Source organism: Nicotiana sylvestris, chromosome 9 (genome assembly GCF_000393655.2).
Source record: "Nicotiana sylvestris chromosome 9, ASM39365v2, whole genome shotgun sequence".
In the NCBI taxonomy this organism is placed as follows: Eukaryota; Viridiplantae; Streptophyta; class Magnoliopsida; order Solanales; family Solanaceae; genus Nicotiana; species Nicotiana sylvestris.
The window spans coordinates 169,712,238-169,784,326 of record NC_091065.1 but is presented as its reverse complement, the minus strand read 5'-3'; the positions used below and the strand labels follow the sequence as shown (position 1 = coordinate 169,784,326).

At 36.7% G+C, this 72,089-nt stretch overlaps 3 protein-coding genes across 3 annotated transcripts; 2 read left to right on the top strand and 1 right to left on the bottom strand.

Annotated features, from left to right (window-relative positions):
- Window positions 1–24,063: 24,063 nt before the first annotated feature.
- Window positions 24,064–24,836, top strand: LOC138878579 (uncharacterized). The gene is made up of 2 exons (XM_070158271.1): window positions 24,064–24,189; window positions 24,393–24,836. The coding sequence occupies exons 1-2, from the start codon at window positions 24,064–24,066 to the stop codon at window positions 24,834–24,836; spliced, it is 570 nt and encodes a 189-aa protein (XP_070014372.1).
- Window positions 24,837–33,759: 8,923 nt separating this feature from the next.
- On the top strand, window positions 33,760–35,951 carry LOC138878578 (uncharacterized). The gene is made up of 4 exons (XM_070158270.1): window positions 33,760–34,308; window positions 34,417–34,829; window positions 34,914–35,658; window positions 35,796–35,951. Exons 1-4 carry the CDS (start codon window positions 33,760–33,762, stop codon window positions 35,949–35,951), a joined length of 1,863 nt encoding a protein of 620 aa, XP_070014371.1.
- An 11,953-nt stretch (window positions 35,952–47,904) lies between these two features.
- LOC104244351 (proteasome subunit beta type-1-like) lies at window positions 47,905–53,781 on the bottom strand. The gene is made up of 7 exons (XM_009799766.2): window positions 53,616–53,781; window positions 53,389–53,496; window positions 49,991–50,072; window positions 49,110–49,239; window positions 48,870–49,012; window positions 48,648–48,734; window positions 47,905–48,182 (listed from the first exon to the last, which is right to left on the bottom strand). Exons 1-7 carry the CDS (start codon window positions 53,660–53,662, stop codon window positions 48,108–48,110), a joined length of 672 nt encoding a protein of 223 aa, XP_009798068.1. The 5' UTR covers window positions 53,663–53,781; the 3' UTR covers window positions 47,905–48,107.
- Between the last annotated feature and the right edge of the window lie 18,308 nt (window positions 53,782–72,089).

The following is a 72,089-nucleotide window of genomic DNA, read 5'->3' as shown; positions in this document are numbered from 1 at the left end:
GAAACTCTGTCGAGGATGCTTCTACCTCTCGATGATCCGCTGGGGATAACACTGCTAAGGATAACTCTGCTGAGTAAATATGTTATCTTACTCCTTCCAAAATTACTTCCTTTTGAGTAGGATGTTTCATTCCTCTAAAAACTACTTCCCCCTTTCTTTTTCTTTTCTTTTTTTCTCTTTTTTTCTTTTTTTTTTCTTTTTTTTTTAGCTTCTTCCTTCGAAGACTAACTCCCTTAAGACTCGTTTTGCCTTTCCCCGAAAGGAACCGCTGAGGATACCGATTTTCACCAAACTTGTGTTGGACTCCTCGAAACTGTTGGGGATAACACTGTTAGCGAATTATTTACTTACCTGTTGGGGGATAGAATGTTATCAGCAGGGGATAACGCTGTCGAGGATAACACTGCTGGGGAATTCTGATTCCTTTGGAACTAGGGCTTCACTCTTCAGAAGGCTGTTGGGAATGATGTTGGCCTCCTGCTTTTTCTGAGATCAAGTTTCATCCCTTTGCTGGGGAACAACTTCCTCCATTAAAACTTATTATGTTGGGGGCAACACTGGTTCTAAGACCACTTCCCTTGAGACTGGTGTTATCTTTATTCTTCCTCGAATGGGTACCTGACTTCCAGAAAATTTTCTAAATGAAAGGAAAATTTTCTGCCCCAGTTTGACAGTCTCCCTTATGGCATGCATTTCTGTCGTCAATGCTATTTCCTTTACCTGTTTCAAATCAAACAAAATTTGTTAGTTTAAAATGCGGTGATTGGTTGTGATACTCCTACTGGGATGGTTTTCCCTTTCTCCTTCCTTGCTCTGCGCTCCACAACTTGTTGGGGATGATATTATTTGCTGGGGATAATCCCTTTCTGCTGGGGATATCCCTCTTCCTTTGTGGCATAGCTCGGAAACTGGCATTTCCCTGACCTTTTAGTCTAGTATGAATTTCCCACACCATGTTCATTTCTCTCCTTGCTTTGTCGACGGGCCTCGGCCTTGAGGTTTATAACCTTTGATTTTGGCAAGGATATCCCTCTTGACACTCGTCAATCCTTTTGTCAATTCCTTTTGCTGGGGATATCTTTTTTGACACTGGCCTCGCGCTTGTTCCTTGCTGACTATACCACTTGGATGTACTAGTCAGATCTCGTCTTGCATAATTGGAAAGCTTATGGCATATTTTGAAGTCAATTCACACTTGTTCTGACCAAACAGACTCTATCGGGGAATTTTTCTATGAAAGGAAAAAGATAAAAGGGAACAGAATAAAAAGACAAAGGAAAAAGATGACTCTTTAGCAAAAGAAACTATAAATAAAAACCTATCAAACGCAGATACCGACTCTAATGGTCATGACATGCACATGTGGCCTATCCTCTACCGTCAATCATCTTTCAAGATCTTCATTTGGCGATTCCCCATCCGATTCTCAATCTTATTCGACTTGTAGTGCCCAAAGGGTTTTCACTATCAAGTCTCTCTGATTTTGGTTTTTCTCTCAGCTTTCATCGCTTTACGGTGTCCGTAAAGATTTTCACCGATAAGACTCTCTCATTTGTATCACTTTCCAGCTGGGGATTTGGAGTGTTGCCGGTACGACTCTTTCTATTGGGGATTAGAGTCCTTTTTGTTGTGGAACAGAGTGTTGTGTTCACCGGTAAGACTCACATTTGTCTGACTTGGTGTCTTTTGAAGACTGATCAGAAGGTCTTTCTTTGGACCGTAATGTGGTTTTTTTTGGATAGGCTAGAAAGAAACGGTATTAAAGGCTCAAAAACAAAATAAATTTGGGGTTTAAAATTACAACCTTCGGAACAAGCGCAACCCTTGCCCCAGTTTCTTGCTTGGGAATTTTTTTATTTTTGTTATACTATTATGCATACTATGCGCGTTATGCAACCTATGACCGAGTCGTGAAGCGCCTACATATCCTCTTTGAGGAATCAGGTCAAACGTAGTTCCCAATTCCTCTGTTTCCTTCTGACTTTCTTTTGTTTTCGTTATCATTTTCTTTTCTTTTTCATTTCTCCTTTCTTTTTGTCGTTTTTTTTTCTCTTTTCTTTCTCTTTTTTTTTGTTGTTTTTTTTTCTTTTATTCTTTTTTTTTCTTTTTTATCTTCCATGTTTTGTGTTTCTAACCTGTTGTTACCGATTCCGAATGAGGGGTATGAAAGAAAAATAAATAAGGCTCAAAAGGAGTAACGAAGGATAAAGTGTTTAGGTAGCAGAACAAAATGCTTTCATCATTCCAGTCTTCAAAACATGCCAAGTGCAAACAACACAATTAAACAAAGATTTGCAGTCTCTTCTGATGGTGCTGGACTTGACAATTATATTCACATTTGCTTTTTCATTTGTCATTTCTAAAGCACCATTGGGCGACACCCTCACTCTAGACCCTCATGTCAATTTGGCGAATCTTACTTTTAACGATTTTCTTTATGGTTTACTTGCCCCAGTTCCATATGACTCGAGCTCTGACTAATTTCAAACCGTCCTTATTTTCTTTAAATGTTCTGATCACCTCTCCAGGGTTTTATGATTAACTTTTAAGATTAGGCCCGAACTATGTGCGCATGTCATGTCACTAGAATCGGCATTGAACAAAAAATGATAAAAGGACTAAAAAAAATGACTGGAAATAGTAAAAGACTAGATTTTGCATTAGACTACCGGTGAAATGGTTTGAATAACAAAACAAAACAAAACAAACCAGAACAAAACCCAAAAAACAAATTGGGCAAAACTTAAACGAACCGCTATGACAAATGGAAAGATAAGAAGGTTTGACACAAGACAATATCCGGATGACAGCCTTAAGAATAATCCGGACAACAGAAATGACAACAAAATAAGCCACCAAAAGCTTCTCTCTTGCTAACCAAGGAACGGAGCGTCCTCCCATTTATCAAAAATGGCATCTCAGCCACTAAGCTTCGCATTAGTGTTGCCCAGACCATTGCCAACTTCAATATCATCAACCATAGTCAACAATTCCCCAATAGGATTCAAATGCTTCTGTCATCGGGTCCGATCCCCGCAAAGTGTGCTTTTGGATCTCGTATTTCCGGCTTACCACAAACCAACCACCTTATCTTTTTTTTTATGATTCAAAACAGAACAGGTTAGAATGGACTCAGTCGGTCCTCATTATTGACAACATCTCTTTTTTTTCCTCTTTTCTTTTCTTCTTTTTTCGATTTTTTTTTCATCAATTTTTTTTTTCATTTTTTTTTCATTATTTTTTGTTGTGGTCGAATCTTATGGAGATTGCCTACGTATCATGACCCCGCATGAATCAGACCTTGCGTAGTTCGGACAATAAAAGATAAACAATAATAAATATTTTTTCAATTTTCATATTAGAACAAACTGGATTTCAAAGGTTTGAAGATGACCTACAAACTCGAAAATCAAACAACCCACATATTCTAATCAAAAGATTTATAACCCCAAAACAAAAAGGCCAGCTTCCTTTCCCCTTTTGACAAATACAACAAAATGGCTATTTTTTTGCGAATGTGGCCCCTACATGAATCTTGAGGCCCGGGAGGATTATTTTATGACACTTTAAACTTGTCCGTTCTTTTACGAAAATAGCCTTTCGACAACTGAAAGATACTCTAAGGCTATTTCGGCAAGAACGGTTTAAGACGCGGCCGAAGCTGGCTCGGCTTATTTTTGACTAAAAATTTCAAACGGTATTCACCTGACCGCTGACTCTTTGTTTTTTTGTTTTTTTTTCAAATTACAATAAAACCTGGTGTTGCAAACACGGCCCTTCAGCGCCTCGAGGACGAAGATTTTTAAAGCTGTGTGGGTCAACTGGACCAAAATCTTAAAAAATGACCCAAAGGTGGCTGTTTATGCAAAGTCAGCCTTCCGACGTCCCTTTCGGGAACATTCGGCTATTTATGACAAAACAACATCACCTAACTTATTTATGACTCTTTTTATCATTTTTCAAATTAGAAAACTCAATATTGCAAACACGGCCTTTCAACGTCTCGGGGACGAAGATTTTTAAGGTTGTGGGGTCAACTGGACCAAATCTTAAACATGACCCAAAAGTGGCTGTTTATGCAAAGTCAGCCTTCCAGCGTCCCTTTCAGGAACATTCAGCTATGTCTTGATAAAACAGCGTCACCCGACTTCTTTATGACGGAATTAAAATTTTGACATGTTTTTTTTTATTTATTTATTTTTGGCTATTTTAGCAAAATGGGGGTTGGACCCGATGAGGGTTGCCTACGTATCTCACATCCGGTGAGAATCAAACCCGCGTAGTTCGGGCAAATAAACTATTTTTGAGAAGACCCTTTTCCATTTTCTATTTTTTCTTCCACAACAAACAAACAAACTATTATATTTTATTCATAACAAACAAACTAACTAACGTAAAACATAAAACATTCCTTCTTTTCTTTTCTTTTTTTTTTCAAAATTTTTGGCAGAATTTCGACACTACTCGGACAGTGATTTTTTTTTCCTTAACAATAAGTAGTTATATCTCTACACTGTTATTTTCTCCTCTTTTTCACGATTTTCTAATTTGTGGAAAATGATGACAACATACAAAATCTTTTTGAATTTTCAATGCTCCCTTTTTATTTATTATTATTTTTGTTATTATTTTCAAAAATGTGGCATGGGGGAACATAGGGAATTCCAAGACTTCTTGGATTCCACAAATGTTCCCCATGTGCTTTTTCCCAAAAATGAAGCGTGGGGGACATAGGGAATTCCAAGACTTCTTGGATTCCACAAATGGTCCCCATGTGCTTTTCCGAAAAATGAAGCATGGGGGACATAGGGGATTCCAAGACTTCTTGGATTCCACAAATGTTCTCCATGTGCTTTTCCCAAAAATGAAGTGTGGGGGACATATGGAATATCAAGGCTTCTTGAATTCCACAAATGTTCCACATGTGCTTAATTAACATAATATCATGCTTATCTAAAAAAAATCGTGCAACTTTCTTATTTAACGTGATCAGCATGATAAGGAGTGTCATTTGTCCTCAACTATCATTGGTCCGCCAAATGACCCTTTTACCCTTGAATAAATACAACATGTAGCACATAGGATGCCTTAAGATGGTCTATTATTTTCAGGTTGCTTGTCCTAGACGGACCCAACCCCTGTGTTGAGTCCCCTAAGTCAAATGCACATGATGCAAATAAATGTTCCTACTAGGGATTCGGCATGAAGCTGAGTTATTCTATGTTCAAAACCTGGGTATGTGTTCTAGACCTGGCTTACCCGAGCGGACAGCTCGAGCCGAGGAGGAGGCGGCAGTCCGGGAATACAGAAGCTTCACCGGCTTTGCGACTTATCCAAACCTCGTTCTAAATTGGGACTTGACACTATACAGAAAAGAAGTCGTACGAAGTACACCCTTCTTCATGATTCAGAAGACTCAGAGAGAAGATGGGTTTCGGCACAGTTTATATACAGTTCACAAAATATCAAAGCAGTAAAAGCAACTAGTTAGCACATTAAGCACAGATCATGTAACAAAATCAGATAAAGCTGAACATAACAATTTATTCTAAGCTCGATTTCTAACCCTGAACCAGTGGTTCTGGGTCATAGTCCCCAGCGGAGTCGCCAAAGCTGTCACACCTCCTTTTTTCGCCCCCGGGATGGGCGTAGGAGTTTTTCCAATTAAAGGACAATCGAAACGGGATTTATTTGTTTATTTCAGAGTCGCCACTTGGGAGATTTAGGGTGTCCCAAGTCACCAATTTTAATCCTGAATCGAGGAAAAGAATTACTCCATATTACAGTCTGCGTACCAGAAATCCGGATAAGGAATTCTGTTAACCCGGAAGAAGGTTTTAGGCATTCCCGAGTTCCGTGGTTCTATCACGGTCGCTCAATTGTCATATTCGGCTTATTTATCTGATTTTATACAATTATAAGCTCATGTGCAAGTTTTAACTCTTTACCGCTTTTATTATTATATTTCAAAAGAATGTGAACATCGTTTAAAAACATGTCTTTGGATTGCGTCACATGAAATGCACCCGCAATCCGGAACACATTTTTATTCAATGTTTTGGGATTTGGATTTGGGTCGCATGAAATGCACACCCGAGTTTAAGAAGGTAAGATTATTAAAATGCGCGCCTAAAGCAATTAGCGTATTTATTATTTTGGGTAAGGCTGTGGAGTTCGCTAAGCGGCCGATCCCGAATTCTAAGTAATTAACGCATGCATTTGTGAGGGCCCCGCAATCTATGTATTTTATTTGGCGAGGCTTGTCTCATTTTATTTGAAAGGATAAACCTATAGTGACTACATTTTTTCTATTAAGTTCGTCTCTAAAATAAAAGGAAAACCCTCAATTAATTACATGCTGAAAAATTCGTAACTTATTAGTTATTAGTTTACGGCTAATGCAAATGGAAAATTGCAATCGAGTTTGTACAAAGAGAGATTGCTTCCATTCTATATTCTATTATTTAATAACACTGGAACATGAGATTGACGCACAATAATATCAAAACAGATTAACTATTCTTCAATTAATTTAAATTAACATTATTAGATGAAGAAGTTATACATATGCAACCTCATTACTCATTAATCAATCAACTACATTTTTATACAAAGAAAGGAAAATTCTATTCAAACACAAATCTAAACAGGAGGAATTCAACATGAACAAAGCCTGATTAATATTTCATTTCGCTTCAAACCGAGAGTGTACAAATGTGTACCTAGAAATGGCAGTACAAGAAGAAAAGAAGTAGGAGTCAGCCACAGTAATAACGCAGCAACAGCAGGCTCAGCAACACCGCAAAACCAGTAACGACCAGTAGAATAACCCAGTAACGGATTGAAAAATCAGCAATACCAAAGTGAAATCGCAGTCAAAGTAGAAGAGAGACGGATACAAGATGCAGTAGTTTACTGATTTTGAATAACACTCGAGGAAAGGCAAACGGAAATTATTCAAGTGAAAGTTCAAACTGTCTTTCTCTTTTCAAAACTATACCACACTTCATCAGATTTTCAGAATGTATTACTCTAAAAAATATTCTCCCCAAAAATCTCTCTAGAAAATAATCCTCCTAATAATGATATCTCCCCCTTTTCCATGTTAAGAATGACTCTTATTTATAGCAAGACTCTTGTCTTGAACCACTAACCCCAAATATTCCCCCAATGGCATATTGTGTCCCTACTAATTAATGTTTTCTTTATTTTAAACATTTGTCCCCCATGCCTACATGCTTTGTCCCGCACTACATTAAATAAATATATCAACCCCAACCCATTACATTTTGTCCCCCATGCCTAACATAAACAATTACAATATTCCCCCCCCCCCACTACATTATTTCTTGTCCCTCATTAAATTAAACAATCATATCAAACACTAACCCATTACATTTTGTAGCTCATGCTTACATAAAGAATTATTCAAAATGTTCAATTACCAAACTACCCCTCTGACCTTATTGCAATTACCATTTTAACCCCTGAACGTACGGCAATTTACCAAACTACCCCCATCAGCTCTAAACAAACAATTAATCAAACTTAACCAAAATATAGCCAATATGACCAATTTCTCAACAACTTCAACAACAAATCATATGAACATAGATGAACAACAAATTCAAATTAATGGAAATAAATTAACCATATTGGGAACCAATCCTGGTTAACTTTGACCAAAAATGAATGAGCAAAGAGACAACAATACAAACAACAAAATACATGATTAAAACTAAATCACCAAATCAAAAACCAAAACATAAACTCACATTAAATCACTGAATTAAAAATGAACTTCAAACAAAGATGAACATGAATTAAATCTATTTTTAAACAACAAAACATGACGGATTCACATGATTAAAACAACGTTAACAATTTCTGAAAATACATGAAACACATGAAACAAATTGAAAAAGTAATTAAACTTCAATTTGATTTTAACAAACATTTAAACTAACAATTTCACATGAACAAACTGAAAAATTACGAAACAAAACAAACATTTGCCGATTTTAGATTTGAGAATATCAAAAACAAATTACGGACAAAAATGAAACTCCAAACCCATTAACCGGATCGAAACGAAATATGTATGGACTGTTTCGACAAACCTCGACCAAAGCTCGAACAAACGAGATGGTTGAGTCTCGTTTTGGGACTGAAGGCGACGAAGCAAAATGTGAAGCAGTAGCAGCTGGTCGTTTGGATGGAGATAAACGAAACAAAACCCCACGTCCATGGCTGGACCTCGGAGATGACAGAGGTGAGCGTAGGCAGCCATGGGAGCTCGAGTTTGAGCTCGACGACGAAGCAACAGGTGACTCGAGGCGGAAGGAACAACAGTTGACTCGAGGCAGTGGTCGTTTGGGTGGAGGTCAATGAAGCAGAAGGCAGAAGCAACTGGTCGATGCAGCAAGCAGAAGCAGAAACGTGAGTAGCAGCAAAGGTGAAGCCGCTATGGTCGTCGACTGTTGCTGCGTTCAGCAGCTATGGTCGTCGAGGAGGAAGACGGCGATGAAGGAGCTGGAAGGGGGCAGTCGTCGTTTGAAGCTAGAGCTTGAGGGGTCGTTCATGGCGAGGTGCTGCCTTCGACGAAGAAGAAGAAGAACGACGCAGCTCGAGGACGACGACGGAGATAAGGTGGTTGATGGAGGGTGCATGTGTCGAAGAAGACGAAGCTGCTGGAGCTTAGCCATGGCTGTGTGTGTTTTGGAGTTTGGAGAAGAAGAAGAAAAATGAGAGGGGGGGCGGATGAGTTTAGTGTTTTAGGGTTTGGTTTTTTTGTTTTTGGTTTGTAAAAATGAAAAATGAAAATGAAGAGGGGTTGGGTATTGGGTTTATGGATTGGGTCGACCCGGTTTGAAATGGACCGGGTCGTGGGGAAGGTTGGACAATTTTTTGGGCCTATGGCTTACAATTGAAGAAGTGGCCCGATCCGATTTTTCTTTGTATTTTTGCTCTCTTTTCTTCTTTTATTTTTCTAAAACTAAATTATAAAAATACTTAAATTATTATTAAGAACTAAATTAAGTTAATAAAAGCGCAAATTAACTCCCAATAACAATTAACGCACAATTAAGTAATAATTAAGCATAAAATTGTATATTTGGACATTAAATGCTAAAAATGCAAAAGATGCCTATTTTTTGTAATTTTCAATTTTTGTAAAACAAACTTAATTACTAACAATTGTAGAATTAAATCCTACATGCAAAATGCGACATATTTTTGTATTTTTATTAATTTAACAAATAAACATGCACAGACAAATACAAATAATTATCCAAAAATGTCACAAAAATTCTCAAAATTGCACACCAAGGAAAATCATTTTATTTTGGATTTTTAGGAGTAATTCTTTCATAGGGCAAAAATCACGTGCTTCAAGCACTATCTCCATTTTCATTTCTTTCATTGCATAAGGGTATTATTCTGCCTTTCGGGACTAAGCACTATCTCCATCTGCATTGCATAAGGCTACTATTCTGCCTTCCGAGACTAAGCTTTGTCTCCATCTACACTTGCATGGCTGAAATATCGCCACTTCATTTACACCTTGCATCTGCTGAAAGATCGCCATTTCATCTTGCATGGCTGAAATATCGCCACTTCATTTACACTTTGCATCGGCTGAAAGATCACCATTTCATTTACACCTTACATCGGCTGAAAGATCGCCATTTCATCTTGCATCGGCTGAAAGATCGCCACTCATTGTATTTCATTGGCTGAAAGATCGCCACTTATTGCATTTCATTAGCTGAAAGATCGCCACCCTACTGCATCTCATGGGTTGAAAGATCACCAAATTATCCGAGGGCATCATTGTTCAGAGGCACCATTTGCATAGCCCGAGAACACTATGCCATGGCCCGAGGATCCCTTTTAATCTTTTGCATATCATTATTCAAAGGCATCATCCTCATATCCCGAGAGCATCATTTCATGGCCCGCGAATCCTTTATTATACACTTCATGGCCCAGGACATCATGGTCCAAGGACGTCATCCTAACCGTCCAAAGACAACATTCATGGTCCAACGGGAACTTGCATCATGTTTAAATTTACGCACAATATACGCTTGTATTGCTTATTTGCAGGTAAACCGGCTAGCAACGGTCGTCTCAGCAGGAGCGATCCCGCTCCCATTCCCGCATCCTAGTAGACTTTGACCATCCGTCTCAACCTAAATATCTCGTACGTTTTTTTTTTTTTTGAAAAAATCTCCATCGGCATATTCCGCCGACGGATCCTGAACTATATATGGTCTGATTCATGTAAGACCAGGGATATGTAGGAAGCTCAGAAACTAGAGCATGGTCAGATTCTTCAAACCATTTCGTTCGGTCAAATTGGCTATCATATCTTTACCCGACAACTCTTTCATCCTTCCCGGGTAAAGAGGGGCAGCTGTTGATACCCAATTTTTTCCTGTATATTTTATATATGTAAAATACTTTCAAAATTTCCTATGTATGCATACATAGGTATATCCAAACGTTATAGTATTTTTTTCCTGATTTTAAAAGGTTTTTAAATCAATTTATTGCCCTATTTTAGTAGTACAAAAACTAATAATTATTTCCAAAATTATCATTTTGGTGAATAATTTATTTTATTCTAATATTTATACCAAAACATAGCTAAGGTAATTTTTACAAATTCATTTAGTATTTTTAAAGCTAAATTGCATATAATTGCAATTTTAACCTATCTTAAGATTTAATTACGTTTATAATTACAAAATTGATTCTAGTATTTTTAATTTAAAATTTATACATTATTAATTAATTTAGTACTTTCAATTTTTTTTAGAAATCATTTTACTATTTTTTATAAAATAAAAGGGAGAAAATGGCTATTTAAATACTAGCCCTATTTTATTTTAATTTTAGCCTAAAATAATCCCCAATTTCAAATTCAAACAGGCCAGCCCAATTCCTAAAATAACCCGCCCCTAACCCCCTTATCCAACCTACCCGGTTTTCCCTTTTGATCCAGGTCGTTGATCATTTTGATCAACGGCCAGAATTTCCCCTTTCCTTTTTTAATTCCCAAACACCCCCAACCTTATCCCATTTCTTACCAACCGTCGCATCTGAATCCTCTCATCTCTCAAACTCTCTCGAACCTTCCCCAAACCCTAGCATCCTCTCATCATCCTCACCTCAAAATCCACCGGAATCCATGGCTTCTCAGGCCATGGAAACCTTATACTCACCTCCCTTTGCTCTTATACACTTGGTCCTTGAAGATTCGAGGTCTGACCTCGAAGGTCTTCGTTCATATCTCCGTCGATTCAAGGTTCTACGGCCATCTCCGGCTTTGCTCCGACGTATCCTTGTCTTATGAGCCTGTTTCTGACTTCTCTGACTCAGATCGGAGACCTTTTCAAAGCCTTTCTCATTCTAGGGTTCTTCTGAAACCCTAGCCCTTCGAGGTTTTCTCTGATTTTTTCTTAGATCTATTCTATATATGTGCTCTGCTTGAGTTTTTAAACGTTTTCCCCAACTTTTCTTTCAAAAATTACTTCTTTCCGATTTAGGGTTTCTGAAAAAGCTTAAAATGTTTCTTCGGCTCTACTTTTCCTTTCTTTGTGTATATTTGTCACGCATGTGCTTCTACATCTTTCTTATGCTATACATGTTCTTCTGTGCTTTGTTTTTCTACTGTGTTTTGTACCATGCTCGCATGTTTATCTTGCTGTATTTTCCTATATGATCTTTTGCTATGCTTTTCCAGCATTTTTGTGTTCTTCTACTGTATGTATTTCCTACTGAGTTCTTAAGTTTTATTTGCCTTCTACTGAACTTTGTCTGAGTTCTTCTAAAAGACCTCCTTAAACATGTTTCTTCTACGATTTTCTTAAGTGTTATACCATCTCTTTTCTCTTCTGAACCTTGGCTAAGTTCCTTCTGAAATGTACTTTCTTCTGCTATATCTCCTATTGTGTTCCTAAGTGTTATTGCTTTTTCTTCTACTAAACCCTGTTTAAGTCCCTTCTAAAAGGTTTTCTTAAACACGTTTCTTTTACTGTCGTGACTATTCTCTCATTATGCTCCTACACTCTGTCTGCTTTGAATGTTATTTGTATTTGCTTGTCTTCTCATGAGATTCTGAAAAGAAATCTTTGAGCTTGTTGCCTCCTCATCTCTGTATTCGACTCGAGTCGGAAACCCTAGAATTTGGGGGTTTCCTCCGAGTTTGGTCATATGATCAAACTAGGGTTCTGTTTGAGGACCCTTGACTCTTTCAGACTTATTTATGGGTCTATGAACTAAGTGTGAACTTCTTTTGTTTGCACACAATTCTGATTCTCCCACACTAGACTTTTCTATTGAATAGCATGACAAATTTCTTCATGTTTAACGTGTCTGTGTGCTTTTATATATGAGGAATCTTTCTTCAAAATGGTTTTCCAACTTGTGATTGATTCAGAATTCCTTTTAATAAGTTTAATTGATTGGTACTGATTTTCCTTAAGTCGAAATTCTTCCCATCTTTCTGACCTGGTTCATTCATACGAAATCCTCAATTTCTGATTTACTAGTTGTTAACTGATTTCCTTTCCTTATTTGCACAAACCATGTACTATCAAGACTTTGTCCTTAAATAAACCTCTATGTATTTACCCCTCTTGTACTGCTCTGGAAAAGTTTTGATGGACCCCTTTCCTTAATTATTTTGCCCGTTTGAAATCAGAATCCCTCAATTAAAGGGAGACCTTGTGTTATTGATTTCCAAACTATTTTCTTACTTATTTCTACTTGCTTTCTGCACTATAAAAGGGCACGACCCTTCGGCACTTTGGGACACCTTCAATTCAATACTTTTACACTTCAGACTTCACAATTCTCTTCTAAACTCATAGCATTCTGATTGCTCGTTTACACTTTGGCTTTACAAGACTACTGTTTTCTCTTTGTTTGTTTTCTCTAAAACTGGTATGTCCTAATTTTAATTTCAGCATCCCCAATGTGTTTACTTAAAGTTTTTATATCTATGGTTACTTTACTGCTTATGTAGAGTTCAATATTTAACTTAACATGCCTATGTTCTACTGCCTGTTTCTACTGTGAATCTTTGCTCCCTATCCCATTACCCATATGTGTTTGTAAGTGGTGACTTAGGGCATGGCAACATGAGTTATTGCCCATGACCTAAGTTCTGAATCCGAGAGGTCCTAACCTCTAACAGGTTGGAGGGTATGCCAGCATATCCCATTGTTGAGTATGCCCATCAGTCTACTTTTCTTGTGTTCTTACAAATTCCCTACTCCCTTATACCCCTCTAGGCACTGATTTCAAGTTACCCCTCTTCCCTTCCCCTTTTTTCAGAATTTCACTCCTGCACTCGCACTCTTTCTTAGCTTCTAAGTCTGCCCCCCTCTTGTGAGCCTTGCCTTGGGACCTTGAGTTCCCTCTGAACTTGGACACTTGAGGGTTGGCCCTTCCACACTGCACTATATCCTAATCTGGTTACACATTTGGGTGTGAGCACTGCCCGGAGTCCCTATGAGGCTCTTAGGGAACTCTAACACATCCAAATAAGAGAAAGGCTTTGGTTCATGATCTCTTGAAGTTGGTTCATCTCATACTTCAGACATGGAGTCTGAACTAGGCTTCCATTGGTTGTACTTTAATTGCTAATGTAATTTTGCTTTTATTCATTCAGGGCTGTAATAACTTGTAATAAACGATTGGGGATGGCTAGTGAAAAGGGGAGGGAATAAATGTATGTAAAGGGTAGATAACTTGCCTATAGGTTTACTAATTTCTGCATTCACATAGATATCCTGCCTATAGGTTTATTAATTTCTGCATTTACATCCTGTCTACAGTTTACTTATGAATTTCTGCATATCATATAGACATTTTGCCTATAAGAGTTTCTTTCTGAATCTGTGCACTTACATATAGAAATTATGCTTATAGAATTCTTCATTCGCATATAGACACCGGGACTATAAGAACTTCTGCATTCTCATCTTTAGATAACATGTCTATAAGAATTTCTGCATAGATACCATGGCTATAGAATGCACATGCATGTAGATAATATGTCTATAGGACATTTCTAATTCTTGCATACTCCTCTCTCATTAGGCAAACATAATTATAGTCCTTAATAATCAGTGTAAGTAGATATCACATTCGTAATAAAATACAACTCCTAGACAACATGTTTCTGCACTTCTCTATACTAGTGTTTTAAGTTAATAAACACTTAGAAAGCATGCCTATAGGGGTTTAATCAAAATCGTAATCGCCTCGCTCGTTTTAAGTTTAATCTGTCAGTAGTAATGTGTTATTAATCGTAGAACTTGTTTTATTCTGTTAAAACTGGCGACCTTTCTATAATCAGTTTACCTCTTTGTTTTAAAACCAGTAGATATCATGCTTGTAGGTTTCGCCTAACACTTAGGCAAGCATTAGGGTAAAAGTTTTTAACTGTACCAGTCTTTATTAATTACAACTAGCAGGCAGGTCTAATTCAGACTTCTTATCTGAAAATATGTGATAAATCAGCCTGCTTTAACTTCTTAAGTTTAATCAGACCCTAATCAGTATGTGCAAGACATGCTAAACCATATGCTTTTCTTTGGTTTAAGGAGGTCTATTTGAGTCGTACCTGTTTGTGTGCTTTTCCAATGCTTGCTATATATATGTTTTAATTGTCGCCTTAGAATTTTGTCCTTTTAAAACCGTAAAAACCTCATACCCCTTACCTTTTAGGATTATTAGTCTCAAATACCTCCGGGACTAATGGGATTGGGGCGGGTAATAGCATGCAATAAGTAAATGAGACTATTCCGCGTTTAATACCTTAACGGGGTGGGAAAGGGTAGATATGGATATGATGACCACGCGATAATGTCACGTGTAGCCCCTCATCGAGGAATGATTACCGGAAATTGCGTGGGGTGATCCATATTATTTATAAACCTAGGACCCCATTTCCTTTGTTTTTTTTCGTTTCTTTGTTTCTTTGAAATTTCAAACTGTTTTTCTCAGCCTTCTTTTAATTCTTCCCAACTTTGTTTATTTGTAACAATTATGTGAAAACCCCCTCTTACTTGAAGTTTTATTTGCCTACGTGTTGTTTGCGCTTAAAGTCACAATAATTGTCTGGCCGGGAACCACACTAGTGGATCCTGGGGGGTGCCTAACACCTTCCCCTTGGGATAATTTCAAGCCCTTACTCAATCTCTGGTTACTCAAAACAAACCCTTTTTAGTGTTCTAATGCACTTTAATCATTAGGTGGAGACTCTCCAATTCAAACCCAATTCTCGAAGGGGAACGAGTTGTCCTCCCAAATGTCCCAAACCCGATTTCGCGAGAAAAAAGGGGCACGACAATAGATACTCATCACCATGCCTATACGTCGTACTCAACAAATAACATATAGCAAATAGGACACAACTCCTAATCCCTCAAGCTAAGGTTAGACCAAACACTTACCTCGATGCCACGAACATAATTCAACTCTCAACTATCGCTTTACCTCTTGATTACACCACTAATTCGCTCGTATCTAGCCACAAGTTACTTAACTATATCAATAAAAGCTAAATGAATCAATTCCAATGCATGAAAATAGATTTTCTAAAGTTTTTCCCAAAAAAGTAAAAAATCGCCCCCGGGCCCGCATGGTCAAAACCCGAGGTTCGAACCAAAACCCGATTACCCATTCCCCCATGAACCCAAATATATAATTTATTTTGAAATCCGACTTCAAATCGAGGTCCAAATCCCCAAAATTTGAAAACCTAGGTTCTACCCAAAACACCCAATTTCTCCCATGAAAGCATTTGATTTAGAGTTGAAATCATGAGAAAAGATATTAAAGATTAATAAAAATAAGTTAGAAATGACTTACAATCGATTTGGAAGAGTACTTGTCTTTAAAAAATCGCCCAAGAGCGTTTTGGTTTTGAAAGGGTTTGAAAAATGAAAGATTTTCGGCTAAGTTATGAATTTGCAGGTTGCAGGTGTCGCAATTGCGACCAGGGTTCACAATTGCGAACCCCTCATACTGCTAACCTCGTATTTGTGAACTCTGAGGAATCCGGTCCTCTTCGCATTTGCGATACTGCCTTTCGCATTTGCGATGTCGCATTTGCGACAAGTACTTCGCATTTGCAACCAAGGCAACCCAGGCCACTATTCGAATTTGCGACCCATTGCTCGCATTTGCGAGCTCGCGTTTGCGACCCATTGCGAAGCCTGGAGGCCTGCAACACACCAGAAATTCCAAAGTCCAAATTCCACTCCGTGGCCTATCCAAAACTCACCCGAGCCCTCGGGGATCCAAATCAAACATGCACACCAACCTAAAAACATCATACGGACTTGCTTGTGCAATAAAATCATGAAAATAACATGTAAAACCATGAACTAAACTTCAAAACTCATCATTTTTATCAAGAACACTTTAAAGTTCATAACTCTTCGACCGAAAGTCCAAATCACGTCAAATAAACTCTATTTTTCACCAAATTTCACAGTTATCACTTAAATACTTTAACAAGTTTGTACCGGGCTCCGAAGCCAAAATACGGGCCAGATACCAATGGTTTCAAACATTAATTCTTTTCTTTATTTCATGAATAACTCAGCAAAACAATTTCTTTCAAAAATTAATTTCTAAGGCTTGGGATCTCGGAATTCCTTTCCGGGCATATGCCCAAGTCCCATATTTTACTGCGGACCTCCCAGGATTGTCGGAACATAGATCCGGATCTGTTTGCTAAAAATATTGACCAAAGTCAACCAAAATCATATTTTTAACTCTAGAAATTTCTATTTCTCATATTTTCACATAAAAGGCTTTCCGGATATAGGTCCAGACCATGCATGCAAATCGAGGTGAGGTAAAAAGGAGATTTTAAGGCCTCGGAACACAAGATTTATTTCTAAAACAAGTGATGACCTTTCGGGTCATCACAGATGCCCTTGTTGTAGCAGATTCGCCACCTTTAATCTTAGAGTGTGGTAGTCATCAGTCTTATTTCCTCGGTCATGGTGGAATTCGTAGATGGCGTCCGAATGTTTTGTGTTCGGGATGGACCTCATATTTGATGGCCACTTCACCTTTGGTCCGAGCTTTTTGAGTGCATAAACTACATTTGTAGGTGACATGCAGAAGTTATGAGTAGACAGTGAAGGAACTATACCTCGATTGCTTGTGGGGATGTCTAATATTTGCCTAGGGTGGTCTTCTACCTAGTGGAAGTTGGGGACGGATGGCCTATTGTAAGGTTGATGCCGATCTCTGCATTATTTTAGCATTGGCAAGCCTCTCTTCGTACTATCCCTTCATTCCCTCTTGGGTTCGAATTGCATTGTGATGAGTCATCGGGTCAATCCATTGAGGCCTCATCGTCTGCTCGGGCCTCAGCACAAAAAGCATTATGGATCTCATCCCAAGTGGCCGGTGGATCAACAATCAGCTTAGAAACTTCCTAGTTGCCCTCGACCCTTCTTTATTCAACCCGTTCTGGAAGGCTTTTACAGACATTCCTTCAGAGACATTTGGTAAAGTCATCCTTACTCTGAACCGAGCTAAGAAGCCCCTTAGTCCTTCTCTTGGGGACTCCCTGATGGCAAAGATGTCGTTTACCCTGGTTTTGGCTTTCTTGGTCCCTGCATGTGCAGTTAAGAACTTGTTCGCCATTTCCTTGAATGTTTTTACGGAGTAGGTCAGTATCTGTGAGTATCACATCATTTTCCCTCTTGTGAGGGTTTCACCGAACCTTTTAACAAGATGGAGGACATCTAATCTTTGGTGAGGTCGTTGCCTTTCATTGTAGTGACATAATGGGTCACTCTCATAATAGATTTTGAGGTACAGTGTCATCTTGAAAGTTTTTTATATGGCATGAGGAGCGGCTTCCTCCCTGTATGGTTATCTACTCGCTCTTGATGCTTTTACATCTGTTCCTTGAGTACCTTATTCTCGTTCTCCATTTCTTTCATTCTTTTTAACACGGTGGCGAGGGCGTTGTCACCTGCTCTTTCAGCAATTGTGTAGATGTTACCTGAAGTCAGAGGCTTCACTTGGTCATCCCGCCTATTCTTATGCTAGGTTGTCGGGATACTTAGGGTTTCCACATTCGTATACGGGACCTGCTTTCTCATCACACCAACAAAAGTGTCAATTAGCCATGCCTCTAGGAATTTTTTTACAGCGAGTGGTGCTCCTTCATCTACGGATGTGGAAGCTTCTTTTCCATTGGGTTTGGTTGTGCTACTGAAGGGTATTGGTGACTTCCCTAATATGGGGAATGACGTGGAAGTTACGTCTTCATCTTGAGTTTCGTACCCTTCATCGATGGCACTTATTAGGTTTAGCGGGATGTTGTCCGCTACTTTTGCTCCTTTCCCCAGTTACCTGCCATGGAACTATTGTCTGTAAAGAAAGAGAAAGAACAGCTTTACCGTACATTAGGTTAACAAGTTACAAATATTATAGGTCTGAATGAAAAATAATAGTTTGACTAAGAAATCGCCGCAGACGACGCCAAACTGTAAGACCCAAAAACTAGATCTTGGTTTTATACAATTAGATTTGTTATAAAATAGGGTTAATCCAATCCAATATTAATATTCAATAATGGATCTAGCATTTTTAGGGTGAATAGTTAATGTGAAATATTAGATAAAACTATCATGGAGCAATGATGGAGCAATAAAGACCTTTAAATGTAAAAGGTAGCAATAAATAATAATAAATGGATTCTAAATAATAAATGATACAAAGATTACCCGACAAAGGTGAAATCTTCAGATATGCTTTCTGACGATGATGGATGATGATAAGCAATTGTATATTCCGATTCTTCATGGATTAGGAGAGATGGGTAATAGAAAGAATTGTAAAGTCAAGCTTTTTTTCTATTCAATAAAGTAAGAATCTTGCATAGAGAAAGTTGATGATGTTCTTTACAAAAAGTCCAACCCTCCCCCCCCCCCGGTCTACATCTCTTTCTATTTATAAAAACACATATGCTTTCAAACCCTAGATAGTACAATAGAAAAGAATATTCGTTGGAATATTCTATAGGGAATCTAAATAATAAAATTGGCCGTCACTTCGTACCGAAGGCGGATGCTCGTCCTCGTTCTCGTTCTCGTCTTCTGTTGAATCATTTCGACTTTCGGCAACGACCTATTCTCCGCATCTGACCCCAAATTTTTGGAGTTAGGTTGACACATCACAGTCTTTGGAGGCACTACTGTCATTGATCGGGTCAAACACATAAAATAAAGTTTTCGCCCATACAACCTCATCCCCTTCTTATATTTTACTCACTATGGTTTTACATCTATTAACCGCTACATCTCGATCGTCACAAGGGATAACCAAACTATGTCAAAAAATCTTCGTTTATTTTATTGAGGAAACTATACAGCCTGTCTATGAGGCACAAACTAATTATCCATCATTTTTGACCATTTAAAAATTATTTACAATTTTTACCCATTTAATCCAAATTCATTTCCTAACTACCCATTCCGTTTTCTCCCTTAAATTTGTTTTACCCAGCGTACCAAACAGTTCATTTCCCCTTTTAATTAAACCCTTTAGCTTTCTCTTTGTGAAAAATATGAAATCCATTCAATATTCAATAAGCTATCTTTGCTCATGTTGCGGTGAATATTTGCCTTCGCATTTGAAGTGCAGAAAGTTAAAATCTCTAGCTATATTTTTGCAAGCTTACTTAGTAGCTATTACAATCCGATAACTAAATAATTTTGTCTTTCTTTATTTTAAGTAACACATACGATTACTTAATATATTAAGATTTTCAGATCTAATTTTTGTGTGTTGAAAGACTCACAATTGTTGATCTTGAAGCTCCTAAATTTAAAATTTTATTTTAAAGATTTATTAATTGATTCTACTTGGGTGTTATAAAGTATTGGTTATAGTACCTTCGAGTAAGCTTCCCATATCTGAATTTTTATGTATATTTGAATATCCATCATTGTTGGGCTTGAAGCTCTTGAATTTAAAATTTCTATTGAAGATTTCTTGCTTGATTCAAAGTGGGTTTTATTAAATATTGCTTAGAGTACCTTCTAAAAATTTGTACTGAAATTTGATGGCATTTGAAGCTGATTTGAGGTAATTGAGATCGAATTTGTCTGCTGAAAATCGAAGAAGAACACAGTTACCCAACAGTATACCGCTGCAGTATATAATATACTGTAGGAGTATGTAGATATACTACAACAGTATACTATTATAGCAAACAATATACTGCAACAGTATACTATAATAATATGCGATATACTGTAATAGTATGTTGTAATAGTATACTTCGACTGCTATTTGTTGAATCATCTAAGTTTTATTGTGCAAAGCTAAAGACTTTGTATGAGTTCTTTTCTACAATTTTTTTAGAGTGGTTTCTGGCTAAATTTTTTCCTATTTTTTTTTATATTTTAAAGAACTCCTTTTCATAAAATTGGGTTTTAAAAATTACTTATTTTTTATATACTTATATACCATTTTGGTTTTATTTAATAGTGAGAGTTTTTTTTTTTGTTGCTGCATTTACAATTTAAATACATATATATAGTTGGGGGAACAAGTACAAACCATATATCTTGTTGGTATACTTATATATCTTTTAACTATATTTTAGACTAATAAAATATAAAAATAAATAATTAGACTACAACAAGAAGTAATTAAAAAAATACTAAAATCGCTAGCTTATTTATTAAAACATAAATTAAATATGCTTTTATAAAAAAAAATTCTTTTGTAAATAAAAATAAAATTTATATCTAAAATACGAATCTACTTTTTTGTTTTTTGTTTCACATGTAAATTTGTTGAAATGTTAAAAAATTAAAATATATTTAAGCTTAAACTTTATTATTATTTTTTGAAGAAATGAATCAATCCTTTATGATGCCCTAACAATATATGATATATACTATATGGGTATCATAGAGTACAACATGTATTTTTTAAGAATGAATCAGTCATCTATGATACCATTTTTGTGTGTGATATATTCCATATGAGTATCATAGAGGATTGAGAAGTATTTTTTTAAAGAATGAAACAGTTCTTTATGATACTCTGTCAGTGAGGATTGAGGAGTATTTTTTTTTTTTAGAAATTAATCTTCCCTCTATGATATCATATATATATATATATATATATATATATATATATATATATATATATATATATATATATATATATATAGAGAGAGAGAGAGAGAGAGTATCATAGAGGACTGAGTATACTCTTGGAAGAAATGAATAAGACCTCTATGATACCCTATCAGTATAAGATATATACTATCTAGGATCATAAAGGACTGAGTGTTCCTCGAAAAAAAATTTAGACCTTTATTATACTCTGTCAATATATGATATATATCATATGAGTATCATAGAGGACTTATGCGTGCTTTTTTTTTTTTTGTTAAAGAAATGAACTAGTCCTCTATGATACCCTAACAGTATATGATATATACCATGTGGTATCATACTATACTGCAATAGGATACTTAAACGGCTATTAATATATGGGATTTTTACCTATCTATACCATATATCAAACATTATTACCAAAAATGTTCATAATTTGTTATTTACCCATGTAGTCCACACTTTTACTACAAATTATATACCAATCCAAAAATAGGTAGATTTTGCCATTAAAAAAGCCCTAAAATGAAGGCACCAAATCTGATGTGATTCTGTCAAGGATTTTATTCCAATTTTGAAATGAAGGTGATTTTCATTCCTGATGAAGGCACCAGTTGCGTAATTCTCTCCTTCCTCAACAGAAAGAGATTTCACAAAAAACGCAATCAAATTGTACAATTACTGAAGAGAGACTATATCTGTTCTTCGTCTCAAATTGTACAAAATTGCTCTTCGTCGATATCAGTATTCAAATTGTAGAAACTATATCTCTTCTTCGTCTTTTTTCCTATCAACTACACGAAATCATGTCAAAAATCCCAATAATGCTGAAATCGAATGGTAATTGGGATAACTATGGCAGATTTAGAGATTTTGAAGTTGATGCCATTGTGGTAGATGATAATGCAAACTACGGAATTCTCAGTTCTACAATTGCAGAACAATTATCGATTGATACATCGGATAAAATTATAGAAATCAAATACATTGTGAACGAGAATTGTCCTCCAATGGAGATTAGGAATGATATGGGGGTTCGTGCTTACATGGAAACCAAAAAGGAGAATAAAAACTTAGGTTCGTATCCTTTATGTATAAGCGTAAGAGATTTCAATATGGAATTGGCAATCAACAATGAAAGCACCAGTGCAGGTATGTTTGATTCGACATTGCAGAGAGTTATGGTGTTACTATGTTATCTACAATATTACTACAATTACCTACAATTAAACTACAAAGCTCACATAGTACTGAAAAGGATAAAGCAATGTTGCTTTCAAAATTATCTACATAGAAACTACATTTATGAATTTATTGTTTGCAGGTTCGTCTGGATCCCTAAACTTACTTGAATTTCCATCCTCACCAGCTATAGAGGAATATCAAAGTGAAATAATAACTGAATCTACGCAAACATATATTGAAGAAGGACAAGTTTATCAGGACAAGCAAACAGTAGCTGCTGCAATGAAGAATTATTCAGTGATGCACAAGTTCCAGTTCAGAGTAAAAAGATCCAGTCATAGAAGGTATGTAGTTATTTGTGGATAATATATCAGCAAAATCAGTGTATGATTGAAGATAGGTGGGTTTTATAAATTGTAGTTAAATTGTAGTCAATTTGTAGTTAATTGTAGTTTTTTCATAAATTTGTGTAAATATTGTATTTCTTTTGTAGCTACTGGCTTATATGTGTTGCTGAAAGCTGTAAATGGCATTTCAAGGCAACGTCAATTAATGATTCGGCAATGTTCAAGATAAGAAGTTTCAGCCGTCAACACACATGCTGCCTAATGGACGAAACATTCATACAGCGCAAACGTACTGCAGCAGTACTTGGTAGCATGGTCGTTCCAAAGTATTGTGATCCTAAGACTGTTTACACACCAAAGGACATACAAACTGACATGTTATCCGAACATGGACTGAACCTAAGCTACATGCAAGCATGGAGAGCAAAGGAAAAAGCTTTACAGTTTTTGAGAGGGAATCCGTGTGACTCCTACAACAAATTACCCAAATATTTTTATATTCTTGAGAAGAATTATCCTGGTTCTGTTGTTAAATTGAAGAAGGCAGCAGATGATTGCTTCTTATACGCATTTGTTGCTCTTTGTACATCAATAAATGGTTGGCAACATTGTAGGCCGGTAGTAGTGGTTGATGGGACATTCTTAAAGTCAGCCTACAGGGGGATTATGCTGACAGCAAGCACCATGGATGCAGCAGGTAAATAATGGAATAATTTTGTACTTATTTTGTAGACAGTTAAATTGTAGTTATGTTGTAGTTATTTTGTAGTTATATAAAAGAATGTAGTTAGCATGTCTATATTTCTCAATATATATTGTAGTTGTTATTTAATCATATTTTATGTCTTAAAAATGTAGGTACTATTTTTCCCTTGGCATATGCTGTGGTTGATTCTGAAAACGACGCGTCTTGGAAGTGGTTCTTTGAGCAATTCAAGGAGGCATATGGTGAAAGACCTTCAATGTGTGTTGTTTCAGATAGGCATGAGAGTATACTGAAGGCAACATCAGTTGTCTATCCGGGATTGGCACACTACTCTTGCATGTGGCATATATGGACAAATATAAGGTCAAAATTCAAGAAGGGACATCTACAATTACATGAATTGTACTTTGCTACAGCACGGTCATACACTATGGATGAATTTAATGAAAGGATGTTGAAGATTGAAGAGGTAGACCTGCGTGTAAAGTCTTACCTATATGATATTGGCTATCATAGATGGTCAAGAGTACATGCAACGGTAAATAGAACTTTTACTATGACGTCAAACATTGCCGAGTCGTTGAATGCTGTAACAAAAGATGCAAGAGAGCTTCAAATATTTGATCTATTTGAGTATATGAGGACTCTTCTTGAACATTGGACAAAAGAAAAGTTATCGAAGGCAAAGGGTACTTTCACGTACCTTGGTCACAAATACAACAAAGAATTGGAAGACAACAGTACATTATCTCAGAAACTAAGGGTAAGATATTTTTTTTGGTGCAGTAGAATCAAAAAAGTACTAGCTGCAGTTTTTCCAGATTGTAGTTAAACTGTAGTCAAATTGTCGGTAATAATAGTTTGTAGATGAGATGTAATATATTTGTTGTTGATTTGTAGGTAAATTGTTGATAATCCATTTTAATGATTGATGTATTATTATTTATGTTTGGTCTTCAATTGTAGGTGAGGGCTTCAACAGATCATATACATACTGTGTTAGATGGTGTGAAGCGGTACATTGTGTGTCTAGAAAACAAGAAATGTAGCTGTGGACAATTCCAACTTGATGAACTTCCATGTGCGCATGCTTTGGCAGCATTAAGGCATAGGAATGAAACATACGAAAACTATTGCTCTCCGTATTACACAAGGAAGAGCCTTCTGCTTACCTATGAAATGCCAGTAAATCCTCTTCCTGATGAAGGCAAATGGGAAGTGCCACAACATATTTTGGATGAGGTAGTAAAGCCACCGGCGGGAGATAAAAGGCAGCCAGGGAGACCTCACAAGGAAAGATATAAAACATTTGATGAAATAAAGTCAAAGAAATACAAGGTGTCATGTGGTAATTGTGGAGGTGAAGGGCATAACAAAAGAACTTGCAAGAATGCGCCGAAAAAGAAATGAATATCATGTAGTTAGAATAGTTATTCAAAATAAATGTTAGTGAGCTCAAATTATCGGATTTTCTTGTCTAATTGTTTATGTTTTTGAAGATGAATAAGAAGTATAAACATCAATTTGTGTATCTGCACTATTTATATTTTTATGTATTCTGTCAAGCATCTAAAGTTGTCTTTTTTTTATAGAATAGTTAAACTTTAATATTTACTGTATACAAAAAAATTGATATTAATAAAGAATGCATTCAACGTAAATTGTATCCAGATTGTAGTGAATATGTAGTTTAACTGTGTTAGAACTGTAGTCCTGTTATTCATATGTAGAGGAGTTGTAGTTAAAATGTAGTTTGACGTAGTTTAAATGTAGATAAATTGAATTTTTTTGATAAACCTTGTTGTTAAAAAATGGCTAAATTATTTATATGATTCCTGTATTTATTTTATCTTTCTGTTGTGTAACAAATGACAGTTATATACAGATATTACTTGGCACTTGAAGGTATTTATAAAAATAACTTGAAGATTAAAGTCAAATTGTAAGACAAAGTTGTTGCTGTAAAAATGTAATCAGAGTACTAGAGTATAATGTAATCAACAAAAAGTGTTGTAGAAAACCAAAACGACATATTTCCTACATTGTTTTCCAATTCAACTACCAAATTTCACAGACCAAACTAGGAACACAATAGTCTATTTCTTCTTTCGTTGCACTCTAGTCCTCTCGTTTTTTGCCGGAGCACCCTTCCTCCTTGCTAGCCTGCCAGTAACCTCACTCTCACTGATTGACCCATCTTCTTGCTTCTTTGTTGCATAGTCCCACAGTAGAGCTCCATAGCGTCTACGGTGTTGGTCAATATCAGAAAGATCTTCCTTTGGGATTGCCAAATCTCCAAGGCTAACATACTCCGCAAATGCAGCCACAAATACACCACAATCGCTGCATAAGATGAGAATTTTTCATTATATAACAAATGATTAAAATAAAAAAATTAAACATATAGAAAGGGAGATTATTTTTTTACACTGAGCCTTCCTTTTGTTGTGGAATCTCAGCAACCATCCATTGTATGTCGAGAGGGTCCGTAACTGGTTTTTCGATGTATGCCTTTGTGCTCTTGAAGTTAATGTCTTTACGTTTACCATAGAAACCAGTGCATGACAAATACAGAGGGATAATGATTGAAAACTTGTCAACCAATGTCTCTACTGTTTTATGACGGTTTGCTCTCACCATGGAATCATAAACATAAAGTTGTCTGTCCTTTATGTCAAAAACTAGCAACAACCAATGGAAGTTCTCTACAAGGTTCACAGGCATGAGCACATAGTCAACAAGATCCCAGGCAACATTAGCAAGAATTCTGTACCCAAGAATATATTCTCCAACATCATCCTCGGGTTTAACAACCGAATACCTTTGTTCCGGTGGAGAACTTATGAACTTGTCATAGATTCTTTCAATCTTTGTCTTGAACAAGCAATCCGTGGTTGTGAACCTAGTATTATTGTTGGGGCCATATTTGCCTCTTTTTCGCAGATAATACATAATAACATCAATGTGCTGCCAAAATAGAATAAACATATACAATAAGGTACGGTGTAACCACACTTGTCTACAAGACAGCTACAGATTAACTACAATTTGAATTTATTAAAAACTCTAACAGATTGCTGCAAATTAGCTACACTATAACTACAGAAATATAACAGTTAGTCCAAGTTCCTCACAAAATGTAATTTAATTGTAGTTTGTATGAACCATAGTGAACAAGTACTATATGTACAATTGACCCATCAGACTACAAAACAACTACACATTAACTATATTTATGCACTGTCTACATTTATTCACTATACAGAGGAACAAATGAAACATACCACCTAACTTAAGCTCCCAAAAATCAGCAAGTTCAACCTACAGTTAATATTAATAGGCACAATCACAAGCTCTACAATATTACTACAAGGTAACTACAGTTGTGGTACACGGAGATTCCAAGTCAGTCAAAAGTACCAAAATTCCAGTTTGTACATACAATCATCATCACATATGATACATAAGGTCCATAAAAAGCAAAATTTCACAGCTGAGACATAAATATAGTAACATATATATGTTGTCTACAATATTACTACAATTACACATCATAGCTGAAAAATAAACTACAATTACACTACACAGCTGAAGACAAAACAGATATTGTGAATGATTATGTTCTTTATACTTACTGTGTTATTGATGACTTGTCCGGGGTGAGCAAGGTCATAAAACCAGTCCTTCTTATCAATCTTTTCACAACCAAAATCCAACCAAGGCTTGATTTGGTTATCCTTCTTGGAAAAGTAATATTTCCTCCTGTAATAACAAAAAAAAGATGATCAAATACAAAAAATTTACAAAATGAATTACAATTTTAAAGTATAAAAATGGTGAACAGACAGTGTAAAATGAAGCATTCATACCTCCTAGATACTTTATCACTACGAATGTATAACCAGTTGGTGAACTATTCTGTCAATTCAGGATCTACATTTTCACCTATGACACTTGTGAAGGGGTGCTTGAGGTAAAAAAATTTAGGTCCAACAGATGTGCTACCTCCAGAACTATACAAAGATGTGAAAGGTGATCGTGCATGTTTTCCCGGTTGCCTTGTTCTACCGGGATGAACAGGGGTTGATTCATCTCGTATGGGCTCGCCATACATGACCAACTGTGATAAGTTTTCTGGCAGCTCAAAGTCATCCAATGTCAAACCTTTGTTTTCAATGCCTTCAGGAACAACTTTTTTATCAATGCCTTCAGGAACAACTTCAGTCACAGTCACACCGTGAATTGGTGACTGTGGAACTTCACCTTCTGTAGATAAGTGTAGATCAAAGTAGATATGAACAGTATTATGGAGTTATAGAGAATATATTACCTGCTTGTTGTGGCTCAGCCACTTCATCAATTACTGGTTCTTCCTCAATATTTCCTTGTAGATGTTCTGGTGAAACATCAGCTTGAATGAATAATTGGGAATGAGAATTGTAGATATATGTAGGAATATGTAGTTAAGGTGTAAATTATTAAAATTTTGCATAAAAACCTTATTGTAATGAAGGAATGGTTCTGTACCTGCTTTATATGCCTCAGCTGCTTCTTGGAAGTCAGGATATAAGTCAACATGTGGTTGAAAATGTTCTGGAGAAATTGTAGCTGCAACACATAGTAAAAAAATGATTAGTATAATTTAATAATGCTGTCTTGAAATTTGTAGATATGTATGCAGGAATTTTGTAGATACCTGTATTGCTTGTGCTTCCATGCAGTTGATCACCAGCATTGAACTGGAATTGCTGGTTGTTATCTCCTTGATGTTGGTAATTATTTTTTGTTGAACTACTAGCAAACTACAATTTTGGGGAATATTTGAGACTACTTTATTCATATGTCTTAATTAGTCTTAGTACAAAATTATATGTAAATTCTTATCTTTGACTCATCCAAATCAAACCTTTTGTTTATCACATTCATAACACCCTTCAAAGATTGATCTATGAACTCTCGAAGGCTTGAGAGTTCCTCAAAAACATCCTTCCTATAGGAATCTAACTTTACATCAACCTAAAAATTAAATATATAATTAGTTGGTAATCTTATTCTAACTGCTACAGTTACACTACAATTCAACAAACTATAATTGTTATAGATTTATACCACAAATTAACTACAATGTATAACATACTATAATTGTTATGTAATGAAGTCAAAATGTAGCAAATTATGTCAATATATTGTAGTTATTCATAATACCTGCACAATCCCCTTTTCCAACTTCATGAGCTTGCTACTGACAGATTCAATGTCCTCTTGACAATCTGTATATTTGGGTTCAAATGATGGAGAAGCAGCAGTTGGAACATGTGATGGTTGAGCACCATGTTCATCTTCATATTGAATCTTGTCTGGCAGATTAAGCACTCCAAGCTCTTCTCCAGATTCAATCATGTTTGTGAACTGAATGATGAAAATAACAGTTAATTCAAGTGACAAAAAAAATGTAGATTCAATGTAGTTATTATGAATGTAATTGTAGCATCATACAAAAGTGGAAAAAAATACCTTGATCCACTCAGGCTTGATCATCTTCTCTTCAATTGCAGTTAACCAAATCTGCCCCTTTGTAGCTGACCATCTTAAAATGCGAGGTATAGATTCAGAACATCTCGTAGCAAGCTCGGTGCTGACGGACGAGCAACACTCATATAGCCACACTTGCAAGGCTAATGAGCATCCCCGTATCAGATAAGAATGTACATGGGGATTAAGACGATGTCGGACAGATTCAATAACCTGCTTGAAGGATTTGATACCCCATGGGTATGACTCAAAATTACCAGACTCTATTAGAAAGAACATAAACTTGTCTATGAAAGTCACATGGTCTTTATCAGAAGGACAAACAAAAAATTCCAACATATAAAGAATGCACAACTTCACCGCATCCACATCGTTTGCCCATGCTTTATTAGTCACTACTTTTTTCAAATGCCATTTCTCAACCCTTTCTTTGTTCGGAAAATATGTATTCATTAAAGGGCTAACATAGGTGGAAGTGTAACCATAGTCTGAAAACTTATTCACACAATTAAGACCAGTTATCAACCCAAATTCTCTCAAGGAAAAATTCAATTTTTCACCCTTAAATAGTACTGAAAAATATGAGTCAGTAGACTTTGTCAATTCATACTTCATCAGAAGATGAAGTGTTTGGTTTTGCATACAGATTTTGGGGAGACCTAATAAGTAACCAAAACAAGTTTTTCTGAAAACCCTTAAAGCATTCGGAGAGAGTAAAGCTTGTATCTGGCTAGGTATGCTAGGATCACACAAACTGTGGAATCTAAGCACACCATAATCAACATTTTGTTGTGCAAAGTAAGGTCCATTCTGTAGAAAATATAAAATTAATGAACATTAGTAGTTTGCATAAAAAGGAAACAGTAATCTACATATAACTACATGACAAATACAAAATATAACTAGAAGAAGAATAGCCTACCCACACCTATAACTACAAAACAATAACAGAAGAACAATGCACGTGTAAACATTATCTACAGAATGTAACAGTTACTTCAAGTATGTCACATAAATGTAGATTAACTGTAGTTAGAATAAAGTTAAATATATGAGCTATACAGGCTACAATAAAAAATAACATATCTACAATTTAACCATCTGACTACACATCAACGACAAACTAACTACATTTATACATTGTCTAAGAGTCACAGTTCCAATTAAACTACAAAATTGAAACAAAGAATCTACAGGATGTAACAGTTACTTCAAGTATGTCACATAAATGTAGATTAACTGTAGTTAGAATGAAGTTAAATATATGAGCTATACAGACTACAATAAAAAATAACATATCTACAATTTAACCATCAGACTACACATCAACTACAAACTAACTACATTTATACACTGTCTAAGAGTCACAGTTCCAATTAGACTACAAAATTGAGACAAAGAATCTACAAAATTAGGACAACACCACATTTTACCAAAATACACTTGAACAATCAAAGAAGAACAATGCACTTGTAAACATTATCTACAGAATGTAACAGTTACTTCAATTAACTCACAACATGTAGATAAATTGTATTTAGAATGAAGTTAAATGTAGCAGCAATACAGGTTGCAATGAAAAATAGCATCTCTACAATTTAACGGTCAGACTACAAATCAACTACAAACTAACTACAGTATACACTGTCTAATAATCACAGTTCCATTAAACCTACAAAATTGTGAAAAATAATCTACAAAATTAGGACAATACCACATTTAGCCAAAAAACACTTGAACACTAAATTAACACTTGAACAACAGATTTTTACAACCAAAATCAAACTACAAAACAGTGAGGAAACATAAATAGTGTTTACCTTTATTGAAATTTTTTCCTTAACCAATTTTGGTACTTTTTTTGAGGGTTTCTTCTTCTTTGGTTTTGATGAAGAAGGAGAGACCTTGTGTTTTTTCACAGATTGAACTTTGGGAGAATCATCTACAAAATCGTCATCTACACTCAACTCTTTCCCCTTGCGTTTCAGTTGATTGTCGACTAGTTTATCAACTCCACCAACATCAACATCGTGCAAATGCTTGCTTCTCATTTCCGCACGAATTTGTCTAGGAGATGAAATACCAGTAGTTTGTTCACTTGCATGCGTCGTTTGTGGGTTTTTTGGTGGTGATTTTGGTGTTAAAACACCCAAATCAAAGGTTGGAATATCAGCTAATATAGCTTTTGATGATTTTTTTGGGGAGTGTTGGTTTTTTTCATGATTTAGGAGTTGAAGACAAAGATGGAAGTGAATTCAAATCGTGGGGGATACTATCAACTGAAGGTAATTAAGTGGAGAAGAAAGTGATGGTAATTGTGGGTGAGAAGAGATTGTACGAGAATGGAGGAAAAACTGAAGGTAAATCGTGGGGGTGGGGAACTGAAGGTAAATCGTAGGGGGTGTGGGGGGTGGGAGGAGAGAGGGGCGGGTAAACCAAATAACGTGAAGATACAGTCCTATAATTATGCCTAATAAAAATGAACCCTTAATTATATCCCTAATTTGAATTATGGTATAGAAATGGTAATTTGTTATGCTTAAATGTAATAAACACAAACCTTAAACATTGAGGGTAATAAGTTTTGATATATGGTATAGATAGGTAAAAATCCCTTAATATATTATTGTTGGTGTACTATATGCTACAATAAGTTATTTTTTGATAATTAATATAGAAAAAACAAAAATAAAGAAATCAGTTATCTTTTTTATAGTAAACAAGAAAAGAGAAAAAATAAAAAAGAATAAAAATAAAGGAGCCAAAAAGATGTGTAGATTTAGATTATGAAAAAAAATGAAATAAAAAATTATTTGAAATAATAATACATGAAATTAGAAAAGAAAAGAAAAAAGAAAAAAAGCTGAAAGCAAAAAAAGAGAAGAGAAAACAATTATTACGTATAACTTGTTCTAATAACTAGAGAGAAAATGAGAAAAGAAAGACAAAAGTTATACTATAGTAGTTGTATTTTTTAAAAAAGGTGAACGAATGTTTACTATATAAGTTGTAACTTTTACTGTATAAAAAATAAGAATAATAAAAGAGAAAAAAATTAAATGTAATTAAATTATGGAGGAAAAAAGAAAATAAAGAAAAAAGAGTTAAATAAAATTAGAAAACAAACAAGAAATAAAGAAAATTAACAAAATGAAAGTAAAAGAAAAATAAAAACACGAAAAAGAAAGGAGCCAAAATTAAGTGTGGAATTAAATTATGGTAAAATAATAATAAAAATATAATATCATTTTGGTAAAAAAAAATGAACAGAAAAGGAGAAAAAGGAAAAATAAAGAGAAAAAGAAGAAAAAAAAGGAGAAAAGAAAAACAGAAGGAAAAAAGAAAAGACTCAGAGGCAATTACCCACAAAAGCTATAATGGGTAGAAATGTAATTAGCTTAATGGGTAAAAAAATGGATAAGCACATTTGCAGCCGTACCCTATTTTTATGTCACCATTTAACTTATACCCTATTTTTAAAAACTATTGATTTCGTAACCAACTAACAAAAAATTCGTAATAATATGACCATTATATCCCTCCCAAAACATATAAAAGTTGCATCAAACATACCCAAATTCAACTTCCAGATCTCCTCCGTATCTCCTTCATCAGTCCGTCTCTCCTGAGATCGCCTCTCGCAACCAGATTCAAATTCCAAATTCAAATTCAAATACATTGTAAGTATTCAAATTCGTCTCCAGAATTCAAAATAGTTTTTGAATTATATGTTTTCTGATTGATGATTGAAGTTGTTTGACGAGCTTCACTGATATGATGAATTTGCATTCTAAATCTGTTTGACGATGAATTCTAACATTCTAATCCGACAAATATGCTAAAAAATTATATTAAAATATTATATGAGTGTTTTAATATTTAAAACACGTATGCACAAAAAACTTCGGCATAGGTGCTGAAGTTTTTTTGTTATTATTTAAAAGCTGAAGTTTTCCTATTACACTGCGTAAAAAAAATAAAACATCAATTAAAATTTCATATTGCACAAAAAACTTTGGCACGGGTGCTGAAGTTTTTTAGTTAATCTGTAAAAACTTCGTCTAATGGAGCTGAAGTTTTTCTCCTGCACTATGTATTTTATTATCATTTTTGGAAAAGCTTCATACCAAAAGAATGAAACGTCAATTAAAATTTCATAATGCACAAAAAACTTCGGCATAAGTGCTGAAGTTTTTTAGTTAATATTTAAAAACTTCAACAAGAGGAGCTGAAGTTTTCCTCCTGCACTGTCTATTTTCCTTCTGCTGAAGCTATTTAGTATGTTTCTAAAATCTTCAGCACTTAAGAGCTGAAGTTGTTGTCCCTGCATTCATGAATCCCTGTCATCTAGCTTTTTCAAAAAAACTTCAGCTAATATGCTGAAGTTATTAAGCTTATTTCTAAAAACTTCTGCACTTAATAAGCTAAAGTTTTCTATGCAGCATTCATTAATTATGTCATACATCTTTTTCCAAAAAATTTCAGCAGAAGATACCTAAGTGATTTAGTTCATTTGTAAAAACTTCAGCACAAACAACCTAAAAGTTCTTCTGTTCATTTTCCTAATACTTTCCACTAAAAATGAATCTGCAGGATGGGTTCGATTTGCATTGTTATAACTTTCAATGGGAGTTGGACTCCTGATTTCAAATACTTGGATCATGATACAAAACTTGTTCTACTTAATAAGCACATATCATTCAATACTTTCCTGAAGAAAATTAGTGAAGTTGCAAATATTGATTCAACCAGATATGCACTAAAAGTATGGTTTGGTATCAAACTAAATACAAGCAAAGGAATGGTTGTAACTTCAGATGAAGAACTCAGTACATGTATACATTTGCTTACAACTGATTCACCCTACAAGAATTGTCATTTCATCATCGAAAAAATACAACCTTCAGAATCTGCAGCATTCAAACAATCCCTTGCATATGCGATAGATTCAGAACCTTTTGAACATGAAGTAGGACAGCTAATAATGGAAGTAGACAACGAGCTACGACCTTCTAACACTACAGCTGCTTCAGAATATATAATGCTACAACAATTACCCCCTCCTCCAATAAATTCAAACCAGTTTGTCGATGACCAAGAAGAAGAAGGACAGCTAATAATGCAAATTGACAACCAACACACAATCCAACAAACTTTTTTGTTACCTTCTGCAATGATAAGCAACAATGAAGATGAAGTAAACATGGAGAATATACCGATAACATCAGATAGAATTGAAGAAATTGCTGAAAGTTCTTGTGTTTCTCAAAAATCAAGAAAAAGGGTGAGGAAACAGCTGAAAGAATCTCCACCATGTAAAATACTTAGGCACGATGCGCTGCCTGAGAAAGTAAGAGTTGGATCAATTTTTGAGAACAAACAAAACATGACTAAATTTTTCTGCAGCTTGGAGATAAACTAGAAAGTTGAATTCACTGATGTTAGATCATGTTCAAAGAGATACGAGCTGAAATGCATCGTGGACAAATGTGGTTGGAATGTACGTGCTACCAGAATAAAAAATTCCACACTATTCAGGGTGATAAAATATTATAACATCTATGAATGCTCGGTTGATACAAGAAAATCAGATCAGAAGCATGCTACATCAAATTTTATAAGTGAACAAATTATAGAACATGTTCGAGACAAAAAGATAGAGGTTACACCATCCTTTGTAGAAAATGAAATGAAAAAGAAATTTGGAATTGACATTAGTTATCACAAGGCATGTCGTGCTATTCAAAAAGTTGTTGCTTGCATAAGTGGGTCACCTGAAGAGAACTACCAGATTCTTCCTTCATACCTACACATGATGGTGTGCAAAAACCCAGGAACGTACACAAGCATAAAAAGAGATGCGCAGAATAGGTAACCATCAGCCTAAAGTTTCAAATGTTCCTATTTGAAAAACTTCACACCTTATGATTTATTTTTTTGTGTTTCACTGTACAGATTTGCTTACATGTTCTTTGCTCCTGCGGCATCAGTAGCTGGTTGGTCCTACTGTGGACCCGTTATTGTTGTAGATGCAATGTTTTTAAAGTTCAAATATCGTGGTGTTCTATTTGTTGTTGTATCAAAGGATGCAAACAATCAAATCTTTCCTCTATATTTTGGTGTAGCAGAATCAGAAAACAATGAGGCATACATTTGGTTCTTCGAGGAAATGAGAAAAGCAATTCAAGTCCATCGTAAATTGGTTTTCTTGTCAGATAGAAACCAATCGATTGCAAATGGGATTAGAAAAGTTTTTCCTGAAGCTCACTATGGTATCTGCCTCTATCACTTTGAGAAAAATTTAAAGCAAAGACATGCAAAAGCCACGGTAATAAATCTTTTTCAAAGTGTTGCAAGGTCATACAAACGTGAAGATCTTAATCAGTTAATGTACCAACTCAAAAGTATTGACAAGAAAACATACAATTACATAATGGAAGAGCCTCCAGAGAGATGGGCTCGATCGTGGTTCCCACGGCGACGTTATGATATGCTAACAACAAACATGGTAGAATCAATGAATTTCGTTTTACTAAAAGGAAGAGAAATGCCTATTTTAAGAATGTTAGATTTCATACAAGAAAAGTTAGGAGAGTGGTTTTACGAACGGAGAAAAAAGGCAAATGAAACTTTTCATAGTGTATCAATATGGGAAGAAGAAGAGATGACTAAGAAGATGGACTTGGCTTGTAAAATGTTTGTGAGTATATTTATTAATTTCAGCTTTTTATATCTGTTGCAGTGATTTACTGCTTACATTTAAAAAAATTCATACTTTTTCTTTTTGAAGCAACAATACACTAATATAGTTTGTCTTAATTTTTTATTCCTTGTTAGGTGTTCAACCTTAATTCAATGTTGTTCAGAATAAATAGTGAAGGAATCGAATTCATTGTGGACTTAAAGAAGAGAACTTGTGACTGCCTGGAATTCCAACTTGATGAATTGCCCTGTCCACATGCAATTGCTGCTATTAATAAGAGATATCTGTAGAAATCTGATTACTGCTCAAATTGGTATTCACAGAAAATATGGTTGAAAACATATAAAGGACATGTGAATACCGTGGGAGATCCAAAATCATGGGATATACCACAAAATGTACAATCTGAGATCACAAAACCTCCCGATGTAGAGATTTTACAAGGAAGAAGACAAAAGAAGAGGCATATACCTGTGACTGAATCAGTACCATTCAAGTCTACCAAATGCAGTCGATGTAAACAAGTTGGGCATAACAGAACAACTTGCTTGTCTTCTTCAGCACCTCATCCATATTCAAAAAGACAAACACACACACACACATACACACACACACACACACACATACGCGTACAGCACACAAAAGAAAGGCATGTACAAACAAAATCTTCAGCATCTCTAAGCTGAAGTAAACAAAAAAGCACAGCATAAAAATATAAAAAAGAATTACAAAAACTAAACATAAAAACCAACTAAGAGGTATAAAGCAAATACCAACAAATAACAAGGATAATGCAATAGAAAGCTAAGAAGAAAGAGGATGAGAATTACATTGATACAAAAAGAGATGAGAACAGCATACAAAGTACAAACAAAAACATCAACTCTCAGGGTTGAAGTTATACAAAATGAACTTAAAAACTTCAGCTCTTTGGGCTAAAGTAAACAAAAAAATACAACATTAAAACATAAAAAGGGATTACAAACACTAACAATCATCACCACCACCACCATCATCATCACAGTACTCCTCAATTTCTCTAAATATCTCATCATCATCAGTATCGGAGATAACTATAGGGTAGTCGGGCAAAAGACCACTGAATCCAAGGAGATCAATCTTCAACTTGTCAAATTCATCACGCAGCTGACTTTGTTCGACGATTACTCTGTCCATAAGAGAAAGAAGAGTCTTCAGGTTGTTTTGCAGCTTGGAATAGTCGTTCCAGCTGGGAAACTGAAAACTATCAAACTGCTGCACAACCTTGTCGAACGAGGTTGAATAACCTCCACAACTACGTTCCAGGTTAAGCCTGTTCTGGAATGATTCATTGGCAAAGAACTGTGGCCTGATTCTCTCCCAATCAGCCTTTATTTGATCCCACAAAAGCATAAGATTAGCCATCGGTTTGTTATTGTACCACTCACACTTCAAAGTCTCCCACTTCTGCATGATTTCATCAAAATTAGGCTTCCTACTTCCGCTTCCACCAGACATTCTTTCTTTAACAAAAGCTAAAAGACTAAGGATGAATATAAATTTAAAGAAATATGATGGAAGTCTATGAATGACTATGAAATTTTCAAGTGAAGAGATTGTTAATATAGACAAAGAGCTCACCTAATCAATTTAATATCTATAAATGTAAAAGTAATTTTTCAGGTGTTTTTACTGTTTTACCTTCAGAGAAATTGAATGAAACAAGATAAGTAGGTGATAAAACAAGTATGTGGTAAATGCAAAAAGAAATGTAACTTCAGCCCTAATAAGCACACAGTTTTTCTATAGTAAAAAAATAACTTCAGCCTGAAAAATAACTTTTCGGATCATTTACTATATGGGTCAAACAAATTTAAATAAAAGATGAAGTAGGTGACAAAAGACAAAAAGCAGATAGTAAATGCAAAAAAGATAAGTATCAACTTAAAAAAATACCAAAACATGCTGAAGTTTTTGTCATAAGCTTTTTCAAAAACTTCAGCCCAATGTGCTGAAGTAATTTAGTTCATTTATAAAACTTCAGCACATAATAAGCTGAAGTTTTTCATCGTGTATTCAATAGCTTTGTTGTAAATGCTTTTTCAACAACTTCAGCTCAATGTGCTGAAGTTAGTTCATTTCTAACAACTTCAACACTTGATGAGCTAAAGTTTTTCTCATGGACTCGATAGTTTTTGTCGTAAAACTTTTTCAAATAACTTCAGCTTCATATGTTGAAGTTATTTAGTTCATTTCTAAAACCTTCAGCACTTGATAAGCTGAAGTTTTTATCCTGGACTCGATATTTTTTGTTGTAAAGCTTTTTCAAATAACTTACGCAGCCCAATGTGCTGAAGTTGTTTAGTGTATTTCTAAAAACTTTAGCGCTGGATAAAGCTGAAGTTTTTGTATTGGATTCAATAGTTTTTGTCGTACAGCTTTTTCAAAACACTTCAGCCCAATGTGTTGAAGTTGTTTAGTGTATTTCTAAAAACTTCAGCGCTGGATAAAGCTGAAGTTTTTGTATTGGATTCAATAGTTTTTGTCGTACAGCTTTTTTTAAAAACTTCAGCCCAATATGCTAAACTTATTTAGTGTATTTCTAATTCAACTCCCTTAAGCTGAAGTTTTTTTGTTGGATTCAATAGTTTTTTCGTACAGCTTTTTCAAAAAAACTTCAGCTCAACATGCTGAGGTTTTTTAGTGTATTTCTAAAAACATCAGCATTTGATAAGCGAAAATTTTTGTCCTTCAGTCGACACTTTTGTTATGACTTTTAACCAAAACTTCAGCTTAAAAAGCAGAAGTCATTTACTTCATGCTTAAGTTTTTTCAACAAAAATGTACTTGAAATTCATAATAAAAGACATAAACATATTTGTACGAACAAAAGTGAAATAAAAAAAATACTTAATGTATATTCACAAAATACAAATTACGTGCAACCAATCCTCTAATCAAAAAATTCATACACAGTCTCTTCAAAATCTCCATAATCATGTCCTTGTTGTTCTTCTGGAGTTTCATAGCCGCTATCTTTTTTCCACTTTCCATGAGCCCAAAGATTGGCAGTCAATTCTCTCCTGAAGGTCAATGACTGACTTTGATCAAAATTGAAGACATCTTCTTTATTCAACCGCATATCAATTAACTGAAGAGAAAATACACCACAATCAACACTACAAAAAGAACATGAAAAATAGTTAACACAAGGGCAAAAAATAATAAACATAAGATGCATGGTAAAACATATGCGAAACACGTACTTGTTATTCTGATGCGGTGAACTCATCCACTTAATTTGAAATTTTTCCACAGGATTATCCCCATAAAATTTATTGTGTGCCCTAAATTCCAAGCATTTGAGACAGCGTGGGATCAACCAGGCATAATTTCTGACATGTTCAACCGCACGCTCATATGTTACACTGCCCATGGAATCATACAGATATATAATTTATCTTTAAAGTCCAGAATTCTAAAAAAGTAGTACGTAGATCTCTGGCTCGTCATTGGCTTAAGTCGAAATGGAAAGAATACTTTTCTGGCAGATGCCCATGAGATACCACAGGAAAGGTCGAGGCCTTTTACGTAGTTGGCCACCTTTTCATTCGTTGATTCTTCCTCAAACCAACTAAAGTCCATAAGTGGCCGAATAACCGCTTCATCTTCTTCTTCTTCTTCTTGAGCCTGTTGTTTGGATATCTTCTTTCTCTTTGATTTGCTCTTTTTTTGATCCTCCGTTCTCTTTTGCTTCCTTTTTCTAATTGTATCAATCTGTTCTTCTGAAGGATGAATACCAGCCAAATTAGTCATATACTGATCAAAAATTAAAGCAGTTACTGCAAATCTTGATTTTGGATAAGCTTGAAGGTGATAGCAATATTTTTTGCGCAAGTAATATATGCCCACATCCATATGCTGCAAATGAACAACAACAAATGATAACATGTGAAAAAACTATAAACAGCATGACAAAAACGTAAACATATTTAGTTTGAAGTGTTAGAAAATAATCTAAAAAACTTCAGCATGTTTGATTTAAAAGTTTTGAAAAAAACTAGAGAATGCATGTCAAAAACTTCAGCACGGTTAGGCTGAAGTGTTAGCAGATAAGCTAAAAACTTCAGCATTTTAGTATGAATAAAGCTGAAGTTTTCCAAATTACAGTACAAAAACTTTACTATAAAAAATAAGCTAAAGTTTTGGGAAATACAGTTGAAAACCAATTCAAAAAACAAACTTAATAACTTACTTCATCCGCAAGATCAGAGTTAGGATCCATAAGCTAGGTAAAGAATGATTTTCGAATATCAATTCCAGCTAATCTGAATGGATTGGAATCATATTCACTGGCATCCATCTCTAACCACTCTGTAAATCTTTGCATCAATCCACTGTCTTGATTAACATAATGGAAGGGACACCTTCGTATATTCTTTCCTACTTTCCAATCTTGCCCCCTTTCCTTTCGTTTATGAACTGCGTAAGGAGATCTCAACCAAATACTCTCCATACAAATCCTTTTCCCTTTTTTCTGGTTTTCATTTTGCTTGCTCTTCCTGCTGTTCCATCACAACTAACTGCTGATGTTCACCAGTAGGGGGAGAAACCACAGCCATAGTGGTATATACTTGACCAACTCCCTGTTGTTCACGACGTTTTTGTCTCTCTTCACGAACAACAACAACAATAGCAGAATTACCTTCTGAATCAGTCCCTTGTGTACTACCAAGTGAAAATGAACATAAATTGAAGTTGGGGATATCACTGGTGTCACACATAGGAGAACTGGAAATCTTCGTTCTCTTAGGATTTGGAAGAAGTTGTGATGCATCAGATGATATCTGCAAAAGCAAGGAAAATATAAACATAAATAAAACTGATACAAAACACACATTAGGCAAAAAAAAAACAGCTTGTATTCGAATTGCAGAAAATAACTACCTGGTCTAAGTGTTGAGACACAGATGGTGTTTGTATCACAACAGATCCATTTCCTTTACCTTCAGATATGCTTGTATCTTCATGCTAAAAAAATAAAATAAATAATAAATAATACTGACTAAATTTTATAAAATAATACCAACACATTTCACACCTGTCTGTGAGCCAACAAGTGTGAATAAATGTATTCCTCCTTTTTGATATAGCTGCATAAGCTCACCAAATTCTTTTTGAGCTGCCTCGAGTCTTTTTGAAAAATCATTCAAAAACATAACAAAGAAAATAAAATATGTAAAGCTTCAAACTGTAAAAAATATACTTCGATCAAATGTAATAAATTCATTATCTATAGAATACCTTGATGTTTGTCTTCCGTTATGGTTTCCCCAGGCTGCATGCCTTTCTCGATATCAGCATTTCCAGCTTCATTCAATTGTGCACCAACGTCGAGTAGCATTGGAGTATTCTCTGGAAGGTTTTTCTCAACTCCACCTTCATTTAGTTCAGCATCATCAGAGACTTTTTGGGTTGTGTCAATTGAAGCACAACTAGTTTCAACTTCCACTGCATATTCATAAAGAGGGGAAATAGATCAACTAGTTTTTCTATATATATAACATAGTAAAAATTTATACCTGTAGCGAAAATTTCACTACAGGACATTATCAAAAAGATCAGTTAAAACTTCAATCTCTAAGAAGGCTGAAGTTCGACAGTTACAAAAATAAAAACTTCAGCTCTAGAGCTGAAGTTCGACAGTTACAAAACAAAAACTTCAGCTCTAGAGCTAAAGTTCGACAGGTACAAAACAAAATCTTCAGTTGAAGTTTTGTTTCATGTTTTGTGTTTTTTTGTTATATATTTTTATGAACTATTATAAACTTCACACTTTATACCTGTAGTAACAATTTCCTGCGTATCACCACCTAAAATTTCCTTGCAAATAGCTAGTGCTCCATCAAACAAATTGCCCTGTTCAATATCGTTTTCCAAAGAACAACTCGATGCATGTTTTTCATTACCAACAACTTGATCATCTGCACCTTGTTGTTGAACATGTTCATCGCATTCACCAGCCGCTTCCTTACGTGTAGCATTATCATCTGCGACTTTACGTGATGGATCATGAGCAGCATGTTCTTCAACTTGATTATCTGCACATTGCTTGCTTCCAACATTCTCAGTTGCTAACTGTTCTTCATCATTTCCATCTCTGCTCAATATATCAGCACTGGAACGTTCCTCTTCAACTTGTTTCTGAACATGTTGATCGCCTTCAAAAGCCGCTTCCTCACATGTAGCATTTACATCTGCAACTTTATCTGATGCATCATCAATAGCATTAATATCCGATGGAGGTTCATAACAGTCGATCACCCTATCATATTCTCGATGGTTACTCAAATCAAAATTGCTATCGTCCATTTCATTTGATTTGTTGACAATCTTAAACAACTGTTCAAACTTCTCATCGAAATATTCCTAGAAAAAAAATTACTACCAATGATTAATCTGAATAACATCAGCAGGAATAAAAAGTCTTATCTATAAATTAGCTTACCTTCACTTTTACAAAAATCGCATCAACAATAGCAGATCGTTCATCCTTTTTAAACTTATCGAAAACTTCGTTCACGATCGTGCTTCTTTCTTTTTCTGCATGCCTTTGAACCTCCATCGTTAACCTCTAGAATAGATACACAACAAAAATTCAGATATAGAAGAAAACTTCAGCTCAAAAACATGTTGTACATTTACAAAAACAAAACCAAAAAACTTCAGATCAAAACTTACAGAACATATTGTCTCAAGTAATTCATTGTCATCAAAGTCAGATGTAGAACGGATAGAACGACTCTGGGTACGAGATGATTCGCTAATAAAAGGAGTTCGAATTGGTTATTTTGATCAACTCCGACTACGTGGTGATTCACCAATGGCAGGAATTCTATTCGCTTCTTTTGATCGACTCAGAGTACGTGGTGATTCACTAGTTGAAGGAACTGCATTAACTACCTTTGAACGAATTAAAGGCATTGAATTCAATTCCTCTTCTGTAGGAATTATATCCAATACCCTAAAATCGCGATATCTCTGTTTAATACAAAAAAGTATATTATGAGGAGAAAAAACTAATACATCAACATATTAACACAAAGACAAAAAAAGTAACTTACTTCATGAGTACTGAACATATGATAAAGTTCAGGAAATTTAGGCTCTCTCGCACATACATAACGTAACATCCTGGGAACCTGAGGGGTATCAAGGTACTCATCCTCTCTTATATACCTCTCTCGAACATCTGGGAAGAGCTCATAGAACCAAGCACATAACGGATATGGAAATCCACCAAGTTTATACTCAGTTGTATGTAATTTGTTCTACTTGTCCAATGCATGTTTTAGTGAATAAATGAGCTTCTCATAAGCCACATTACCCCAAGAATATTCAGCACAAACCTTATCATCTTCAACAATAGATGCATACTCCTCCATCACACATGACTCGGTATTTTTTCCAAACAAAATAGACTCTACAACAAGAATTTCCATAAGCTTAACAACATTATCATCACTCTCGCATACGTGTACGTGATTCACAACATTCTTTAGAATTTCATTGCGAGTCATAAAACTTCGAATATCCTTCAAAGTCACACCCTTGGACTTACTAAAATACCGTTTCAGAATATTGCTCTCTCTATTAATTAGTTTCTCAACATTATGTGTTGTGATCCACAAACCACACATAATGTGAAAGTCTTCAAGGGTGAAGGAATCATGATCAAAAATCTTGAAACTAATGAAGTCTCGATCATTGGTGAATATTCAAGAAAGACACAGATAATGAACCAACTTCATGTTGCATTGGAAATTCTCCATAGCCACAATGTATCGAAATGTACCATTATTAAGCTTATCCCGTTGTGTAGGAGTCAAGAAAGTTGCAATTAATTTCTTCAAATCATGGTTCCCCTTCCAGTAACCATTACAGTTAAACCAATCTCCAAACTCAAAATATCTTTGCCCTAGTCTTGTAGGTGGAAGAGCAGGGACATAAGGACCTGGGGGTATTATAGGTTGTCTAGGTGCTTTAGGTGCTTTGCCTACATTAGCTGCATTAGGATCTTTAGGTGCTTTAGGAGCCATCTGATCAAAAAAGGTAAAGTTACAAAAAATAACATCAGGACATTATCAAAAAGATCAGTTAAAACTTCAATACCTAAGAAGGCTGAAGTTCGATAGTTACAAAGACAAAAACTTCAGCCCTAGAGCTGAAGTTCGACAGTTATAAAACAAAAAACTTCAGCTCTAGAGCTGAAGTTCACCAGTAACAAACACAAAAACTTCAGCTCCTTAAGCTGGACTTCACCAGTTACAAATACAAAAACTTCAGCTCCTAAAGCTGAACTTCACCAGTTACAAACACAAAAACTTCAGCTCCTAAAACTGAACTTCACCTGTTACAAACACAAAACATTTAGTAAAAAAACATGATGTAGTTTTGACAAAAAACAAAACACAAATTTTGTTTATCTAAGGTATCATTGAACTATTATAAAACAAGTAATACTACAGCTCCTAAATAGTATCATATATTTAACTCACAATTTTTAAATACTCGTTCAAAAAACCTAAATATAGAATTTTCATCAACAACATAAACACTCGTTCAAAAAACCTAAAAACACAATCGTAAAAGTAAAACTAATGCACTTATCAAACTAAACCCTAAGAAAATATTTTATCATAAATACATGACTATCAAAACCAAAACCAGAAATTAAATCGTAAAATAAAACCCAGAAAGTTATTGCAATGTACCTGTGATTAAATCATAATGTGGGAACAACGACGACTAGCAGTTGAAAAATCAAAACAACAACGAAAACCGTTTGATTTCAGAGAAGAACAAATCAACAAACGCGAATAACGGGAGTGAGAGACAGAGACAGTAGAGGACTAGCGTATACTTGGAGAGAAAGTAGTCTTTTAATAAAGAAGGGCAAAATAGTCTTTTCAAATGGCTTTTAACAAAAAAAACGGGTACGGGTGCAAACAGAAAGACAAAGCGGCTACAGGTTAAAAAGGGGCGTCCAAGTAGGGCGCCCCGTACAATTTTTATAGAGTAATTAGTTTAATTTTTGTGGGTAGTTGTATGAATTACCCTATTTTATTTCGGACGTGGTGCTAGTTGAACCTGTCTTCAATAGTTCGCAAATTTTGAATGACATATGCTCTCTAATAGCCTATTTGGCCAAGCTTTTTTTTTTCCGGCCAAAAGTACTTTTTTTTTTTGCTAAAAGCAATTTTGGCCAAAAATTGAGGTGTTTGACCAAGCTTTTGAAAGGAAAAAAAAGTGCTTTCGATTTGGTGCGGTTTTTCGGTTCGGTTTGAACACCCCTATTTTATGGTATCATAATCAAATCCATCTTTATTCTTGGTTTACTCAGTATTAAACTCACATATTATGATACTCACGCTTAAATAAACTTAACTAGTATCTGGACACGTGCTTTGCACGTGTGTCCTTTCAAGTGGTACTCAACTTTTGATGCCCAGAAAATTTGATGGATAGATGAAGAAGAAAGAGGCTAGGTGTATTATGACTCTTTTAGAAGAGGTGCTTCGGAACTCTGTTAAAATAGGCATATTACCAAGCAAAATTTTAACACACTACCGAAAGATGTATTGTATAGTTTAAACTTCACGAAAATTAATATTGATAATAAGATCAAGGAATACAATATACATCTCGATAATGTGTACGTCTGAGCTGGCATCTTCTTTGGGCTCTTGGCTTTAAAATTTTAACAGGGATTTCACTTTTAATTCCATTACTGGAATGCCCTAAAAAGTGAAGGACGCTTGGCTCTACTCTTTATTTAATGTATTGTAAAACACAAATTTAGTTGATTTTCTTGGGCTGAATTTTAAAAAAAAATCTTTATTTTCATATAAGGAAAGTTGAATTATAATATGGAAAGAAAGAAAAAGCTGGACAATTTTTGCTACATCAGCAGAAGTTGTAGTACCTTTTTAAAAAAAAATGTCGACAACTGTATTTAGATAATATTTTATTTTGTACACAGAACATGTGAACGACAGATGATAACATTTCGAATTAGCCATAAAACAAATTTATCAAAATTATTCTAAGTTAAAGAAGTATTTATAAGCTTATATCAGTTTTGAAGAAATTGAGGGAACATATTTAAACCCAGACACATAAAAGTTGGCATAATGTAAAAAAGCATGACCAAGTTGAGCTATTACAAAACAAAGTAATATCATGACACAATATTTTAGCAAAAAAATAGCAGTGGCCACAATTAAAGTCTAGGGGGCAAACCTAAGACAACATACCCTATGTATATTTGCATCACTTGATCGATGATACATGTGAAAGAAGATTGCAACTTTGGTTGCATCCAATTGTTTCAAAGGCCCAAGGTGTCAAACTATAAAATACCACTTTCACAACTAAGATGTTCTGTATCTATCTTTTTCTTTTTGGAGTATTATTTTTCGACTGGAGATGAATGAAGTTAAAAGGGACGAAATCTTGTAGTTGAGAAAGAAGCAAGCGTGAGAATAACCCCAAAAAAGCCCTGATCAGTTCTGAAACAAATCTACCAGCTTTGTTGCTATTAATCTTAGCATCATCGTCAAGAGACGACTCTCCCCTATGGTGTATTCTAGCCTAGCTTATTTTACTACTCGTTCTTCCTTTGCTTTTTCTTTTGCAGCTACAGGCATTTTTATTGTCCTCTCTTTTGCATATAGCGCTATTGTACAAATGATTTTCGGACATTGAATTGATTTTGAAAACAAAATTAATTAGTACTTGTCCTAATCTACGATCAATAACATACCAGAAGTAACACTTTAGAGCCATATAATATAAATTGATATTGAAATGGTCATTCCATGGATTGTTAATGAAACATGTGAAATCTAATATTCCTTTTGCTATATTTTATACAATCATACTTAAAACTTTTAAAAACTAAAGGCATCCAAGTGTAATTTTTTTTCTTTTTTCAATACAATATTTCAAAAAATTGTTAAACTAGAATAAATGGAATAAAGACTAATGATGACATTGTAGGAAATTGACCAAGTACCTTTTATCAACAATTAGGAGGACGGAGACCTCTACAACTTCACTGTTCTAGCCATGATTCGAACCTGTAGAGTTAAATTATTGAAGTGAATCCATGATTAAGTGGGAGGGCAACCAAAAAAATAATTAAAATGTAAAAGGATAAATCGAACATTCTCGTTTATTAACATATATCATTTCCACACACAAAAAAAAAACTGATAGAAGGCAATTGAATAATAAATTATGGATCTAGGAGAGATAATAACTTGCTTTCAAAATAAAGAGCAGAGCCCGGAACAAAGAAGGTGGAATTAACACAACTTTCTTCCATGTAAAATGGTGAAAAATAAGTTTAACAGGATCCACATACTTTGATATAAAAATAAAAAAATTATATAAGTATCATGAAATACATGAAGAAAAGTACCGTGTGTTTAACATTTTCAAACTTCCTCAAAGAGTATAGAGCATATCTACATACAAAGTAGCAGGTAAAAATGACTATCCATATACAAATCTAAATTGTGGCATCCTTGCTTGAAAAGAGGAACTTGACCGATTTCCATTGAATTATCAATATTATTATGTTCTTAAATAGTAGCAGTAGAAAGTGACTATTCAGTTACAAGTTTTGATTATGCATATGAATCTGGTCAATTATTGTAACTTCTCAAATTCTTCACGTATTGAGATTAATGGAGAGAAACTTAATTAAGGGTTTAATGATGATCCATAACACTAAATGGAAGGTAATTCTACCTTTGGATGAAGGGCAAATGGTTAATTAGTTTTTGATGGGTAGTTTAGTAATTCAAGTTTTGACATAGAACCTTCCCACTTTTAGTATAATATGATATGATTAGCCAAACACAAACTACTTCTCACCAAAAGCACTTTTTTTAAAAGTTCTTTTGAGAAAAACACGTCTCAAAATAAACTGATTTTAAAAGGTTGGCCAAACGCGCTATAAGTTTGCACCTATTGTCACAATTGTGGAAGCAAGAATAATCGGATAAAACATAATCACCATATGAGGATCGAGGCCGTGCCATAATCAAATTGTGCTTAAAGCCTTAAACGGAATAGAATTCAAAAGGAAAAGAGATGTATTGATTGCTAACATTTCTAACGTACAAGACGATGCAGATGGTGCGAAGTAAACAACATCCCTTTCTCTTGCAAACTAAAGATTAAGTTTTACCAAACTAAAGTTTCAACATTCAGTTCTTTTATAATTCAGCATAACATTTCCAGGTAATAGGAATTGCAGTTTACAGTAAATACACAGATGATCAACAATTAACAACTGCTGTGCATACAGCCATAGAAAGGGTTCATTGTCCATATGCATTCACTTGCGCCTTCCAAACTAATTCAAACATAAATCACAGGAATCCGAAAAAGAGAAATCAATCTCTCCTGAGATCCATTTCTTCCCTACAAACACCGTCAGCATTTAATATGACTATTTCCAGCTTGTCACCCTGCAATATGAAAAGCAAAATATTCAGGAAATAGGATGATAAAAGCTACATAACCTTCTCAAACAAAACTTCTCCGCACGGAGATTAATACAACTAAATCATCCATTGAGTACCGGATCGATAGGAAAATACCTTTGGCTCAAGAAAGAATAAGTATTAGTTAGATATCACTTCCGGGTCATGATTATTAATAAGCAACCTCCCTATTAGTGAAGCAAAGCCAACGGTGAACAAAAAGAAGAAAAGAGAAGAGAAGAGAAGACAAGAGCACCAGTAAAACACGGTCGCACATAATTAACCCAAATGTTCCTGAAGATCACAGCTCCTAAAACTTGGTGTCATTTTAATAGATACAGCATCATCAACAACAACAACAACATCAACCACCACCACCCAGTATGATCCTCTGGGGAAGGTAGCGTGTACGCAGACCTTAATAGATAGCACAACACCTAAATGACTTACAGTATATATATCCCTTTCTGTTGCTGAAGCAAAACATGTCTTCACCAAGTCAATGGCTTCCGCTTCAGAAAGTGGAGTTACGGCATCCTATGCAGGTCAACGGAACTTTGTTAGCAAGAAATCATGTTTTTCTTTTCTCACAATTCTTAGGTGAAGTTGACAAGACTAGAAACTTCCTCAATTTGAAAGAAAATTCCGTAAAATTAAAGTATCAAACCGAACCTTGGCAGGCAGCAAGAGAGGGCTAGGAGACTTTAATTGGTTGTCGAGGAAAGGCATGATCAAAGTTGAACCTGAACCTTGAGAACTATACCCAACCCTCTCATAGGATCCAACAGCATCATATGTAAAAACACAGCCCTTCCCTATGAGAATTTTAAGAATAAAATAAGCAGAAGCCTCTTTACAGGCATGCATACAAAAATAGAAACTTGACACAGCATTCCAGCCATAATCTATTACCTTCATTGTCAAGGCCACCTAGAACATTGAATGCATAGTAGGGAAAGAAACGTTTGTAGTATAGGGTGTTCGAAAGTAGCTGACCCATGGCTGGGCAGCTCATCTGCTTATTGTGCTGATGCTGATAGATCTATTTTCAAAGAATAAAAAGTAGAATATCACTTCCAATATCATATTAGGAGTTAAGTTCCAACGTCTAAACAGATAGAGAAAGCTAGAAAGCACATGATACTGCTTTACAAATTGAATGACCAGCATCTAATAGGCACAATCATAAAAAGAAGAGTCGAAAAATATTTATCATATAGAGTTGAGCTACTAAAATGAGAGGCAAAGATTACTATGATGGTTAAAAAGAAAGTCAGAGAACATCTTTATCAATAAGGACAATCAAGCAAGAGTTATCAGGATGAATGAAAGAAGGTGCATCATAGCTTTTTGTGTTATACAATATACCTTAGAGCTTCATGACAAAAAATTAAATACCGCAGAGTTTTCCTTTTTAGGAAAGTAGACTTCGATTAAAAACAACACAAAACAAAAGCTCAAATTCCAATCTTCTGTTTCGCACAACCAGGTTCCATTCACATTTCCATTGCTTAAGTTCATAGCTAATCCTAGTAACATGGGTAACTAATGCAAACTTCACACTATAGGTCAGAAACTAAAATCAACGACTTCAAATCTTATTAGACAAGTGTCTGCTGTTTCTGTGTTGGCAGAACATAAAGCAACATCGACAATCAAAAGAATAACTAAAGAGCATAATACAACACTTGGGGCTTTGGTTCTCCAATGGCTTAATACTCCACATTTGCATAAGAGCCAAGCAGATGGAAAATCAGTGAATATCAAAGTATCAACAGATTCGGGCATTTTACCAGATGCCTTGCTGCCAAAACCTTTTGCAAAGCTCTCACATCAGCTTGAAATCCTGAAGACGCCAGCACACACTTGTCCGCTCTGCATATTTAATAAAATCATTAATAGAAGAAGGATGCTTCGTTTAGGTTTGGTATGAGAGAAAATGACTTCATGGAAAATGTTTTTTGGATGGAAAACATTTTCTATCAAAAAGAGGAAAATGACTTTCCTCGCTTATGGGCAGAAGTCATTTTCCTTACGAGTTACGACTATCTTAACTTTTAATTTCATATTACTTGCTTCAACTACACTTAGACAATATTATTATTAATATTTAGTACTCAAAAGTCTCATCAAAACACTCTCCAATTTGATGATATTATCATCAAACTTTAATATACATTTATATATTTTCTGAAAAATACTTTTCATTCACCAACCACCAACCAAACAACAACAAGAAAATATTTTCCAAGAGAACACTTTCCGTGGAATGACGTTTGTCATACCAAACACACCATTAATATTTTCCAAAAGAAATTTTTTTGGCTTCAAACATGTGTGCTTATCCACTTTAACTATTCGAGTAAGTTTAAGCAATGAAATCCAATTGTTAATCCTATTTACTGCAACCAATTGATGATGATTCAACCTTCTGGTAGTGGATGCCTTGCCCTGCCTCTAGTAGTTCCTAGATTTTGAAAGACATATATGCTTTCTAAGTTCACACCTATTGTCAAAAATCATAATAGTGGGAGCACTGGTACTCGAACCCACTGGTTTAGAATCCTGGATGCCCTTTTTTGAGCATGGACACAAGAAATCAAGACTCTAACATGGACAAGGGCAAATATTTAGGAATGCACCCTATACAATAGCTAAATACTTTTACCAAGGACATGGACTCATAAAATCTTGGCACTCATTAAATAGAGTTACTTCCTTTGTCATGTACAAGGGCAATAGCTAGTTAAAAAATCAAGTTAGGGGATGAGAATCAGCTCTTTTAGGTAGAAACGTTTTGACTTCCTTTGTCATGTACAAGGGCAATAGCTAGTTAAAAAATCAAGTAAATCCCCCCCCCCCCGATCTTTAGCGCAGTAAAATTGTCAAGTTTGCATTCATGTTACTAAGTTAGTTAATAAATTTCCCATTTGATTCTTGTTCATTTGAGTTCATTACGAATAGTACCAGAGCATAATCATGGAACCTTTAGAAGTTGACAGTCATGGCTGAAGAAACCTAAGTTGCGCGGACTCTTCGATTTTGGTGCCGTCCCCGTTCGGATACGGGACGGATACGGATACGGGGACAGGATACATCCCGGATACGGTCAACTGACTTCGGACACTTTGACCGGAGTCCATCAACAAATTTGGGAGAAAAATTGAGATTTTGATTTCTTAAAATCAAAAATAAAACAGATTTAGAACAATAAAGGAATAATGTCCATCTTGGAGAATGAAAGATTGAATTGTACAATATTCATGCAAGTTTTTCACGGAATATCTCTCAAAATTTACAATATATTTATAGCTCTATTTTTATTAGCCGAATCCCCACACCCGTATCCATATCCGGATCCGCACCCCCGAATCTTAAAATTTAGATTTTGCCGAATCCGATACTCGGATCCGTCCCCGTATCGGACACCCGCACCCGAGTCCGAGCAACTTAGGAAGAAACTCCCATGAAAAACTTAGAATAAATCTTTACGGTGAAGTAAATTCCCTAGCAATTATACTTCACAGTGAATGCCCAGATCTTAGTGAAGAATCGACGTTACTCGAGACAGCAACAATAGATGGAGAGGAGCTTCAAAATCTCAATTAACCAAGATAAATGGGTCCAGAAACACTGGAGGAGACAGCAAAGGGATGGGTCAAGGTAAGAGATTGCAGCCAGATTTGGAAATCAATACAAGTAATATACATCATTAGGGTAACACCACCCCAAGAGATTGCAGCCAGATTTGGAAATCAAGACAAGGAATATATATCATTTGCGTAATCACTCCATTGTCTTATTCTTCAACCTTTTTCATTGCTCCAACAAAGAGTCTGAGTTTGATTTCAAAAAGAGGTTTGCCCGAGATACGTAGAACTGAAGAAATTTTAAGCAATGAAAGCAATAATAGGGCTCAACAGGTTGAAAATTTCAGTAGTGGGTATCATTCAAATATTCTTGAGAACGTGATTAGCATTAGTAATGAACTTTTTAAATTTGGGAGCAGGGAAGTGTAGGCTGAAATCTAATGCTAGGAGGACATGGGAAAAAAATTCTTTTCCGATACTTCTAGAGGTGCATATCATCATCCATTATCCTAATCAAGTTATTGCTCAGGTCGTGTTTGTGAGCCATGGATAGAGATTCCTTCTGATATTTGTCAATCAAGAAGCTCCTATGAAAGTCCTGTGATGTGATGGATTCTCTATTTGTGATTCATATTTCCTTTTATGTATGTTATCATACGCTACTTATAAAACAAGCACGTTGTTTTCCAATGAAAAAAAGGTCCGCCAAGTAAGAGCAGAAGGACCATTACTTACAAAAATAGGTTACTGGATAGTGGTTGTATCCTCTGTGACACACTAGTCTGTTTCCAGAATACCAATCAGCTTGAGCCTTCCAATTAGTGGTGTAACCTTTCTGAAGCATTTTAAGACTCCTAAAGTTTCTGAGAGCAAACTACCAAACTGCTGATTGCGAAAATGTGCGGAAGAAATCAAATACCTTTGTGATGTCTGAAGAGATATCTACTGTCAAGAGCACTGATCTCCACATGGCCCAATGAGCCCTACTTCTTCTTAGAACTAACATTAGCGACATCATTATGTTGGTTGTTTGTAGAACAGAACAGCTTGCGTTCAAGAATTTCAATGGCTGGAACATTTGGTTTGGTTCAGTGTCATTTCAGACAATTGTGGTAAATCTATATGCTTCACACAACCGTCTGAGCTGTGACATACTCACTCCGTTTCAAAAAGAATAAACCTATTACTATTTGAGGAGTCGAACAAAGTTTTCTTTGACCACATTTTTGCAAATAATTTTTAATTTATTTTGAACTGTTAAGTGTTAACTACTGTGACTTATGATATATTTTTTTATGTAGGTTCTAAATATGTAAATAAAATTTATTTTTAAAAAGTTAAAGAATCTAAGACCAAATTCACACGGAAAATTTGACCCTCATACTCCGAAAAGCTTCAAACAAATTGAAATAAAGGGAGTATATGAATTCTTCTGAGTTGGGGAGTCATTGTGGGAACTTTCATTTAATTCTAGTTCATTTCAGTTCATTACATCCTCATAAGTCTTTAAATAAAATTCTGCTTAAAATTTGTGTTAATAAGTATATGATTATCCTACTCCAGAACAATTACAAAGTAAATTAGAGGAAAAAGGAACATACAATTTAATGATTTTGGAGTAATCGCGAGTTAGGATGTTGTAGCCCGAGGACATCCTAGTGTCAGCAGCAATTACACAGTAATCTGCACCTGCAACCGCAACACACGTTCTGCAACAGTGTATGGATCAGATATATTAGCATCGAGATCAACATCGACATAATAAGCAAAAGGACGCAAAAAAAAAAATTAATAATAATAACAATAGTAATAATATATAATGAAGTACCCTCCATTGTTGTCATAAGGAGACCAGTTAGCTTGCTGCTTCGTCATAGCGAGAGAGAGAGAGTAAAACACTAGGGTTGCAGAAGATTGAAATTAAAATTGAAGAAAGAGGAGAAAATTGATGAGGATGCCTCCTTCAACAAGACAACTCAATAACTGTAGTTAATGGGCTGATTTCCAGTAGTCCCTAGGCCTAATGCGCTCTTGGTTGAGGCCCAATTTTTTCCTGTCCTCGGTGTTATCACCTTTCGCATACGTTAGAATCTATTTATATTTGATAATCGAAAAATATATAAAATTTATATAATTTTTATATATAAAATACAATATATATATATATATATAAATAATTTTGGCTGTTATTTTGAAAACGGCTATTCAATGTTATTTTCCCGTCTAAAAAGGCCTGCACAATGTGGACTCTACTCGGGTGTTTGCACAAATGGCCTTTTTAGTCCATTATTAGAATTATGTCCTTAGCTCAATGGGTTACATTTATCTGCAAAAAGAACGAAAAAGTCATCTAACTATCCACCATATTGAGCTAAATTCCACATTTTCGATTAGATATTTTAACTATAATAAGAGAGGAGAGAAATTAGATCGATTAATTCTTCGCTTTATTCTTGCTAGGCTGAAGGTAATCCATTCTTATAACAAGCTTTTAATAGTTTCGTTATGATATGTTATTAAGTGTGACTATTTACAATAGAAATAAAAAAGGGAAAAATCTTTTAGAAGTAAAATTTATAGCCTGTTTAGCCAAACTGCAAAAATCACCTTATTTTAAGAAGTATTTTTTTTTCAAAAGTACTTTTGATGAGAAGCAATTTGTGTTTGGCTAATTTATGTAAAAAGCACTTCTGAGCAGCAATTAGTGTTTGACCAAGCTTTTAAAAACTACTTCTAAGTGTATTTTTCTCAAAAATACTTTTCAATAAAGTGATTTAGAGAGAAACTACTTCTACTTCTCTAAAACTGCTTCTGTTTCTACTCAAAAGTACTTTTTTTCCTCTAAAAGCTTGATCAAATACTTTAACTTTGAAAAATATATACTTTTTTTGAAAAAAAAAATTGATTTTGGTTTGGAGAAGCTTGGCCGAGCTATCGAGGACTAAATTAAAGAGCGGGCATAAGAAAAGGTCATATTGTGCAAATAATCCACTTTATTCGTACTACTACGAAATATCTAGAAAAACACATGTAGACAAAATTTTAAAAAAAATTCAAAAAACTAGCGGCAACAGTTATTTTACTAACATGGCAGCTAAATGAATACATATATTATCAGACAGTTATAAACACGGATCAATAATCACGTTTAAGACATAAAATATCCAAAGAATTTCGTTCTTAAAAAGCGCCCAAAGTGATTCAGTTTTCTAATAATGAGCAATAGTCCTAAAAATAAGCAAATATGACAGGAAACGTAGTGGGAGGATAATTTTCTATCCAAAAATAACTCCTTCCTCCCTGTAGGCATAGTATACCCTTTTTTCGAGCGAAAATCTTGTCACAAAAAGAATTTAATTCAATAAAAAAAGGTTATTTAATATTATTTATAGTATATTATATTTTAAAATTTATTTACCTTATATTTATACATAAGGAATAACAATGGTAGACATAAGCATATAAATATTAAATTTGTTACTATTTATACGATTAATGTATATTGAATAATAAATAACATATACCTCATATATACAAATATATATTTTATATGTCAAATATACATAAATATATTCAGATTTTATTAAATATACGTAAATTAATTTGAAAAAAAAAAGTGTTTTTGGTGAGAAATAGTTTGTGTTTGGTTAATTAATTTGAAAAGTTCTTTTGATCAGTAATTAGTGTTTGGCCACGCTTTTGAAAACTGCTTCTAAGTGTATTTTTCTCAAAAGTGCTTCTCAGAAAAGTACTTTTGCAGAGAAGCTTCTCCTCACAAGCACTTTTTATCCTTCCAAAAGCTTGGTCAAACACCTCAATTTTTGGCTAAAAGTGCTTTTGGCCAAAAAAAATATTTTTGGCCCAAAAAAGGCTTGGCCAAATAGGCTATAATAAGGAAAGGAATCTTTAAAAATGCTATAATCGTAAATTGAATGTGCTTTTTTTGGAATAAAGCAAAAGTATTATTATGTGCATTGTAACGACCCGATTGGTCGTTTTACTTTTTAGAACCCTGATCCCCTAAATAAAACTTCCTGCACTTGCTTTAACTAATTTACGACCTGCGGGGATGGTTGGTTCGGGATTTGGAAAAATTTGGGTTGAAATATGCTCATTTGATTCCTTAAGATTTTCTTAAAAGGCTAAGTTTGACTTTGGTCAACTTTTTTAGCAAACGGATTCGGATTCGTCTTTCGATGGTCCCGAAAGGTCCGTAGGAAAATATGGGATCTGGGCGTATGCCCGGAATCGAATTCCGAGGTCCCTAGCCCGAGTAATGAATTTTTATTAGAAATTGTTAAACTGATTTTCTAAGGATTTAAAAAAATTAAATAATAATTGATCATGTTGGTATCGGGCTCGTTTGTTGGTTCCGGAGCCCAGTGCAGGTCCAATATAACATTTAAGACTTGCCCGCAGAAGTTGATATCAATCCGAGTTGTATAAGTACGTTTCGGTACGTTAGAAGTGAATTTAAGAACTTGAAGTTCATAAGTTTAATTCAATTGGTTTTAGAGAGTGATTCTTAGATTTAGAGTTGTTTCGAGGGTTCCAAAGGTTTGAGCGGGTCCGTTTCATGATTTTAGACTTGTCGGTATGTTTGGGTGGGGCCCGGGAGCCCCGAGCGTCAATCGGACGAGGCTCGAGTGAAGTTGAAAATTTTGAGAAAGAGCCGAAGCTCTAGTTATCTGTCATAACCGCACCAGCGGTTGGTCAGCCGCAGGTGCGAGACCGCAGAAGCGGTCGTCCTCTCGCAGATGCGACCAAGGCAGGCCAAGCCCAAAACCGCAGAAGCGGTTGCGCATAAGCGGCTTTAAGACCGCAGAAGCGGTCCCAGCCCGCTTGGCCAATTTCACAGATACGGCCACTTCCTCACAGAAGCGGGACCGCAGATGTGGTCCCCTGACCGCAGATGCGGAAATCACTGAAGCAGTGAGCTTAATTTATTTCGGGCTTTAAGTCATTTTGGCCATTTTTCACTCACCCATTGGGCGATTTTGGAGCTCTTGAGAGGGGACATTCACCTAGCATCTTGAGGTAAGTTTATCCTACATATTTCTAGTTTAATACTTGAGTCTTGGGTAGATTAACACACAAAGATTAAGGAAAAATCATGTGGCTAGAGCAAAACCTAGGGTTTCGACAAAAGTTAGATTTGACCACGAAATTTGTTATGAAATGAATTAGAAATCATATATTATTGATCCTTGGGTTATAAAGAACAACTTTCTTCGAAAAATTTCGGAATCCGGGCACGTGGGCTCGGGGTCGGATTTTAGGAAACTTGTGTTTAAGGTTGGGGAATTGCTTAAATAGTTTGAATGCGATCTTGTGAGCTTGTATTGACTAGTTCCTGCCTCCTTTATCTAGTTTTGGATCGTTCGGCTCTAAATTGAGAGTTTGAGCTAGTTCTTGGTATTGGAAGTATTCTTCGGAGCGAGGTGAGTCTCCTATCTAACTTTGTAAGAGAGAATTGTCCCCATAGGTGATATAATCAAGTAATTTGCCAGTAAATGCGGGAGCTACGTACACACTAGGTGACGAGAGTCCGTGCGTAGCTACTATTATGCTAAGTCTGGGTAGTCTAGGACCCAAAAGCATGCTTTATGTGCTATTCTTGCAACCTTATGTTTAATTTGGACTGTTTAAATCATGGTGATTATGGTAAATAAAACTAGTAAAGGAACACTATTTTTCTTGGCCTTTTTAAAGAGAAGTTGATATTTCTGTGAGTAATTGCTCCCCAATTATATATTCATGTCTGCTTGTTGTTGTGTTTAATTACATTTGACCGCGTCGCATGTTTGATTCGCGAGCGGGGTAATAGATGCATCTATGGTTTGCATCGGTTGACCCCCGGTAGTGCATAATTTACTTTTATGTTGGATCGGGTCGTACGACCTCGGCACTACTTGCGCCTGTTCTACTCAGTGCTTTTCTATGAATTGATCTCTATTATTTGTCATGGAATGAAGGTTGCCAACTGTAATATTATCTAGGAGAGGACCTATTATTTCTTATTATAAACTGCTAATTAATTATTATATCCATGCTCAGTATAATTCATTTCTCATATTATTTGACCCTAGTAAGTGTCAAGTCGACTTCTCGTCTCTACTTCTTCGAGATTAGACGGGATACTTACTGGGTACATATTGTTTATGTACTCATACTATACTTCTGTACTTAATTGTACAGTATCTGAGGTAGGTACACCTGGCTATCAGTCTGGTGCGCATCCCTGAGCATATTTCGAGACTTCCACGGTGAGTTGCTCCCTTCATGAGCAGTTTAACAGCTTGATGGAGTCTCTCTATATTTATTTTTGTTGTCTATTCTATTCCGGGCAGTATGATAAGTTTATTCTTTTGTATATTCTACTAGTTGCCCACAACTTGTGACACCAGGTTTTGGCACACACTGTATTAGACTATTCTTTTGGGAATTGTATAATTATTTTTGGTACCTTACTGGTTATCACTTATTTTAACTTTAACTTAAGGAATTACTGCAATTATATTGGTAAAAGTAAAATGAGAACTTATTTATATTTCCGTGTTGGCTTGCCCGGCAATGGTGTTGGGCGCCATCATGTCTTATAATGGAAATGGGTTGTGACAATATGGTATCGGAGCACTAGGTTCACGTAGGTCTCACAAGTCATGGGCAAACCTAATAAAGTCTTGCGAATCGCTATGGAGACGTCTGTATTTATCTTCGAGAGGCTATAGGGTGTTAGGAAAATTACTCTTTATTCATTTCCTATCGTGCGATGGTTGGTATACTAAATTTCCCTCTTCTATTCTCTCACAGATGGTGAGGACACGCACGACTAATGTTCCAGACCCCGGAGGAGTTGATCCCCCTGTTGCTAGAGGCCGAGGCGGAGGCCGGGGGAGGGCACCGGCCCGAGGTAGGGGACGAGGGCATCCCAGAGCTATCCCAGTAGCACCACCAGTAGATCCTGCGAGAGATCCTATCGTTGAGGAGCAGGGTGAGGTGCCCGCAGTCGAGCCTACCCTAGCGGACTATATGACAGCACCGGGTTTTCAGGAGATCATGGGTCGTATGCTACTGTTCATGGACACTGATCGAGGCTAACCATGCACTACTATTGAGTAGCGAGAGAGGTCGAAGCAGATTTTAACCGATGAGGTCGGGATCGATTTCCACAGGGAGCTAGATATTGGAGTTGAGTGTCTATCTAAAGTGGAGTTGCATATTTGCCCTTAGTTGCACTTCTACACATTTTTTGGTTTTGATTATGATTCTAATTTTATTAAACTACAATGCTCAATTAAACTAAAATAAGCTAAGATTAAACTATTGCGAGTTGTTCAAATGATTAAAAGGCATCAGGGTAGCGACTTTCGCCTAGGTGGTCAATTGACGGATTCTTGAGTCTAAAGCTAGAGTGCCACATTTGGGGAGTATGATATAACCATTACACGATTCTACTCACTCTATACCTCTCGGTAGTTCAAGTGATTTTTCTCAAATTGACTTTCTCAAGACCAATTGGGTATGCAAATTTGCACAAGCAATCAAGGTTCAAGTCGGGTATTACTATCTCTAGGTTTAACCCTTTAATTAGAGCTATCAATCTCTTGAGTACGCCCCAATTCCTTGTTGGACTAATTTCATGGACTTAAGCTCTCTTTCTCAAGAAGAGCCAAAGTCTACTATGCATAAACTAATGTTTGCAACCACCAATTCACAATTACAACCCTAAATTATCCCAAATATCAAACACCCATAGACAATCAAACATCAAAACAAAAGACCCATCAATTACCCACACTAGGGTTGAGCCACAACCCTAGCTTATGGGTCTAGCTACTCATAATTAGAGAAGAAAACAAGAAAATAGATGAAGAGAAACTCAAAATAATTAATTGCTAAATTAAACTTGAAGATTTAATGTTGAAATCACGCTAAAATTACTCGAAATAGCTAAAAGAACGAAGTCACGAGCGCAACTCTTGATAAAAAACTATCTGAAGACCTACAAAAGGGAAAAGAATCTATTTATACTAGGCTAAAAAATCTGGACAAAAATATCCCTGCGGGGCTAGTGCGGACCGCACAAAAATGAGTGCGGCCGCACTAAGCCTCTGAATTTGAATAATCAGCTCTCTGAACTTGGACAATGCAGACCGCACGAAATCGAGTGCAGCCGCGGTGGCTTTCATTGCGGTTCACACAAAAAGGACCGTGGACCGCATTGAGCTTCAACCTCCAGAACACCACCTCTCCAAACCTTGGCTCCGCGGACCGCACTAAATCGAGTGCGGCCGCAATGAACCCAATGCGGACCGCACAAAAACCCCTTACGGGCGCATTGCCTGTTGGCCTGAAAAGCACCCTCTCTGAACTTCACTTGTGTGGACCGCACAGAATGGTGTGCGGACACACTAGCCTTATTTGACTGAGCTTTGTCTTGTCTTGGTACTTGTGTAAGTTTCACTCCTTTTTGAGTTGGTTCGTGACATCTTGTCACCTTGTTAGTCAAACCTGCAATCAAGCATAACTTATGAGCTTTTGGGACTATTTTGTACACATTTCTAATCAAAACTTGAGCATGAAGGAGTGTAAAATGCATCATATTCCCTTGTTATCAACTCCCCCAAACTTAAGCTTTTGCTTGTTCTCAAGCAAATAAAATAAGACCCACCCCTTAAAAGAAAATCCAATAAAATTCAGCTGTCCTAAAGTGACCTCATCTAGCATCAATTGAGACTAACAATTGCCCTTAATACAAATGAATCATTAACAACATTTACTCTTTTAAACACCATGGATTAAGTGCGACACAAAAGCATCAAGGGTTGACTCAACACATCAAAGAACTTTTTCTATTACTTTGGTCATTGTGGAACCCAAACTCACACATCCTCAACTCTCCCTAAGCAAACCTCACCTTTGGGATAGTGGCACTCAGAACGAGGTTAATGGAAACTCACTCATCTCTCTCAAGGAAAAGTCACAAGTCCGTTTCTAAGTACCATATGCTTGCCCCTTATGTGAGTCACCACTAATGTAAGCTTCATTCAACTCAAGATCATATAGAGCGTTTGTGGAGACATAGTGAAGGTTTTTGGTTCAGGGTAGGAAATGTTTGATCTAAGTAGGTTCCATCTTCCCTTAAGCATTTCTTTTGTTTCATAGCACACATTCACTTGACTTTTTAAGTCATTTCACTTCTTTCTAAGGGGTTAGAGAGACACACTGTCACTCTTTCTTGTTCATTTCAAATCTTTTTCCTTTCTTAACTTTCCACACCTTTCATTCTTTGCTTTTCTTGAATCCCTTTATTCATATCTATATTGAACATTCTTTTTTTTTTGTCTTTTTACTTTTCTTTCTTTTTCATTTCCTTTCCTTTTCTTCATTTTGTGCCTTTTTACCACTTTGTTGCAATCCTCGTCTCTCCCCCCAAACTTATACTTTTTCCATGTGCTAAGGAAAGATCGGGTGCCAAGAGAGGATATCTTTTAGAACGGGTAAAGGCTTATATTATGGTTCTTGAAGGAAAAAGGTCTAAGGCTCAAAAGGGTTAACTAGGAATTTTATCATAGTTAAGCTATGGAAGTGTTCAAGCTATCATTTGGATCAAGGAGAGCCTATAATCATGTCTCAAGTCAAAATTCACTTAGGATTTCGCCTCAACAAACATTCAGGGCAAGTTCTAGACCAATGGCTTGGGACTTGGACTTGCAATGCAAATTTCTTACCACACAAGCTATGGAGTCGCTAAAGACACAGAGTCGGGAGCCCACAACAACCTTAGATAGGATTTGAGCACACAATGGTTCCGAAAAATCACTTGATGATTATTGGCCAACACAAGAGTCTCAAGGTCACACTTTCACCATCCTATACACAACGATTTGTTTTTGACCATAAGATTAAAGGCAAATGTGGTAGGCCCAAGTGAAGCATTGCTTGAGGCACTCTTAACCACTAACTACTAAAAAAGCAAAAAGAAAGGAAAAACAGACTCAAACCCTTAAGAAGGTAGTCATGCCATCCATCATCGAGAAGAGCCACTCGGTTCACACAAATTCCACCTTTGGAAAGAACCGTGACATTAAGAAAACCAAAGTCTTATTTCAAAAATCCAAAACAAGATGCTACGAAAACAAATAAGAAGCTAAGAAAGAAAAATTGCAGAAAGTAAAATGAATATATACAAGAGGGGTTTGATCGAATATACAATAAGGGGGATGAATATATACAATGTAATGTAACTTTTATATACAGACCCAAGATAAAAAGTAAGAAAAATGTAATGAAGTGCTGAAATTATATACATACCAAAGATGAAAAATAACGAAAGAAATAAAATCTGTCATATATGTACAGTCATCCAATCAAATCAAAGTAGGGCCTACCCCCTCAAATGAAAGCTGACATTGTCCCCAATGTCAACTAAGCAAAATAAACACCAAAAATAAAGGGAAGAAGATACAGAAACTCCCTATGGCCCGTCTGCCTGCATGGGATCCTGAGTAGTCCCTGGGTCCTCTATAAGCTTGGGAACCTGAGACTAGCTCCCTATGACCTGTGGCTCTGCTGGGACCTATGCCTGGACCTGGACCGAGGCCTGGGCTAACTCCTGGGGCTGGCAGGAGGAATCTCTCTGCTGGTCCTCCAACTGTATGACTGCATCATCTGCACGGGGAATCACCCTAGTCATCTTGGGAGGCCTCTCCGACTACACTGGCTGGGGATGGGCTGATGGCACTGGGTCATTTAGCAATAAATCCAAAGGCAGGTGATCTGCCTTCAACCTGCAACCCGCAACTCCTTCATAGACTCCTTGGAAGCCCGCATCTTTCTCATCTTCTTGGCCTCCCTAGCAAGCTCCTTGAGAGCTTTCCCATGAGAATCCACAGCCTCTGTAAGTACTTTTTGAGTGTCAAGGATTTTCTTCTGGTTGTCCAGAATATCCTTGAGGGCGTCCTCAATAGCCTATGGGACCTATGAAGGCGGAGGTGCCGACTGAGCTGCCATGGTAAAAGTAAGGACAGACAACTTAGAGGAAGTTGTCTGCATCCAGTTGTTGATGCTAAGAAGGGCCTGGCTTAGACGGTGGGCAGTCACTGGGTGGGCCGAGGTGGAGGGTATGTCTGGAACTGCCGAAGTGGATGGGACAGGGGGCATGTCCGCTGAGGTGGAAGAAGGCTGAGTAGGAGCCACTACCACTTCTGGCTCTTCAGATTGGCCAGTTGAAGCAGTGGCTATTCTTTTGTAGCTCTTGCCTTTAGGGTTGTCATCACCCTGCATGCTGTACCATGAAAACGGTGCCTTTGCTTTCACTTTGACATCAAATTCCCGCTTTTCTACCTCTAGGTCCCTGAAGTACATTATTAAGAAGCTGGGGAAAGGGTAGTTTCTATCACCTTTACTCACTACCTGCGTAATAACCCGAGACATCACATTCCTAACGTTAATCGGGTACCCCGCCATAGTTGATGCTACCAGTACCACCCGGTGAAGAGGGAGTGAGTTGTTGTGGGTAGTGGGATCCAGTCTGCTGCACACGAATGTCTCCCACCCCTTAGCCTCGAAATTCAAACTTCTCCTTAAGATCTTCACTCCCGCATTAAACCAATCGGGGGTGGTACCTGGGATTGCCGAGTATTGTGCCAACCAAGGACGGGTCGCCTCACCTAATGCCATTTTCTCCAGATACAGTGATTCATCCTCCTCATTGAAGCCCAAGCAGTCATTTATTGATTTCCCATCAAATAGCACTTTCAAATTCCACAATTTGGTCACTTTGGTGCCCTTCTTGATGTGGGCAGCATTGGTGTAGAATTCCTTGACCAGGGGCTCGTTTGCATCTACACAGTTGCTTAAGAAGTACTTGATCCTATGCCCATTCACTTGACCTTATTCCCATTCACTCTAGCCATCGATTTTTCTCAAGTAGTGCTTGAACCTATGCCCATTCACTTTGAAAACTTCCCCATTATTGTTCTTCAAATCAAGTGCACCAAACGGGGTCACAAATACCACTTCAAAAGGTCCACTCCATTTTGACTTAAGCTTTCCCGGAAACAGACGTAACCGAAAGTTGAACAAGAGAACAAAATCACCCACTTTGAACTCCTTGCTACGGGCATATTTATCATGAAGGTACTTCATCTTGTCCTTGTACAAGGACGAACTGGAGTAGGCATGGAATCTGAATTCATCAAGTTCATTAAGCTGCTCCACACGAAGATTGGCTGCAACATCCCATTCATGAGTTAGCTTCCTCAAAGCCCACATGGCCTTGTGCTCTAACTCAACTGGTAGATGGCAAGCTTTCCCAAACACCAACCGATATGGATACATACCAATCAGAGTCTTGTAAGCAGTCCTATAAGCCCATAAAGCATCATCCAACTTCTTTAACCAATCGGTCCTATTAGAATTGACCCTCTTTGGCAATATGCTCTTGATTTCCCTATTGGAGACTTCAACTTGACCACTTGCTTGAGGATGATAGGGAGTAGAAACCTTGTGCACCATACTTTGCAAGCAAAGTGTCAAAAGCTATATTGCAAAAATGAGACCCCCCCATCACTTATGATTGCACGCGGAGTACCAAATCTTGTAAAAATGCTTTTCTTGAGAAATGCAACAACACTCCGGGCTTTATTGTTGGGCAAAGCCACAGCTTTAACCCACTTTGAAACATAGTATACTGCCACAAGAATGTATGTGTTCCCACACAAGCTAACAAACGGGCCCATATAATCAATTCCCCATACATCAAAAATATCAACCTCAAGAATGGTATTGAGAGGCATCTCATCTTTATTCGAAATTCCACCTGCTCTTTTACATTCATCACACTTCTTCACTAGTTCACTTGCATCTTTGTTCAAAGTTGGCCAATAAAACCCACAACTAAGAACTTTGGAAGACGTCCTTGCCCTGCCATGATGACCACTATAGGGGGAGGAATGACAAGCCTCCAAGATACTCAATTGCTCTTCCTTCGGGACACACCTCTGGATCACACCATCCGTGCAAATCTTGAACAAGTACGGCTCATCCCAATAGAAATCCAAACTATCCCATTTGAGCTTCTTCATTTGGTTAGAAGAGAGCTCACACGGGATTATACAAGTCACAAGGAAATTAGCAACATCCGCAAACCATGGCATATCATTCACCGACATCGAAATGAGTTGTTCATCGGGAAATAAATCACTGATCTCTAGGACATCACGAGGCCTTCCCTCCTCCTCCAAGTGGGACAAGTGGTCTGCCACTTGGTTTTCACTACCTTTTTGGTCCACAATCCCCAAATCAAACTCTTGAAATAACAAGACCTATCGTATTAGTCGAGCTTTGGAATCTTTCTTCGTCATCAAGTACCGGAGTGCAGCATGGTCGGTATGGATTATGACCTTGGCACCCATGAGATATACCCGAAATTTCTCCATTGCGAACACAATAGCTAAAAGTTCTTTCTCGGTCACCGTATAGTTCACTTGAGCATCATTCATTATCTTGCTCGAATAGTACACCAGATGAAATATTTTGTTCACTCTTTGACCCAAAACTGCCCCAACCGCAACATCGTTTGCATCACACATGAGCTCAAAGGGCAAGCTCCAATTAGGTGCGGTAATGATAGGAGTGGTGGTAAACTTGTGCTTGAGAAGTTCAAAGGCTTGCATACATTTTTCATCAAACACGAACTTGGCATCTTTTTCCAATAGCTTGCATAAAGGATTCACTACCTTCAAAAAGTCTTTGATAAATCTCCGGTAGAACCCTGCATGCCCAAGAAAACTTCTAACTCCCTTGATAGAGGTAGGGGGAGGGAGCCTTGAAATCACATCAATTTTTGTTTTGTCTACCTCAATACCATGCTTTGAAATTTTATGCCCAAGAACTATGCCCTCTTCCACCATAATGTGGCATTTCTCCCAATTGGGAACAAGATTGGTTTCTTCACAATAGGAAAACTCTATCAAGATTCTTCAAGCACTCATCAAATGAATCATCAACAACACTAAAGTCGTCCATGAACACCTCCAAAATGTCTTCCATCATATCAGTGAAAATGGCCATCATACACTGCTGGAATGTAGCTGGTGCATTACACAATCCAAAAGGCATCCTAGAAAAGGCAAAAGTGCCATATGGACAAGTGAATATGGTCTTTTCCTGATCTTCCGGAGCAATCAAGATTTGGTTGTACCCAAAATACCCATCCAAGAAATAGTAGAAGGCACGCCCAGCTAGTCGGTCTAACATCTGATCAAGAAAAGGCAAAGGAAAGTGATCCTTGTGGGTCACTTTATTCAACTTGCGGTAATCCATGCATACCCTCCAACCGGTGACAGTTCTGGTAGGAATCAACCCATTTTGCGAATTTGCAACCACGGTCATGCCACCCTTCTTCGGTACACATTGCACCGGTGAAGTCCAAGAGCTATCAAAGATGGGGTACACAACCCCGGCATCCAACCACTTGATCACCTCCTTTTTTACAACTTCTTGCATTACCTTGTTCAACCTCATTTGATGCTCTAAGGAGGGCTTTGCATCATCTTCTAGAATAATCTTGTGCAAATAGAATGCGAGGCTTATCCCCCGAATATCAGCTAAAGTCCATCCAATTGCATTTTTCTGCGTTTGTAGCACCGCCAATATGGCATCAACCTGCATGTTAGTAAGACAAGAGGATAGAATAACTGGTAAATTAGAAATTGGGCCTAAGAACTCACACCTGAGGTATGGAGGTAACAACTTCAACTCCAACACCGGAGGTTCCTCAATTGAAGACTTTGTTGGTGGAGTCTTCCTATTCTCGAGATCCAAAGAAAGTTTTCTAGGCTCATAAGAGTACGAGCCTATTCCATGTAACGCATTCACACACTCTACCCGGCTTGCATCCTCATTGACATCAAGATTCAATAAAACAGCCTCAAGAGGGTCCTCCACACTGATCATTGCACTGGTATCATCAACTATCACTGCCGTGATAAGGTCCACAAAAAGAGCACATCTCGGAGTTGTTGGGCTGCTTCATTGACTTGCACATATGAAAGACCACTTTTTCATCACCCACCCAGAAGGTGAGTTCCCCTGCTTCCACATCAACTAACGCCTTCCCAGTAGCAAGGAAAGGTCTCCCCAAAATGATAGGAACTTCATAATCCACCTCACAATCCAAGATCACAAAGTCAACTGGCAAGATAAATTTGTCCACCTGGACAAGCACATCATCAATAATACCCAATGGTCTCTTCATAGTTCTATCTGCCATTTGTAATCTCATGGAAGTCGGCCTAGGTTGCCCAATACCCAAAGTTTTGAAAACTGAGTGGGGCATCAAATTGATACTAGCTCCCAAATCATATAAAGCCTTAGCAAAGTCTGCACTCCCAATAGTGCAAGGAATGATGAAAGCACCGGGATCTTCAAGCTTCGGGGCCATTAAATACACTATTGCACTAACTTGGTGAGTCATCTTTATAGTTTCACAATCCATGGACCATTTATTTGTCACCAAGTCCTTCATGAATTTAGCATAGCCCGACATTTGTTCAAGAGCCTCCACCAAAGGCACATTAATGGATAAGCTTTTCATCATGTCAATGAACTTTTTAAACTGATTTACATTTTTCTGCTTCGCGAGCCTTTGAGGATAAGGCAGAGGTGGCCTTGGCAAAGGTACCTTAGCTTTAGGCACCACCAGCTCCAATATGTCTATTACATGTTCCCTAGACGGGTTTACGTCATTTTGAGTTTCCACCTCGGTATCTTGAATATCAATCCTCACTTCTTCGTTCACATTGTCATTAATCACATTTTCAACCACCAAAGGAACTTCATCTTCTTGCAACTCAACTTCATCACTCAAAATTTGCTTTTGTTTGGAGGCATTCGCATCACCGCCTCTCCCATTTCTTGTAGTTACTGCCATAATATGATTGTTCCCACCCTTCGGGTTAACTACCGTATCACTAGATAGAGCCCCCTTAGGACGAGTATTCAAAGACTGAGATTTGACCTAACTGCACCTCCAAGTTTCTGATTGAGATATTGTGGGAAGCCAACTGCGCACCAGAATCTGCATTCTTTTTCATCATTTGTTCGAACATCATTTCAATTCTACCCATATCATTGCTAGAAGAACCAGGACATTGGGATGGAAATGGGGGTGGATTGTTCGGTTGTTGGTACATTGGGGGCCTTTGAAAGCCTTGCCTCCGATTTCCTTGGTTTCCATTATTCCATCCACCTTGATTGTTGTTACCACCCCAATTGTTATTGTTACCATTCCAATTTCCTTGATTGTTTTGATTGTTGTTCTGATTACCCCAGTTGTTGTTTTGGTTGTTGTTCCCCCAATTACCATTGCCTTGTTGTTGTTGATTGCCCCAATTTCCTTGGGGTTTCCATTGTTGTTTGTTGGAAGAATTGCCCCTTTGGCCTTGATAATTGTTCATGTATTGCACCTCTTCACTCTGTCCATCATAACTATCATCTTGAAATCCACCACAATCATTGTCAAATTGTTCCAAATTTCCTTGGTTTTGTATACCTCTTTGTCTTCTTTTGTTGACAAGCATGTTGACACCCTCCATGGCATTCACTTGGTGAGGATTTTGAACTTGTTGCAACTATGCCTTTGCTAGTTGGTTCATAGTAGTTTTCAACTCAGCTATAGCCTGCCCATGATCATGTAACTCTTTGTGCAAATGAGTGACCGTGGGGGTCACCCTGGAGCACATTGACTCTACTTTGCCAAGCAGAAGAAGTGTCAGCCATCTCGTCAAGAATGTCACAAGCCTCATTATAAGAAAGCTTCATAAAGTTTCCCCCAACAAGTTGGTTCACTATGCACTGATTTATTGTGTTAATGCCCCGGTAGAAAATCTGTTGGAACAATGCCTCAGTCATATCATTGTTGGGGCATTCCTTCACCATTGTTCTATAACGCTCCCAAATCTCATACAAAGGTTCGGTGGACTCCTACTTGAAAACCAAGATCTCAACTCTCAATGCTACTATTCGCCCTGGTGAGAAAATTTTTGCAATGAACTTATCCGCCAACTCATCCGAAGTAGTGATGGAATGGTTAGGAAGTCGCTCGAGCCAATCCAATGTCTCCCTCTAAGTGAGAATGGGAAGAGTCTCAATCGAAGTGCATTTTCGGACACATTAGTTTGCTTGCTCCCCCAACAGGTATCCACGAACCCCTTGAGATGTTTGTAAGCATTTTGATTGGCAGCACCCGTGAAATACCCACGCTGCTCCAGCAATGTCAGCATCACATTGGTAATTTGAAAATTGCCCGCCCGAATCCCGGGCGGGACAATTGCACTTGCATAGCCTTGGTTTAGAAGCACTCGAGGAGCCACTCTTGGAGGTGGCTGGGAAGGGTCTGGAATATTATCATTGGCCTGACGGCCTCTCCTTTGTCCTTGAGGCACAATAGGGACCTCATCTTCAACATTGTCATCTACTTCCTCCCCCAGCGGAAGATCTCCAAGAGGTGCATTGTTTATGTTAGCTGCCATTTTGTACCTGAAGGTGTGATACAAACAAATTAGTAACAAAGAAGGAAAGAAGAACAATACATAAAACTTTTTAGATAGATAGCCAAAATCGTTAGCTCCCTGGCAACGGCGCCAAAAAGTGATCGAGCCAACCCTGCACTACTATTGAGTAGCGAGAGAGGTCGAAGCAGCTTTTACCCGATGAGGTCGGGATCGATTTCCACAGGGAGCTAGATATTGGAGTTGAGTGTCTATCTAAAGTGGAGTTGCATATTTGCCCTTAGTTGCACTTCTACACATTTTTTGGTTTTGATTATGATTCTAATTTTATAAAACTACAATGCTCAATTAAACTAAAATAAGCTAAGGTTAAACTATTGCGAGTTGTTCAAATGATTAAAAGTCATCAGGGTAGTAACTTTCGCCTATGTGGTCAATTGACGGATTCTTGAGTCTAAAGATAGATTGCCACATTTGGGGAGTATGATATAACCATTGCACAATTCTACTCACACTATACCTCTCGATAGTTCGAGTGATTTTGTCCAAATTGACTTTCTCAAGACCAATTGGGTATGCAAATTTGCACAAGCAATCAAGGTTCAAGTCGGGTATTATTATCTCTAGGTTTAACCCTTTAATTGGAGCTATCAATCTCTTGAGTACACCCCAATTCCTTATTGGACTAATTTCATGGACTTAGGCTCTCTTTCTCAAGAAGAGCCAAAGTCTACTAAGCATAAACTAGTGCAACCACCAATTCACAATTAAAACCCTAAATTAGCACAAATATCAAATACCCATAGACAATCAAGAATTAAAACAAAAGACCCATCAATTACCCACACTAAAGTTGAGCCACAACCCTAGCTTATGGGTCTAGCTACTCATACTTATAGAAGAAAATAAGGAAATAGATGAAGAGAAACTCATAATAATTAATTGCTAAATTAAACTTGAAGATTCAATGTTGAACTCATGCTAAAAATTACTCGAAATAGCTAAAAAACGAAGTCACGAGTGCAACTCTTGATAAAAAAACTATCTGATGACCTAAAAATGGGAAAAAAGCTATTTATACTAGGCTGAAAAATCTGGATAAAAATACCCCTGCGGGGATTGTGCGGACCGCACAAAAATGAGTGCGGCCACACTAAGGATTTGAATTTGAATAATCAACTCTCTGAACTTGGGCAATGCGGACCACACGAAATCGAATGAAGCCGCGGTGGCATCCATTGCGGTCTGCACAAAAAGGACCGCGGACCGCATTGAGCTTCAACCTCCAGAACACCCCCTCTTTGAACCTTGGCTCCGCGGACCGCACTAAATCGAGTGCGGCCGCAATGAACCCAACACGGAACGCATAAAAACCCCTTGTGGCCACATTGCCTGTTGGCCTGAAAATCACCCTCTCTGAACTTCACTTGTGCGGACCGCACAGAATGGTGTGTGGCCGCACTAGCCTTGTTTGACTGAGCTTTGTCTTGTCTTGGTACTTGTGAAAGTTTCACTCCTTTTTTAGCTGGTTCTTGACATCTTGTCACCTTGTTGGTCAAACCTGCAATCAAGCACAACTTGTGAGAGTTTGGGACTATTTTATACACATTTCTAATCAAAACTTGAGCATAAAGGATTGTAAAATGTATCATATTCCCTAGTTATCAGGCACCATGACTCAGGCTAGTTTATTTCCAGCAGATCCAGCTACATCACATGCAGGAGGGGGAGCACAGACCCCTACTGCTCAGGCTCTTGGTCATGCAACGGCAGTGTATCAGACTCCGGGTGCCCTACCAGCGGATGGGGCTCAGCCAGTTGCTATAGTAGTGCCTGGGCCCAGACCAGTTGCAGATGGTAACCCGCATAAGTTATTGGATAGATGGACTAGACTTCACCCTCTCGTCTTCGGGGGTGAGCATCATGAGGATGCCCAGGATTTCATTGATAGGTGCAGGGAAAGACTACATAACATGAGTATATTGGAGTCGCATGGGGTTGACTTCACTAACTTTTCAGCAGGAGGGCAGGACCTGTAGATGGTGGCAGTCCTATTTTCTTGGCAGGTCAGCAGGTTCTCCTCCCCTCACTTGGGGTCAGTTCACATAGTTATTCTTGGATAGGTATATTCCACCCTCTGAGAGAGAAGAGATGCGGTATCAGTTTGAGCATCTTGAGCAGGGTCAGATGTCCGTGACCGATTATGAGGCGAGGTTTTCTGAGTTGTCTCGTCATGCACTCATGATACTTCCCATGGATGTAGAGAGAATGCGGAGATTTGTTGCGGGGTTGCACCCCGATATTTGAGCTAGCATGGCCTGAGAGGTAGAGATGGGTACTAAATGTCAGCTAGTGGTGGAGATTGCTCGCATGATTGAGGGTTATCGCCAGAGGGGTAGAGAGCAATTTCAGCAAGACAAGAGGGCCCGGTTTTCTGGAGAGTTCAGAGGTGCCCCAGCTAGGGGTAGGGGGCACACAGGGAGGGGTCAGCCCAGCAGGCCCCCGTATTCACCACCACCACCACCTCCCCAAGGTGCTCTAGTGAGACCTTATTTCAGTGCGATGTCGGAGAGGTCTTACCACCCACCAGCTATTCAGGATTCCTTCGGCAGGTATTTTGGTCATCGAGGTTCTTCCAGTGCTTACTTTAGTGCTTAGGGGTTGCTACGAATGTGGAGATCCAGGTCACATGAAGAGGACCTGCCCCAAACTTCAGGGCAAGGCAGTATAGTAGGGTCAGCAGCCTATGATTTCAGCACCGGTTGCTTAGCCTCCCATAGGCG

Excerpts from the sequence above, each read along its gene's own strand:
- LOC138878579 (XM_070158271.1), top strand. The coding sequence starts at position 24,064 with ATGAGGACTCTTCTTGAACATTGGACAAAAGAAAAGTTATCGAAGGCA. Across the intron at positions 24,190-24,392 it reads CATTATCTCAGAAACTAAGG|GTGAGGGCTTCAACAGATCA; the intron begins GTAAGATATTTT and ends CTTCAATTGTAG.
- LOC138878578 (XM_070158270.1), top strand. The coding sequence starts at position 33,760 with ATGGTTGTAACTTCAGATGAAGAACTCAGTACATGTATACATTTGCTT. Across the intron at positions 34,830-34,913 it reads AAAAGAGATGCGCAGAATAG|ATTTGCTTACATGTTCTTTG; the intron begins GTAACCATCAGC and ends TTCACTGTACAG. Across the intron at positions 35,659-35,795 it reads ACTTGGCTTGTAAAATGTTT|GTGTTCAACCTTAATTCAAT; the intron begins GTGAGTATATTT and ends ATTCCTTGTTAG.
- LOC104244351 (XM_009799766.2), bottom strand. The coding sequence starts at position 53,662 with ATGACGAAGCAGCAAGCTAACTGGTCTCCTTATGACAACAATGGAGG. Across the intron at positions 53,497-53,615 it reads CCTTATGACAACAATGGAGG|AACGTGTGTTGCGGTTGCAG; the intron begins GTACTTCATTAT and ends ACACTGTTGCAG. Across the intron at positions 48,183-48,647 it reads CAGAAAGGGATATATATACT|GGTGACAAGCTGGAAATAGT; the intron begins GTAAGTCATTTA and ends TTCATATTGCAG.